The sequence below is a fragment of the Leguminivora glycinivorella genome, chromosome 6 (genome assembly GCF_023078275.1).
Source record: "Leguminivora glycinivorella isolate SPB_JAAS2020 chromosome 6, LegGlyc_1.1, whole genome shotgun sequence".
Lineage (NCBI taxonomy): Eukaryota > Metazoa > Arthropoda > Insecta > Lepidoptera > Tortricidae > Leguminivora > Leguminivora glycinivorella.
The window spans coordinates 18,865,192-18,926,139 of record NC_062976.1 but is presented as its reverse complement, the minus strand read 5'-3'; the positions used below and the strand labels follow the sequence as shown (position 1 = coordinate 18,926,139).

The 60,948-nt window shown below is 36.8% G+C and overlaps 1 protein-coding gene across 1 annotated transcript; it reads left to right on the top strand.

Annotated features, from left to right (window-relative positions):
- Nucleotides 1–591: 591 nt before the first annotated feature.
- LOC125227294 (alpha-tocopherol transfer protein-like) lies at nucleotides 592–23,333 on the top strand. The gene is made up of 6 exons (XM_048131569.1): nucleotides 592–722; nucleotides 13,148–13,289; nucleotides 14,101–14,195; nucleotides 17,911–18,061; nucleotides 18,540–18,733; nucleotides 20,703–23,333. The coding sequence occupies exons 2-6, from the start codon at nucleotides 13,151–13,153 to the stop codon at nucleotides 21,048–21,050; spliced, it is 927 nt and encodes a 308-aa protein (XP_047987526.1). The 5' UTR covers nucleotides 592–722; nucleotides 13,148–13,150; the 3' UTR covers nucleotides 21,051–23,333.
- The last annotated feature ends 37,615 nt before the right edge of the window (nucleotides 23,334–60,948 follow it).

Below are 60,948 nucleotides of genomic sequence, written 5' to 3'. Positions count from 1 at the left end.
TTTTTTTTCTAGAAATGTCATATTACCAAAACACCTGAACTTCATATTGATTTGGTGCCAGAATACCTCAGTCTCAAAATGCTTAAACTAATTGAGTGATAAATCACCCAATAATTTCAACCCTATAGATTACCGATTTTTATGTTTTCATGTTAGACAAATCTTGACAGGTTCAATAACATAATATGATTTATGTGCCAGTACGCCTCCCTATTATGGATCTACATCACCTGAACTAACTTTAATTTTTGAATTAAAATTGTACTAAAAAGTCCTGAATAACCCTTGTGAAATACGAATTTTAATTAGGTTTCTGAAATCTTATATACTCACATTTAAAACTGCTAGTAGAAAACGTTACTTTTTAAATGGTCATTTTCGCAAAAAAATAATTAATATGTTTTAACTCAATGTTCTCCTTACACAACGTCGCTTTGGCTTGCTCCAGAAATTTGCAACTGCAGGGAACAGTTGCGTTCATGATCAGGACTTATTCTGAAGTGCATCAAACTTCGTAGTCCATCGCTGTCTTTCTTTGGACGTTATCGATGTTTACGTTGGGTGCAGCATTGAACGTTGTTTATTGAGAACGCGTAGATATCGCTTCAGTTATAAGTAAATGCCTTTTAAGTCCCAGCGTTGGAGCGGTTCGCACAGTCTAGTCCGCGCCTTACAACTGCGTGCGCGCATCTTTTGTGAATTTTCAATTTCAATTTGGCAAGGTGAGGTCGCAATATTTATTTACTAATAAATTTTACTAATCTTAGTAAACATACATTACCAGATAAGCATATTTAAAATTAGATACCGACAGAATTTTTGCGTTGTAAAAATCCTGGATCGCACTCCCTTTGTTAATGTTATAGATCGCGTTGTTCGCACTGATCTTATTTTAATTGGATATTATATTAGTCACTCATGGGTAAGTAATCATTAATTGATGGCTATATATTGAAGTACTTATCTTCTTCATTCGAGCAGTAGGTACTTAGTTAAAACTCTTCGACAGTAGTATTAATAAGCCGGCTAATTAAATATCGGCTAATAAATGCGAACATAAGCAAGTAGTTAGAACTATTTACTTACTAGGGATAGTCATTTTAAAAGTTACATTTGTTTCATAAATTATGTATTAATAATTATAACTTAATTTAAATATGTATCTTGATATATGCTCTAATTATTTATAAATAAATACATACATTTAAATATTACGGAATACCCCGGCGCTTTGACATTGGATGTCCTATTTAACATCTCGAACTGACCTCTAAAAGTTTCGTTGATCTAACATTTGAAAACCTAATGAGATATTCGTCACTATACGGACCAGCAGGATAGTAATATCCTCGACCCAACGGAAAACTTGTCGTTAGGACTAGAATGAATACATTAGTACCTAGTTACCTACGTGTTAATGCTACGACTGGAGAAGGTTATCGTAGCCTTCAAACATGGGCCTAGGGTTCATAGTATTACATAAGCAGTTAGCGCTGCCTTTTATTAGAGCAAGCTATAAATGGACATTATATACACAATATAAATTGATTTTATTGAATGAGTTTACGCTTAATCAATTTTATCTACCATTATGTCCATTATCTAGTAAGATTATATCTTGTTTACAGACATTTTAATTCCTTATTTCTCATTATGGTGGTTGTTTGTTTTACAAGGGGTTGTTGTTGTTTAACTTCACGTGCCAATAAATAAATTGATACCTCCACGAGTAAGCGAAGGGTTTCAAGGCAAGAGAGTTAACCGAGTTTGGTGAAAATGTATTAGACAATTTACAAACAACTTCAATAATTTTAGCGATATGGAATTATTAGTCATTGACGACCGGTCTGGCTCAGTCGGTAGTGACCCTGCCTGCTAAGCCGCGGTCCTGGGTTCGAATTCGAATCCCGGTAAGGGCATTTATTTGTGTGATGAGCACAGATATTTGTTCCTGAGTCTTGGAAGTTTTCTATGTATATAAGTATGTATTTATCTATTTAAGTATGTATATCGTCGTTTAGCACCCACAGTACAAGCTTTGCTTAGTTTGGGGCTAAGTTGATCTGTGTAAAGTGTCCCCAATATTTATTTATTTATTTATTTCAAAGGTGAATACTGAATCAGCTTGAACAAATATTGAAGCAGTTCAGACAGTAGTAGGAGACTGTACAGCGCTCGGATCGCTGACGATATACATATGGAGCAGTAATTGATACAGATAACACAGCAGAAAATAGGGCAGTGTCAGCGTTGTGCAAGTGTAATGTGGTAGGCATTGTACCCGCGCATGTGATAATGGATCGCTGACTAACTCGTTATAACAATGGGTTGCAATAGTCAATGCCCACATCTGGTTGGGTGCGATTATTTTGAAAGATGTATGCGGCAACATTTTATCTCGTAACTCGGAGTAAAAACACTAACTGTTATAGAAAAACAGCTTTTTAAGAATTAAAAACGTATATTTCGTTTTAAGTAAAAAATTACATGGTCAATTTCTCAATTGTTATGAAAAGACAGATGACTTTTGGTGTTATCACATTAAAAATAAAAAAGTATTCTAGCCAGTTTGAGACGTACTTTTTCCTATACAAACTATGAAAATATAAAACCTTCATATTAAAATATATTATTTAACACTAACTGCGGGATTTTTAACACGATTATGAGCTGCACTGGTAGTACAAACATGCACTTATAGGTAAGAAATATCAAGGATGATTTACAATCTTCATACTAAGAATCGTACCTAAATTTTTAGCGCCACCTATTGAATACTATCATAACTACACTGACAATGCCTACAAATTATTATTTTTTTAAATGTGTATTGACGTGATATCATGATAGTAAAATAAAGAAGCATGTCAATATTTGTTCTTGTAAAGAATAAAAACACGCAAAAATATTTAGGAAAAATATGGTTTTGGTCACTTCCAGGCTGCGAAACAGCGCCATCTAGTTTTAAGCTTTAAAGGCCTATTCATTTCAGGGGTACGCTTTTTTGTATAGGCTTTGTCTGTCCCGGTATTATATCGTCCTTGGTAATTTTAGTAGTAGTAATTTTACTTTGTTCTACTGAACATAATTTTGTGGCATGTAGGTACTGCTGTTTTCGGTAACACCTCAAAAAATAATCACATTTGATTTAGCGTAAAACTGTTGCCTCCATTTAGTTTCGCGATAGTCTTGTTGGTGTTTAGAAACGAAAGAAAAAAACTGATTCCATTCTAACATATTTGTAGGAAACTCATCGTATTAAATAAGAAGTGTAAATACGCCGACGCCGAGTTCTAATAGTGTACGAAATAGGAAGTAAAATTAACCTTAATATCTAACAATTGCCTTAGCTCATTTTGTTTAGACAAACAAATAGTTTTGATACGTAAGTAGGTACTCTAATTGTTACCTGTATTGTAGCCGACGCGCAAAACAACGCCTGTTCCGGCATTTGGTCCCAAGGTTACGGCGCCCGCGCAGCCCAAACCGCGGTGACCGGTCGGACCACTCACTGTATCATCGGTCATTCTATTATTATCCAAATAAAAACAGCAAAAAACAATAAATAACAAGATTTTGGTTGACTTGTTCGTGCAAAGCTAAAGCGCGTTGAATTTTTCCAAAGTAATGGAGATTCAGAGTGTCATCTGTATGTTATAAGTTGTATTTGTCGATGTGTGATGATATATCGATGGTCGCTAGCGTGCTAAAACCGATTTATCTTTTTAAAAGGCGATACTCATCAATTAAATAAGGGAAAAAGTATATCATATATAGGCACATCGGCACGTATTTTATTGTTAATAAGGATCTACTTGAATATAATTTTTGACTCTTAAGCAATATTTCACACCCATCTTTATGCCTCGTTCTGTATATTCATAGCCTAAAATGTTTGTGTAGTAATGTAGTTATTTCTAAGGTATATGACTATATGCTCCTGAAACTCAAAGTGCACTCAGTTCATGCACCGGCGGCCTTGACGATGCCCGCACAGATTCAATTACCAGCGCATGTATCACGGTACTCATAGTCACTAGACCGCAGTCACTTTCTGCACATGTCACGGCATTATGTTTGTCAAAGAATTTATTATGGACCATCAAACTTGTCTTTTGTTTTTTTATGTATTAAAGGCATGAAATACAATTTCACACGGTACATTTACTATATCAGACTGAGGCCCATGTTGATACAACTACATTTTAAGAGACTGATTAGCATAAAACAACAGTGAAGTAAAAAATTTGCTAATGTTTTAATGGTGACAAACCAAACGGCTGGTCATTTTTAAAGCGCTCGCAAAATGTTAAACGCACGGAAAGTTTCATAGTTGCGTGACGGTGATCATACTATCTAACTAACAAATTATATCTATAGGTTGGTTCATATAGCTACCTTTTCTTCTTTAAAATATCTACAGTATTTTTTAAAATCATGTTTTGCCATTACAGATCTTACGTATGTCCAACATAGTAAACAAAATTAATAGGTGCTGATGCCGCAGGATGAAAATACACCATATTTCCCATTCACCACGCATAATTCAGTAATCTGTCTTAGGTATGTTCACACCGAGACGAATGCACGTTGACGCAATAGAATAATATCGAAGACCTACTAAAAACTATGTCTGAAACCGGTGGTACTTGAAGTGTTTAGGAACAAATGTGGTGACATTAAAACATATTACATTTCATACCTATTTATTGCATATACGTAATGCTATACTTATTTCTGATGTATACAGTTTTCCATGCGTACCTACTTATTGTAAAGTTGATGGTTTCCTTGGTACAGTTTCCAATGTCAACTAATATTCTATATTCTGTTACCTACTCACATTGGCTATCAGTATTGAAAGAAAACTCTGTAGTTGTTTATGTTTTTTGTGTAACTTTTGTCCCTAACCAATAAGTTAGAGCGACCCATATTTGATAATTTGATCTTGTGTAACTGGTGTATGCGACTAAATTTTGTAATTTAAGTCAATTTAAGCAAATATGTATTGGATATATCAGTGACGATTCTTCGAACAAAAACGTCTACGTCTCTTTTGACGCCGACCCGACATATACGATCAAAGTGTTATCTAGAGCTAACATTTGACGCATCTTATAAACATTATCTAAAAGTGGATGTGCACCAATAGGCCCTAGAAACCTGCACACATCGCGAGCGCGTCTGTAAAAATAAACACAAATTCTCAATCTTTGTTCGCTGGAGTGCAGGCGACCCCGACCGGTTTTGCATTCTTCCTGTGGCTCGGCTGAGGTCCTGCTCGTAAAATGTTCCAGAAAGCACGGGCGTGTGCTGTTGACGTAATCTTGAAAAACTGGCCGAGTGCTTACGATATGAAAAAAAAACGCATAAGCAGTTTTGGGAGCAAATCGTTAATTTCTCAACAAATCTTGTTCAAAATAAAACTTATGGAAAATATTAACTACGGAATAGTTTTGATTAAAAGCGAATCGAAATAGTAAATTACTATACAAGTAAAAGAAGTAGTTCGAAATGAGTGGCGATTCATTAAAAACAACCGAAGGGAGTTAAACTATACCGACACGAGTTAAAAATATAGGCTTCGTACCATTCTAAGTTAATATGCTAACGTACATAAGTCTGAGGTCAAAATTAGATTTGATTATGTTCTAGGTCGTAAACTTAGGTTATACCTACTAGCCTATTATAACTTATAACCAACTCGACGTTACGTTATCACATCAATCATTTTTACAATCTTTTACTTACATCTACGTTTATATCTATAAATACACTAGCGACCCGCCCCGGCTTCGCACGGGAAGTTAAGATGTTAAGTGATCGGTAATCTAATCCCGATAGAGGTATGCAGAGCACATGAAACTGTTCCAGTTCCAGTACTTGATGAAAATGTATCGAATGATGAAATTAATATCGAAGAAGGAAGTGTAGAAGTAGATATTAAAAATTTAAAACTTATGCTTCATAAAATTTTGCACACTTAATTCGATATAGCGCTATATTTAATTAAAAAGGTATGTAAAAGGGAATGCTTAAGCGGAACATGCCAGGAAGTTATAATGTTTAGTACTAAAATGAAAATGTTTATTATTGTTAATGCTACAAGGAGACATTCTTTAGCAGCCAGCTCAGGCAAAGCATATACAGATTGCAAATATAGTCTAATTAGCATTACTATTGTCGTCATTTTATAATTACCTACATACTTATTCATTACTTGTGTTGTGCACATGATTATAATTGCTTTAGGTTACCATGTGTGCGATTTCCTCTCCATACAAGTCTATAACTCTCTACGATAATAATTCATTTTTTGAATAATTTGGATCCTTTTTATTGATAATAGCATTAAGGATCGTAGGTTTTGTACGTAGTTTTATTAAGTTTCCATTTTTAAAACTGGATTTAAATTCAGTGTTTATGTTTGCTAGTGGTCTTGCCGGTTCAGTTAGCATTATTGTAAAAAGTATTCATAGCTGAATATTAATGTAAAAATCCACAAGTTTTTGTCAGGGAAGTCAGACTTCTTAATTATAAGTTCAAAAGGTCCCGCGAACTTAAATATTTATCATATTAAATATGTCTAAGAAGGTACCAAAATTGCCAGAAGATACTGATTTTTTTTTCAAAGTAACTCGTCATTGACACTGACATGTTATATCCGATCCATATCGTATCTATAGCTAATTTTGTCGCAGGTATATTAAAGTTTCCAATCGGTCTGTTTGTTTTTATTGTAACTAAATTGGTTTTTTACTGTATTTACAAGAAGTAAATGAATAGGAGGCGTTAATATCTGTCAAACAACACACGGTTCCCCATTGTGTACAATATTTATTTACATGATGGTGATATTGAAGCTGCTTCTTTTATTTTTTGCTTCTTTCAAGTGCATAAATATTATGTTAATAATCATTCACAGACGGATAATTGTGTGGCATTAACAAAAGAAGACGTTTTACTAATTTAGTGGCATTACTTCTTTTTAACAAATTACACACCATAATTACTAGGTTCAAGTAACGGAACAAATTTCTACCATACGTAACTAAGGTAAGGCACAAGGAGCAAAAAAATATTTTTGGTCATATGAACAAAAAAGGTGTATGACTGTACGTTGTTGTGTATTCGGCCTTTACATAATATGTATTACTAGCTTTTGCCCGAGGCTTCGCTTGCGTTAGAAAGAGACAAAAGTAGCCCATGTCACTCTCCATCATTTAAACTATCTCCACTTAAAAAATCACGTTAATTCTTCGCTCCGTTTTGCCGTGAAAGACGGACAAACAAACAGACACACACATTTTCCCATTTATAATATTAGTATGGATGGATATTGATGAATAAAATTATTTAAGTAAATAAAGATTTTACTAAATTCGAAATTACATTTAATTATTTTCTAAACCAATATTTTCATTATCGCATTAACAAGACCGATTTCAGAAAACTTTGTATACCTTGTCTCTAAATACAAGAAAACACCATCAACCTCTAGTAAGTAGTAACTCTAGCCCAATAATTATCCACGTTAGGAAAACGTTCAAGTAGAAACAGACGTATCGTGACCAGAAGTTGACCAGTTGGCTAGGAGCCTGTTCCCGGCCGGGCCGGGTGCATTTCACTGCACTTTCTCTAGCCTTTTGCAACTAACCCGAAGATTTACGAACTTGATTGCAGTACCGAGTCGGTACTACTTCTATTGAACTTGTTTACTGTATTGGATAATCCATACTTATATTTAATATTATAAATGGGAAAGTGTGTGTGTGTTTGTTTGTCCGTCTTTCACGGCAAAACGGAGCGACGAATTGTCATGATTTTTTAAGTGGAGATAGTTGAAGAGATGGAGAGTGACATAGGCTACTTTTTGTCTGTTTCTAACGCGTGAGAAGCCGCGGGCAAAAGCTAGTATTTTTAATAAGCCTCTTGAAAACTTGATAGCAAGAAGTAGGTAATATTAAATAACAGAGGAGCATAGAGCCAAAAAGAAAACCATCCAACCCTGACATAAAAATGCTCCATTCCAATTTTCTAGTATAAATATAAACATTTACATACATACGAACCCACAAATGGACCGACGGATATACAGATGTTTTTAGGCGCAAACGGCAAACCAAAACTGATAAAAGTAAAAATGCATGGCATGGCATTTGACCTGTTAAAATAGTATTAATTATTAATATTAAAAACTACGATTTTGCGTACTGGCAGGTAATATTATAATAACAAAGGTTGTTTTTAACCCCCGACGCAAAAACGAAGGGGTGTTATAAGTTTGACGTGTCTGTCTGTGTGTATGTATGTCTGTCTGTCTGTCTGTTTGTCTGTCTGTCTATCTGTGTGTGTGTCTGTCTGTGGCATCGTAGCTCTCGAACGGATGAACCGATTTTGATTTAGTTTTTTTTGTCTGAAAGCTGAGTTAGTCGGGAGTGTTCTTAGCCATGTTTCATGAAAATCGGTCCACTAGGTCGCGGTCGGGGGTTTTTTCAAAATTTTAATTTTGTGGTTAGGTTATGTTATCTGGGTTCTTAACTAACTGGGTTCATAAGGATATTAAATTAACAACCACGAACTTGTACATTTTGGTATACAGGGATACTTTAACTATGTGTTTATAGTATTTCTATCGGAAACCCTCTATCCACATTATGTTATTGGTTTCTCTTTTATAAGTAACCCATGTTTTCCCTAAGTATTATGCACTATTACTTCCACGCAACGAATGTCCCAGCCATCTGCATAATAACGGAGGTTTACAAGTAAAATGCCTCTAAGCCATTTCATTGAAAGTTGTTTACGTAAAGTAAATATCGCAGGAAACCTGTGCATAACATTTTATTTAGCAAATAAAGGAGCGAAGTTCGGTACGACGTAACGTATATTATGCAAGGTGCAGGTTAATATTAGTGCCTAGTTATTCGGTTCATTTCAATTAGGAAGCCACTCGTGGAAAAGTGCTATGCAACATCATTATGCTAATCGTTAAATATTTCTTTTTACGTTATATAATGAAAGTCATTGTCACCTGTGGCGCCTAGTTCTTTTGTTTTTCCTAAATATACCATTTAGCAATTAGTTGCGTAAGGATACATTTTTTTACTACGACAGGTAAAGGCTCTCTTCTCTAGATACTTCAAAAACGAACATTTTCAACATACCAATACGGGGCAAATATTACCGTAAAATATCAAAATGAATCTAATTCATATATTTTTAACATTTATGATTCAAAATCATCATTTAAACGGAAATTCTACCAGCTTTGGGCATCAAGTTAAAATTTGTATGAAATTACTTTGCACTCTTGTGGATAAATGCAACTTTGTCATTCGTTTTTGAAGTATAAAGAGAGCTTTTATCAGGTGGTGTGGTGAAAGTAACTATTTACACTTTAAAGTAATAGCCAGGATACATAAAGTCTCGAGTTATTAAATATTTAGTTTACTACCTACTATTATATATTATAAAACAATTTTTAAATAGGTATTGCTGTCTTCCTACATGCATAATTAATGCAGACTTTTGTAATGCATATTGCTTATGAGCTTTGCCTTACATAACGTCGGTACCTATAACGTTGGATCAGTTTTGAATAAACCTGTTCACAGTAACAAAAATAATATAAGAATGTATTACCTAACCTCCATTTCGGATATTAAGTAACTAGTGTCGAAACTAGGTAGCCTAAGTTGAATACTAATCGGACAGACATGTTTAATAAGAAGTTGTTTCTTTTTTTTGAGAATGTGAGGAGATTCTAATGAATGCTGAAATATGTAGCATTCCGACACAGAAACGGCATGTGACGGTTCACTAAGAGTAGATCGAAGTTCTTTTTCAATTTTAACATCTCCTCTCCAAGTTATTCAATAAATCATTTTGATTTTTAAATGTATGATTTAAATATATTACTCTTTTAGAACTAAATCCATATGCTTCGTCGATCTATATAATAGCACTAGGTGATAATAGTGCTTCCTCTTCCTATTACGAATATGTCATTTCATCCCCGGGTAGTTCAATGTCATGTAAATAAAAAAGTACTTATTTTATCTGAAATTTATCTTACTATTTTTAGCCTTGAATGATGAGATGGCGTTATCTACGTTTTTCGAAGCATGACTCATCACTCAAGTGCAAGGCCGTCTTATGATTTATTTTGCTGTTGCGTTTGGGTCGATGACCCGTGAGTTTACCTAGCACGAGTAAATATCAGATCCATAATTGCCAAAACATTTTCATGTCGAGTATGATTTCATATCCAGTAATTATAGGTAGAACCCGCTTTAAAACAACAAATTATAGGCAGAGTTCAAACTTATACTGGTTGAGTTGGAGAAGTAATCGATAAAAACTGTGAAGGTCATTTACGTAAGCTCAACAAGAGCAATGGCAAACACCCACAAGTGCATAAAAATACGCAAGCCTTTAGATGTGAACCAATACCTCATATTAATAATTGTAGAGTAAAAGAAACTTTGAAATGAAAGATGCATTTGGAGACCTGCAAATGTATTAACACTAGTAACACTAGGTATATGAATAATCATTTTCATTAGGATAGAAATACGGAGGTAACACTGTTCTTAGATTAGAATGCCTCTTAATGGGCCACTTCGATATCATACATATAAATAGTGAGGAATATAATATAATTCATGAAAATGTAATTCTATATTCTATTATGACTTACTCACGACATTCAATTTTCAAATCTCCAACAATAGTTGTCAGTAATTAATATACAAAACTAAAATATAATTATAAACTGAAATAAATACCATACACTAAAGAAAAAGCGATCAAGCCCACTGGTGGCGAAGCCGGGAATCGAACCCGGGTCTCCAGCTAACGCGGCTGACGTGCTAAACCGTTACACCACCTCGACCGCCACTTAAAAAAACAAATTTAAAAAATATATATCTCATAAAATTATTTGATTTTTTCCCTTCATAAAATGAAATTAATTAAACTAAATACTTAAAAATAAACTTATAATAAATAAAAAATATACTAACGGAATAGTAGGTACCTAAACTAAAAAGGAAAAATAAGCTCATAACAAGAAAACCCCGTCCAGCGAGTCTTCATGCGGCATCGACCCCAGGATGCTGGCCGCATTACCTCTCTGAATTGCCAGCGATATACGCTGGGAGAGGTAAGCGCCAGCCCTTGGGTCGCCAGATGCGTTTATCAGCCGTGTCGACAGTACACCCATGAAATACTTCATGTCTGCGTCATATAATTATTGTGAATTCAATCAATTTAATACTTATTAAAGTTATTAAGCCTTAGTTTTCGTACGTTCTTGTTTGCATTCACTGTTACACATTTCATGGGCGCTTTTCTTACTTCTTTAATAATACAATTAATGATTATAGAGGAACATATAATTTTATAGCGATGCTTAATAAAACTTTATATGCAGCGTAGTTATGCAGTAAACAGAATAGACTGACAAAAACTTTGTAACTCAGTAGATGCATAACATCCGTATGATATGAGTAAGGTACAGCGGGGCAAATCTCGACTGGGGGGCAAATGTAGCTGGTCAATTTTTTCCACGTTTTACAATGTTTGCATTATTAAATAGAGTGTCCACTGGTTTTATATGATAGGCGTGTTCAGTGGATACATGTAGAACTCAACATCATAGTGTAATAATGGAAAAAATGGATCAGTTACAGTTGGCCCCCCAGTCGAGATTTGCCCCGCTGTACCCTATGGCTATATTAAAATGGAATACAGCTATGCCCAGAAAAATATTCCAATAAAAAAATTCTAAGGATAATTCTGTGAAAACCTAATATGTACCTATAAATCGCCCGAACTAATAATGATTTGTCTATTAAGTATTTAGGTACCTACAGTTTTTTCTCCTGTAGCTATTCTTTTAACTTTCAGTTTGCCCCTTGTACTTTGATCAGTAATTTTGCTCTGCATCAGCACTGTGTTTAATCATTTACCCACACATATAGAAATCTCGGACCTAAACAAACGTTCGCCAGTTACCTACCTAGTCTACCTACGTACATAAGTCCATGTCATTCTGCTAGCCGTCCGTACAATCTAAAGTAGCCATTTATGTATTTACGACTTTAGTCACTTTAGTGCTAAGTTTGACACCTCACAAATACCTCACGTTAGCTTTATGCTATACAATTGAGATAAGAAATCGTAGATCACGATTTCAAAAAATTAATCTGACTTTTTCTGTCGGATTTGATTTACTTCAGGGCTGCAATAGGTACGATGCTTTAGTAACAAGTATACGATCCGAATCGAACTATATAAAACTTACACGAAAAATAATATTTTCCTATAAGTAAAAATTTACTTCAATCAAAACGTGACTTTTAAAATAAACATAATATCCAAAACATGTAATACCGTATCTACACTCAATATTTTTTGTCGTATATTTTTTATTTATTTAATCGTATGGCTACAATATAATAATAATAAAGCCTTTTCTATTTCCCATTAAAAAATATGTTGTTACTTCAAGTTTGTTCATTGGGACCCCTTTTGTAGAGTTAGGCTAGTATGGCTACAAAGTAGTCGACTACTAACAAAATATTAACAATTTAAGGACTATAATCTTATTTGCATCCATCGTAAATTAAATAGTATCAATCAGGCCGATAGCTAGTTTTGTAAGAGGAACGGTTTGAAACGGTATTGAATAGCGCTATATCATTTAGCGTGGTCTAGTAGAAGCAACATTAGACCCTAATGTGATGATTGCGATATTGTGATATAAATAATATCCAACATGGTTCACTCATGCATATTGTTGCGGTTATCAGAAACATTAAGCAAACATGAAAAGTTTGGTATGAGTACCGTAGGTAATAGGTGTGTTCTTCTAGTATTTTCATCAATGATTTTACGACCCACACAATTTTTTTTTTAATGAATAGGAGAGTTAAGATACATTTTGTTCATCGCGGGCTTTAAACATTATACAACCCTAAAGTCGGTCATTGATCTGATCGAAGTGCAATCGCCGATAACTATTACGCACCATGTCGAATTGATTGCATAAGTAGTTCGTGAAGAGAATAAATGTTTTGTTTTAGTTTAGTTTGACCCATGTTACATGATAAATTATTAAAGAACTGTTTGTATTTTCCAGAAAATGCCCAGCCCAGCGTACAGCGTAGATCTGTATCTCGGTGACGTGTCCGCCGAGGTGCAAGAATACGCACGAGAGCACTGCGGGGAGGACCCCGACACTAGGCTCAAGGCCATCTCCGAGCTGAGAGACATCGTCTACGGTACGGTAACGCTAGGAAACCAACACAGCGGCACCTAAGGGCCGTGGTGCAAGAGTACGCGCGGAAGCACTGTGGGGAAGACCCTGATACTAGGCTCAAGGTCATCTCCGAGCTTCGAGACATCGTCTACGGTACGGTCATGATATGGACCGACATAAAACAGTGTAACATCTAGAGAAATTGTCGGTCCAGGTGCAGGAGTAGGTACGCGCGGGAGCAGTACGGGAAGGACCCTGAATTCGGCTCAAGGCCATCTCTAAGCTGCGCGACATCGTCTTCGGTACGGTAACGATACGAGATCGATACAGTGCTTCACCTAGAGCACCTGTCGGTCCAGGTGCAGGAGTACGCGCGGGGGAGCACTGCGGGGAAGACCTACTCGGCTCAAGGTCATCCCCGAACGGCGAGACATCGTCTACGACAGTACAGTAATTAATAGGTACAGTCACAGACACAGTGCTGCCCCTGCGGCGTCTGTCGTTCCATATTTTTTAATTTTACTACCGTATGACGTCGTTCATATAATGTGCCGTTGATATCAAGGTGCACTTATTTTATTTCAGTTTAAGTAACCTAACTTATTTTTAAAGAGATGTGAAAATGCTTGCGATATAAAATGAAAATGTCAAGTAGCACTTGTCTAGATGCTCATGATAGTCATGATTACAAACTAACCTTTCCCTTTCGAATGTATCATTCAAAGGGCATTGATCTATCAAAAATAAAATCATATTATAGCCAGGTAAATATAACCTTATTCGTGAGAATTTATTTAGCTTTCCCAGATATTAAGTAGTCTACGTGTTCACAGAACGGGGTGAATGTACGCCGCACCGAATGGACGATGAATTCCTGATCAAATTCCTTCGTGCCCGAAAATTCATACCTCAGCGCGCGCACAGGCTGGTAAGAATTTCATTTCATTTGGTACACTACAATAAAATTATGTTGTTGTGTGAGAGCCAATGCCAACACTCTGCAAAAATGAGAAGTGGCAACATCTGAGGAATATTTCTTGAATTTTTTTGAGCACCGATTAAAGATATTTTTATAACACAAAAAGTACTTAATGGAAAAATTATACGTCGGTTTGTTTCCTTTGCACTTTATTGGGACCTATGATACTTTACATAAATTGAATTATATTACCTTTAATTCCTTCTGCGGGGTGGGCTAATTTTTAAACACTCAGTAATGTTTGTACTAAGAAGACAATAAAACAACCTACAGCTTTTTATCATGAAGGTTATGTAACGATCACAAAAATATTAAGCAACGCTTTTGTACGTTCAAGTCACTTCAATCACGACGGGTATTGTGGGTGCTGGCGAAATAAATCACAAATCGCCGGCTGGAAAGGTTCCCATCAGTCAGACGTGTTGACAAATTAAGTTTGCTCATTTCGAATCAGATTTCTAAGAAATCAGTTTTACTGGAGATAGAAAATATGTCCTAGTTCATATGAAGGACTTGTATAAGTAAATATATAAAATAAATAAATGTTGAACTTACACAAATCAACCTAGCCCCAAACTAAGCATAGCAAACTATGTGCTAGGCGACGATAGGTATACAATACTTATACATATAGATAAATACATACTTATATATAAATAGAAAATATCTATGACTCAGGAACAAGTGGATGCTGATAAGCAATAATGTGTCAACCCACACGCCAACCATTTTGAGAAAATGGCGTCTAAAGATTTTTTCTCATTTTTTTGTGTTTCTCTTAAAAAAAAATGTTTTTATATAGATTGTTGTGTTTTTCAGCTATAATACGTTCAGTAGTAGTGATTATTGTAGCTTAATTTCAAAACAAACTTCAATTTGACGAAATAATGCCCTTTTCTTTTATTGCGAATTGTTCGACGACGTCAAACTTTTTCAAGACTGTGTTATGATACTTAACCCACTTTTGCTAATTGTCTAAAAATATCTATGAGTCTTAAATAAACATGTTAAAGCACATAAATTGTTGTTGTAAAATACTCTACCTATGCATATTTTTAACTTTATAAGTGTTAAGTAACATATCAGTCATGGTCACTTATGTTATTAGGTATGTAGGAATCAATAGGTACATTATTTATTAATCAAACCTTTTAATGATTTTTCTACTCCCGAACTGTTATTCGTCATTTACAGGACTGTGCGTATCGAAAAAACTGAAAACGCATTGTTTGGTTCTGTAATCATGGCAACGCATTGCATTAACGATACTGCGTGCGTGCGCGGGAAGGCTTTGGGCAGCTGAGCTGACAGTGCAAACCTTTGCAATACAGGAAACAGTGTGAATTTCGCGAGAATTATTAAAAAAAACTATTGAAAACTAAGTGCATGGTCGTTGTAAAAGTATTGTATGCAATGGTGTTTAACTGACTCCAAAATACTCGTGGAAAGTACGCCACTCATATTTCTTGACCTCCTTTAAACGCCTGTTGAATAAAATACTATAAATTATCTATTAGAGTAATGATCATTTCTAGACACATATTTAAAATTATCTGTGCTTTTTCAACAAAAAATCGTTACAAAAACCAAATAATCATCTTTAAAAAAAATAAACTACTTATCTAAAATATACAACAAAATATTTTTTTTACGCTAAGAATTAGACTAAGTCATTTAAATTATGAATAACTCATGACTTGTACAAGAACAAAACATAAAATATCTTTAACAAAATAATAAACTACCGTTCAGTAAGTATTCAAAAATCAAACAATATTTTTATGCATACATTAACACGTCTTAATGTAATTAGTAATTATAAAAAAATAGTAGCTTATATTAGATTTTTATATAAACACGTACTTGTAAAAAATGTTTGCAAATTATAATAACGAATATGTATATTCATGACTTAAAATGTTCAATTTCGTACTGAATTTACCATTCATGTGCAAAAATATACTAATGGACTAAGTCATAACTTATTCAAACATAAATTAATATAAACAGTTATATTTTACAATATAGTGTCATGGTACTTACACCAAAAACGAACAATTTATGACCCGAATATAATTTAACAATAATGACTTATGTTTTATAACACGGGTCGTAGCATAAAACAACGAATAAAATATCATTTTGCAATAATCATTCAAGTCTCATAGTGTATTTCATTTTTTGCGTTTTGCAAGAATGAGTCAAGTGTAAAAAAATCGTTGCGTCAACCCTCATAACACATTATTGTAATTTAAATATGTCTTCTGCCAATTACTATAATAAGTTTAGGTTCTTGACACATTAATGCAAAATAGGCAACACACGATAAAGGATTTGTGTTAACCTATTTTTTTACTTTTGGGATAGTGAAAATTTTCAAAATGAAAAGGTCATTTTTGCAAATAGAAGTTTAAAAATCCAGCTATAACATGGCATTAAAATCTCATTTTTTTAGTTTTTGTGGGTTGACACATTATTGCTTATCACCATCCAAGTATGTGTTTATCACACAAATAAATGCCCTTACCGGGATTTAAACCCAGGACCGCGGCGTAGCAGGCAGGGTTACTACGCACTAGGCCAGACAAAATTAAAATTTTGAAAAAACCCCCGACCGCGACATAGTAGACCGATCCGACCATGTTAAGGAGCGGATAGAATACATTAAATGTATTAACATTTGCTGCACCAATCTGTGAAAAAAAAATGAACGTCAAATGCTAACGTCAATTAGAATTTAGTCCTGTTCTCTGGCTCGATTTAGGTGTCTTGTCGAAACTACTTGTTTGGTATAAACCAGTGTTGATTGACAAATTAAGGGATATTGCTTAAGAAGAGTCGCAAGATTTTCATATTATATAATAACACTTTGCTATGTGGAAATCAGCCCACACAGCCGTAAAAGTTGGCATGCACTTTTCTTCTCGCAGTAAAATGCATTTTATGTATGCAATGCACATTGCATTTACTTAATTAAGTATTAATTCCGTACCGGCTTCATATTATTCGTATTTCCGTAACATCGCGTGATTCGCTCTGTTTATAATAACAACAGGTTTTTTATTGCCACCATTTATCACCTAATACATCTGATTAACATACATAGTTGATATTATCAAACACTCGGAAGTGTGCACACTGGGTAAAATGAATTCATTATTGTTTTATTTATAGACGAATACAAAGTGAAAGCATTATCTGAGACTATTATAGCATACATTGAATAAACTAATATTAGAACCAATTAATTAGTTATATGATACTTACTTATTATGATTAGAGTTCAATAACCGGTTACACGAATGTGTTTTTTAATTTTGTACGGTTCACGTTGGTGTGATGAAAACAATTGTGTTAGACTCAGTAGCAAAGTTTGTCTGACTCTCGTGCCTTGCCACGCTCAATAATTCACTTAATTGGATCCATGCGCGGATCCAGGGGGGGGGGGGGTCATGGGGGTCAAGACCCCCCCTGGAGCCTAGGTTGGCCATACAAATAGACCACGTAACCCCCCCTCTGGGGCCTGGGCCTTTACCACGTGACCCCCCCCTGGGCACGAAGCTGGATCCGCGCTTGATTGGGTCATGCTTGTGTCAAACAGCGACTTGTCTCAATAAAAAACCTTTTGATACACATTTGACGCATCCTCTAATGGCCATTCCAGATGGTGAACTACTACGAGTTCCGGGAAGAGAACCCGCAGCTGTGCTCGGACGTATTCCCGCTGGACCTGCGCGCCGTGGGCGACAGCAGCATCCTGGCCGTACCGCCCTACCTCGCGCAGGACGGCCGCCGCGTCATGATCTACAGGATCGGTGACTATCATCTATAGTATAGTTGTAGTGGGTCTGCTACTTTTGACGCGGATGGACCACAGATAACATCTAAGTTCCAACTAATCTCGCTTGCTCGGGACGAAAGAGTTATACTCGCTCAGTAGTACAGAAAAGGAACACTTGACAGCATAACAACAACACGAGTGCAACACGTTATGCATCTGAAATCGAACCGGCTCCGCTCCGCAGGTAATGACGTTTGTCATAACTCATGGGGAGTTTGTATGGTGACTATTTCATTCCTGTAAGTTTGTAAGCCGGAAAGAGTCAGCGGTAGTCGGCAGCAGAGTAATTTGGGTTTTGGGCAAGATCGCAACACTTAGGTACTCGCATCTCAGATGAGTTAGCGTTCTTGGAGAGGTCACGTGCGCCCACACTTCTGCTTGCTATAACTTGCGATTTAAATTAGTAGACATAATTTGAATCATGTTCTTTATCATTATTTGCATATTCACAGGCTGCTGGAACCCGAACACCATTCCAACAGATGACCTCTTCAAGGCGACGCTCATTGCCATGGAGCTGGGCATGATGGAGCCGGCGAGTCAGATCTTAGGCGCGCACGCGATCTTCGACCTGGAGGACATTGGTCTCCACCACGCGTGGCAGGTCACGCCCGCCATCGCGTCTAAGATCGTCAAGCTGTTGGGGGTAATTATAGCCAAATTATATTCGATAAGTCTACTGAGCTTTAGAGCTGGGCATGATGAAACCGGCGAGCCAGATCCCGGGCGAGCGCGCCGTCTTCGACCTGGAGGACATTGGGCTGCATCACGCCTGGCAGGCCACGCCCGCCATCGCGTCTAAGATCGTCAAGCTGTTGGGGGTAATTATAGCCAAATTATATTCGATAAGTCTACTGAGCTTTAGAGCTGGGCATGATGAAACCGGCGAGCCAGATCCCGGGCGAGCGCGCCGTCTTCGACCTGGAGGACATTGGGCTGCATCACGCCTGGCAGGCCACGCCCGCCATCGCGTCTAAGATCGTCAAGCTGTTAGGGGTAATTATAGCCAAATTATATTCGATAAGTCTACTGAGCTTTAGAGCTGGGCATGATGAAACCGGCGAGCCAGATCCCGGGCGAGCGCACCGTCTTCGACCTGGAGGACATTGGGCTGCATCACGCCTGGCAGGTCACGCCCGCCATCGCGTCTAAGATCGTCAAGCTGTTGGGGGTAATTATAGCCAAATTATATTCGATAAGTCTACTGAGCTTTAGAGCTGGGCATGATGAAACCGGCGAGCCAGATCCCGGGCGAGCGCGCCGTCTTCGACCTGGAGGATATTGGGCTGCATCACGCCTGGCAGGCCACGCCCGCCATCGCGCCTAAGATTGTCAAGCTGTTGGGGGTAATTATAGCCAAATTATATTCGATACGTCTGCTGAGCTTTAGAGCTGGGCATGATGAAACCGGCGAGTCAGATCCTGGGCGCGCGCGCCGTCTTCGACCTGGAGGACATTGGGCTGCATCACGCCTGGCAGGTCACGCCCGCCATCGCGTCTAAGATCGTCAAGCTGTTGGGGGTAATTATAGCCAAATTATGTTCGATACGCCTGATGAGCCATGGAGCTGGACATGACGAAACCATCTTCGACCTGGAGAACATTAGGCTGCATCACGCCTGGCAGGTGACACCCGCCATCGCTTCTAAGATCAACAAAATGTTAGGGGTATTAGCTAGATTATTTTGAATACTTCTGCCACATCTTAGTTAGTAGTTAAACAATCATCCGTTTTGCCGTAAATAGCAGATACTTAAGTTAATAGCTTTCTTTATTATTAGAAAGAAATACATATACATTACACTATTAAAATTATGCCAGACCTGGAGAACTAAAACTAAACCTATCTAAAAAATAAAAATACCTACCTAAAATTCCTAAAAGTCTACTTAAGCCCTACTCATTTGTATGTCAATTTCGATGCCTAGGACAATTGAGAGTTGCCAAATTGTATTTATGTATACAACATTATCCAACAAGTTGTGAATGCCCAGCCTCAAGAATAAACTTTGTTCAGTGAAGTTACTAACAAAAACAAACAAAATTTTATGTTTCTATTATAAAAGTATATTGCAGAATTTTAGTTACGTAAGCGTTTAAGTTGTGTGACACAAACTTGGTCTGTGATATTCCATGACATAAAGCTTTGATACAAATGATTACAAAGAGTCAAACTGGCTTTTGGTGTACCACTTTATTTCTGGATTTGTTTATAAATAACTATGACCAAATATAACCATTAATCTCAACGGATTACTCAAGTGACGAATCAAATGCTTCGAGAAGTCGAACACTTATGACCAAATACATATACAATATAGAAACTCTCGCTTGTAGTCCTACACTTTTGTATGTATGTGGCATTGTTTTTAAGAATTTAATACATAAATTGAACCTGTCACTGATTTTTAACACAAAAAGAACTAAGTGTAACTTTCGGGTTATTTAATCAGCGAGCTCCATCTTAGACTCTGTCTTCACTTTCCATCAGGTGTGACTAGAGTCAATCGCCGATCAGTCTACAATAAAAAAAAGGTCCCAACTTAATAGTTCAAATTCATAATCAACATTTTTTTCATTAGTTTTATTTTTTTTACCATCTTTCTTTTTTTCAGTCCTGTTTTCCTGCAAATACCCACGCCATCCACGTCATAAACCACACATGGGTATTCGACAAAATATATAACATCTTCAAGCCGCTCCTCAACTCGGAAATGCGGTCCAGGATACATTTCCACGGGTACGACGTGAAATCCCTACATAAACATATCCACCCCGACCATTTGCCAGAGAGATATGGCGGCATTTGGCCCGACTATTCCTACACGATATGGTTGGACTCACTGAAGAAAAACTACAAAGTCGCTAAAGAGATGATCAGTTGCGGCTACAAGTTTCGCGAAGAAGAGTTATGCCCCGAAGTTGTTAGACAGCTAAAAGATGAAGGGGTAAAGTTGTCGTGAAATTAGGCCGACGATATCTAGCATAACATTGGAAGGACTCGGGAGTTCGGCGCCCCGGGCTGTTGGCGAACAAGACAAATTAAACCTTGGCTTGGATACAACCTCCACTAATATAATCATAATAATTTTTAAAGGAAAATAAACAGGCTTTCAGTAATTTTCCTTGGCAAATGTTCATGTTAAAAGATAGGTACTCAAGGCCATTCGGAACTAGGTCGTAAAAACATTAAGAAATTGCTTTTCTGGTAGAGCACTCTCTATGTCGGTGTATCATTTAAATGTAATTTTTAAACCGAGTACTTTTGTATGTCTTTCTGCTTTTTCAAAGATACTAAACTTAACATCTCGATGCTGATGTGCAATAATGGGTTATCCCACATGAATTTTGCAATAAAATGTAAACTTTAATCGTCAAATTTTTGAGTTGACATCTTAATGCATGCACATTATTGCGTATCAGTATCCTTCTATAGTTTATAATGTCTATAAGTACATTTATACTCGTACATATTATGTTAAATCAGTTATTACCCGGGCTCCTAAGCCGGCATAGTGGTATTGCCGCCGCGGCGCGCGTTGGAATTTGTGTACTCTAGTACAATAGTTTACTTATAACAACCCTTCTGCTTGGCCTTGCTGCAGCTAGAAAAGACTGACATTTCAATAGTCGCATATCAAATGTGCCTACGTAGGTATAATATAATGATTAAAAATACCGCCATTACGTTAATTGTGTGTGACATGACACAAATTTTTTCAGCATTACATTAGTTTTTTTGAATGCCAGTGAATTTAATTTTTTTGTGTTTGTTATTCGTGTATGTTGGTTAGGTTTAATTTATAAAATATGTGAAAGGCATCCGTAACATGGCACGGGTGCACAGAGCGGAAACGCGCGCGGGTGTAAAATTGTCAGGTTCATTTTTTTTAACATACTCGTACACTCGATTTTCTCGTGTGGTTCGCTTGTTGGTTGTCCGTACTTGTATTGTTGCGACTAAGACCCGCGAAGTCTGATTGATTTCTTTTAGATGTCTTAAAGATAACATAACAGTATAATAAAAATATCAGTACCTATAAATTGAGCTGAATAGCATTGTTGTGTTGATGGGGGTGTCCAATTCGCCGCAGCCGCCCCGACTGTTTTTCGTTAACCCGCTAAAGTGCACACGCGTGATGTTAAGAGATTAATTTATAATATAAATATTAGCTACTAAGCGTTTCTTAGCCGATAATGAGTTATCACAACATTTGATATGTGATGTGGTTAGTGTAGTGCAATATACTTGACGTTTAGGTTTAATGTTACGTATGAATGGGACCAAGTCAAGGACCAACCATGAGTCAAGTTAACCAACCATGAGTAACGGTCTCATGGTCCATGACATAGTAGGTACATTGGTAGAATGAGAAGGTATTTGTTGTTAAATTAAATTTAGAGTAGGTACTTGTAATTATGATACATTTTGACAAACTATGTAAAAAAATCTTAGTAGGTATTTTAATTTAGACTAAGATGATTTTTCTTTCTATATCTAGGCGTATTTAGATCATATTGCTAAAGAAATCGTCAAGAATCTGTGATATAAAGTGCGTTTTGTTCTTACATCTTAGTTATATCTTATCTTATAATAACTGTTCAGGATTTGTGTAAATTTCCTTTGTGTTGACAAGTTCATAACACAAAGGTCGGTAATCAGTAAGTCCCAGCAATTTTTATTTCATTGGAACTATAGTATAATTTTAGTTTTTTTTAGGGTTTGTAGATGTAAATTCGACAGATAACTAATTAGTTATGTTAGTTTTACGGCATTATGTAATTTTTCATTTGTGTAATTTATATGCTGAATTTATTATACACACGGTTTTTTTGGTTTCCGTTAAATTTGACACATTGTTAGGTTCGTTATCAGGAACCATCCTGTATATCACTTTCAGTTTAATTCACAAAAAAAAATATCGTTTTCATACATAGTAAATTAATTAATCAGTGTGAGAGACCCTTAAGGATAACATTCAAGTTAGTGTCAAGTGACTGACGGCACATGTCAAAATAAATAACATTAGGAAGTGGTAAAGGCAGCCACACACATGTTTTTAATAACTCGGTAACCGGTAATAGTTAAGATGCTAGTTTGATAGGGAAATTAATTGTATTTGATCTAATGAACCTTCCCTTAAAGTTAACGGAATTCAATAAAAACACGGTGTAAATAACCAACAAGCTAGCTTAAGTTATATGTTAATGATACTGATGACAATACAACATTCCACTGAAATTTCCGCCATTGTTTAATTTACGTTTCACCTGCGATAAAAGCTCCATCGCGCGAAAATGTTTAATTTCGCAAGTTACTTGACATTTCCTAAATAACCGAACCGCGTCTTCACCGGAATGATTAACGGAAAGATTAATTTTCAAAGTTGAATGACCCTATCATGTTTCAGAAATGACGCGTTGATATTATAACAATGCTACTGCCAGCTACTACATAGCTGATTATATTTTGTACTGAAAATGAATTTTCACCTCACCAGCTCGGAAAGGACTTTTTATTGTTTAAAAACAGATAGCAAAATCGCATTTTATCCACAAGAGTGCAAAGAATATTTGAAATCCGAACGTGTCATTAGTTAATTTTTTAAATATAATTTCTTGTAAAGGCATGTTCTAGACAGGACAATTTTCTCCCTGTGCTTAAATTGTCTTAACAAATCATGTGATGCGAACGTAAAAATAATTTCGTATCGAATTGTATCCGACTAAAAACATAAAATTCAAACAATTTTATAACATGATTTTACCATAAGACACTTGAAATTGTACAAGAAATTGTATTTTTGACTCTTCCATTGTACTTATTCAGAACGCACCTTAAGTAACATTGCAATTTCAAAACTCGTGAAACGGAACGCACCCAAATATATTTTTCTTCTTGATTCTTAATTTGAAACTTTTGTGGTGTCGGTCGGTGCTTCGTGGAAATTATAATAAACGCATATTGACTTATTTCTGTGCAATTATGTTCCAGTTGTTTTTATTGCGTGTTTCCTCGCTTTAGTGAGGTGAAAAGTTATGTGTTACACAAGGGATGCAAAGTTATTTTAACTCGTGTTTATTGCAACACTCTCTACGCTCAGAATTCTGTTTTTGAACTACTCGCTTCGCTCATGATTCTATTTTCGAACCACTCGCTTCGCTCGTGGTTCAACCATAGAATCCATTTACTAGCTCGTAGTTCAACCCTAGAATCCATTTGCTAGTTCGTGTTGCAATTGCATATTCGGTTAAAATACAACTTTGCTCCCTTGTATAAATAACTATTACCTGCGTTATGGACGAAGTAGAAAAGTATAAGTACAAAAAACCTTATATGGATAACCTACTTCTTTTGAGGTCCGTTAAAAATAAAGACATACCTTCCAAAACGGGTCCATTATAAATAAATTCTAGAAAAATGTAATAGGATCGTAATACAGACCTACCAACAATACATAAAAAAGTAGCATTCATAGATAATGTCGGATTTTTAAACAGTTGTAAGTAAAATTAGGTAATAATCTAATAATTCTTGGTCATATCGCTTAGCTTAGTTTATCTCACTTTACGGGCGACAACCGTCAAGCCGCAGGCACAGCAAGCCTGGAGCGAAGGGCTTCGCACTTGAAACAAAAACAACTCGGAGAACAATGGTCGCCTGGCTGAGTGCTGGCTTGTGCTACTGACTGATAGCCTCGTTTGTATGTATAATGTACTCTAGCAACAGAAGTGGATATCTACAAACGAGATTTTTTAAAAGAAGAATGACGAGGAAAACCTGAAAAATGTTACTATTATCTCTTACCGGCTGGAGACTGCAAAGTTAAAATAAGTAGTTCCATGTTTCCAACAATCTGAAGTTTCAATAGACCTCTGATATAGGCTGCTAGGATAAATCACCTGGGTGCAATTAAAATGAGTACAATAAATATTAGACAGATGTCGATCAAAATAATAAATATGAAGCTTTAAAAATATATTTTTATTTGTTTACTTATAAAACATCACCTTCGCTAATGGCATCGTTAATATCATGTGTCTTCACTCTTTCGTTGGAAGATTCCTCTGATATCTTGACTAAACAGGATGGGTGGAGGTCTTTGGTCCGTCCAATACATCGAGGAAATTTAAAATTAGATATTCGTTTAGAACTTTCTGCGTCATACGCGTTGTTTGTCTCCGAAATATCGACAGTTCGCCGATATTTTTGGAATATTTTCTTAAATCGATTTACAAAACTGAATGTGTTTCTGTGCGATTTTGGGGCGGGTAACAGTTGGTGTAAAGACAGGGTGGGTCCCTCGACGGCTCGGACCCGAAACGCACGTGTTTTATAGATGATACAGCGGTGCTGGTGGTTTCTTCGGAGTTTCCATCGATTAGCGTAAATTGACAGCAACTCTGTGAGGAGAGATGTGGTTTTACCGATAAATTAGCCTTCTCTTGTAGTCTTTTATTAAGGAAACGCAAACTAGCTGTGAAGAGCAACTCCTCATCTTCGGATTCTTTCAATGATGTGTTTACAGCGGTAACTGATTTATTTTCTGTTGTCTCTTTATTACTTTTTACAGGATTTTCTTGTTGCATCCCTGGCAAATTAAACCTACAATTTTTATGTCACAGAACATGTTTAACATATCATTATAATGTTTATATTATAATTATTTCGCAAAATTTATTAGCTTGTTAAGAACACACGATTGACAATTTATTTATGTCAACAATGACATTTTATTATTTTATTCATGTACGTTTATTAGACTTGAAGAGCATGCAGGTTATATAAGGTTAAGGTGTAAGGTTTGCATTTGAGCAAAGTGCCTGAACCAAGCTTCAACTATAATTACTTTTTGGATAGTCCTCGCTTAAATCTTATAAATCAAATAATCAATGAGAGTCAGAGGTCAACAGTAAACCCAATAAAAACCACACAAATCCCTTCATGTGAACAAGCCCTGGATTAGGATAGAATCCATTATTTTCACTTATCTCTACGCGCCGAAACGGAAGTTGGCACAAGAAAAAACCTTTTGGCAAAAGGGTCGTTGCCTTGCCGTGAGCGAACTTTGACCCCGAGTGACAATGCAGCGAAAGTTCGTGTTAGGCAAATGTTTGCCTGGTGATATGATCTATTTTAGGAGTTCGCTTAGAAGCACTTTAAACTTACAGAGCGGAAAGGTAATCACGACTAGTTAATTTAACTACTTCTCTGTGTATTTTAGGTATTGGGTATATTTGTTTAGTTATCAATTTATGAAAAGTACTCTACATTTAAAGCTTATTTTCTGCATAATGAAAATGTCACAGAGCATATCAACATTTCCACGCTAATTTAATCAAATGATATACATAGATGGCGCGTGGCGTAAAAGTGATGGAGACCTCAATAAAATTATAGTTTATTAAGGTATTAATAAACCTACGTATTTAGGTACGTACCTTGCGACATTCTGGCGATGGCACCTTGTTTGTTTTTTCAAGTATTGACGTATTGAACTCAAAATATTATCGCTTCCTCAATGAAAATGTGGCAAATGTGACTATAAACTGTAAGCAAACAGGGATAATCGAATAAGAGATACAAATCTCCAGGAACTTTCCGAGGCAGCAGGAAAATTTTTTAACTGAATTAGCGGAAAACTGTTAGGAAGAAAGTTTTGCTCGTGAAATAGTACAGGCGCTAAAAATATTAACGATTTCTATTCAAAATGTTATTATAGGATTTTCAACTTGAGAAAAAACACAGGATGGAATACAATACGAAACATAAAAACGTCATATTTTGCTTTTTTAGATCATAAACTATAAAAACATTGTGGATGCCAAGTAATTAATAGAGGATTTCAAGGAGTAGATACTGCCGGCCTCGCCAAGGTCACAGTCGCTATCGCTTTGACAACGTTAGTTTATTTACGTTTCTACTGGTGTACTAAGAATCGTACCTCGATTTTTTAGCGCCATCTATTAAATACTATCATAACTATACTGTGCCTACAATTTTTTTTTCAAAAGGTGTATTGACGTGATGTCATGATATTCAAATAAAGGAGCATGTCATTTGTTCTTTAAACAATAAAGATATGATTTTGGCCACTCCTAGGCTGCGAAACAGCGCCACCTAGTTTTAAGCTTAAAAGGCCCATACATTTCAGGGTTACGATTTCTTGTATGGGCTTTGTCTGTCCCGTAATGCCCGTGTTATATCGTCCTTGCCATAACTAACAACTGTATTATTACACACATACCTATTACAATCACGCCTGTATCCCATAAAGGGGTAGGCAGACGGCGTGAAATTATTCAGGTTTCAGTGACAAAGTGTCGAAAGAAAACGAAACTGTGACATTGCAGTGACAGGTTGCCACTACTTGCCAGCCTCTCGTCTACGCCACTCATCATCCTCCTTGCGTTTTCCCGGCAATTTTCCACGGCATAGGAGCCTGGCGTCTGCTTCGACAACTAATCTCAAGGTTTGGCGTAGGCACTATTTTACGAAAGCGACTGCCACCTGGCCTGCCAACCCGAAGGGTAACTAGGCCTTATATGCCTGAGATACAGGATCTCCCTAGTTCAGGCACGGACATGTTGAAGCCTATTTTGTGTTAATATCGTTTATGGCCTGTTTATAACTGCTAGTTTTGGTACATGAATAAATTATTATTATTTTTTATTTTTTATTTATAGAATTAGTCCGGTTTCCTCACGATGTTTTCCTTCACCAAAAAGCGGCTGGCAGATATCAAATGACATTTCGCACATACAAGTTCCGAAAAACTCACTGGTACAAACCGGGGTTCGAACCCGCGACCTCCAGATCTAAAGTCGCACGCTCTTATTACCGCTAATAGGTCACCAGCGCTTATACGCCACTATTTAACTCATACCAAAGAGGATCGAGTATTATAGAGAGTTACTGTCAAAGTAAAATGTGTAATCACAGTGCATAGACTGCCATCTCTCGACACAAGCTTAAAACTTTTGAACCTTAGTTTTGACAATTTGGCCCATATTGTTAGCATGATATGTGTTAATATGTCAAATATAAATATTAGCGCCATCTAGCCGAACGTTCCCCAAAGGTGTAACGCCATCTAGGCCACCGTACCTTTTTCTCTATGGCTTCGAGGTACATTTTTTTCTTAGACTTTATCCATCTATACGGAGTTACATATGTCTTTGCCCATCCCCATATCCCACCGTTGACTTCTACGACACCCACGGGAAGAAAAGGGGTGATGAAATTTTTAACACGGGAAATACTGTTGTATTATTAAATGTAGTTATTTAATATATTTGGAACCCGGATGAGTCTTGGAAGTCTACAAACATATGCGCCTACTCAAAACACTCATACGAATACGCATGAAAACAGTCGTAAGAACCGGTATGAGTAATGACTGCCATTCGTCAATATTTTTCACAGTTTCAGAGTAAATACAGAGAAGAGCTTAAAAAGTTTATCTCTGTGTACAAACAGTGTACTTACGTCAATTCCGGTGAAGTTCAAGGTTAACTGAAATTAATCACGACATTGTAGAAATCCATACTTAATATTATAAATGGGAAAGTGTGTGTGTCTGTTTGTTTGTCCGTCTTTCACGACAAAACGGAGCGACGAATTGACGTGATTTTTTTAAGTGGAGATAGTTGAAGGGACGAAGTGTGACATAGGCTATTTTTTGTCACTTTCTAACGCGAGCGAAGCCGCGGGCAAAAGCTAGTTTTAATTAATTTATTAATTTTTGAAAAAAAAAAACAACTTAAACTAATTTTGTACATTAAAAAACTTAATAAACAGTTACGTTTAATGGGAAGATGCGCTCATTTTTTAAACAATCTTAAATTGTATATCTTAACCTATTTACATAATTACATACATGCTATAGGTACTTACACGTAGGCTAAATAAAGGTAGCTAGTTTGCCCGTGTGGTGACGGGTTAAGAATTTCACCACCCCCTTTCTTCCCGTGGGTGTCGTAGAAGTCGACTGTGGGATATCCTGGGTTAAATTGTGGCGTAGGCGAGAGGCTGGCAACCTGTCATTGCAGTGTCACAGTTTCGTTTTCAGTCAACCCCTTATTTGCCAAGAGTGGCACTGAAACTTGAGTAGTTTCATGTGCTCTGCCTACCCCTTCATGGGACACAGGCGTGATTTTATGTATGTATGTAGCTAGTTAGCTATAATTCTTACTTGTTCATGTTGTAAAACTGATAGGTATTTAGGCATATTATTACAAAGATCTTCGGTCAAATATGATTATTTCTCTTATCTAGAACACAATTTATACTTTTCAATGATTTTTACAAATGCGTTACAGAGGTTTGACCATTTGATAAAAAATCCTTTCTTAAGGATTTTGTCATCTTGCCCATTACGAGTTCCATTACAATACTGCTTATTTCTGGGAAATTAAACTGAAAGTAAGTATTTCCTAGTATTATATGTACCATCTATCCGTTCTATTGTTGTGGGTAGCTGTTTCCGAGGACACAAAGGCTTTGTTCTCTTAGTTTCATTGTAATTAGGTACTTAAGGCTCCGGCGGCAGCTGAGCCCCTTTGCCGAGTGTCCCTCAATGCTATACTCACGGACATGGAGGGTACAGTTAAACGGCTGTAAACATATCGGGGCCGGCCGTTGACTCTGCAACATCTCGTTCGTTAATCCTCCAGGCAAGGGTTTGTGCCATTAAATTAAACTACCAAAATTTACATCTTGAAATGAGATCAAGATTATTCAGAGCTGTCCTCAATCGACCTCCCCATTTTCATAATTTTTTTTGTGCGAAGTTGCGTGCCTATGTGGCATAGTTTTTTAAATTATTATCGTTTTCGCGAAATATTTTCAACTTTCCATTGTGATTTTTTATGGTTTCTGTTTGTGACGACCGCGCAACAGATTAGTTCCGTCTTTGAGAACTTCAAAGCATCAAGAATTTACGATGTTTACTCGGCAAATAGGTGCACTTTTAGCGTTTATAAAATATCAAGGCGGTTGCCTTCGGCCTTCTTACTGACCTAGACATGTCGTTATTTGTAACATCAGAATGTAATCGATATCTGTTATTCAGACTGAGTTATCGGTATCATTCGTCATGAATGTTCATATTCTGGGTTGACCTTAAATAGAGACGAGCAGAGTCGGTACGATGGCGCCATTTACCTAGTATGATTAGCCAGGCCTCTTCTGGTGTTTCTAATGTTGATTACGAAGTAGGCCAATGCCTATTATATTATGTCAGAAGATCGATTGGGCGTCCGTATAATTTAAATGTGGATATAAAAGGGTGCAGGTACCGGGTAAGGTATGTTTTAGGAGTCACTATCTTACATTTTTTACTCCTGTTATACTTTTATTTGTCTTTAAGACCTATCAACTTGACATGAAAAAGAAACTTTAGCCCTGCAGCTCATCCTAAGTATTCAAAACTCATGGTGGCACACATGCAGATATTTAGAAAATTATAGTGATAAACCTACCAGCAGCGACTGGTCCATACAAGCCGATTCCCACCGGCTTGCCTAAAATTGATAAAGTAAAGTACCTAATGTTAAAGTAGGTTTCTTTTTGCTTTGGCGTTGCCTAGCAGAAATTTTTACCAGCCGCCACTGAAACCTACTTATGTGAAAGACATTGTTGCAATTTCTCATACCCAACTGTAAGCTCAGTATTCTACAACTGTAGCTATTTATTAACACTCATCATATTTCGCAGAAGTCCAAGAATTGCGTTTATGACATAAATATACGTACTACCATAAGGAACAGTACGATATCGTCACCGACTTGATCCGAGCCAAATATCATTAGCATTATTCATAATATTAACTATACGTAAAACCATTTACACTGTGTTCTTCACTACTTTGCAAACATTGAAAATACCAGTTTGGTGACAGGTTAAGAATTTCACCACCCCATTCCTCCTCCCATGGGTGTTCTAATAGTCGACTGTAGGATATGGGTTCAATTCTCGTGTGAGCGATGGGCTAGCAATCTGTCACTCATAGTCATAGTCTCAGTGGCACTGAAACTTAATGGGTTTCATATGCTCTGCCTACCCTTATAGGGACTAAACTCATGATTTTATGTATGCACGCAATTCACTAACAACCGTACAAGTGCTTTTGTCTCGCACATCATACGACGTACAAATACAGATCTATTAATCCGTAATCAGCTTTTTCTGTGCGAAAAAATTGAATGAAGTATTGTATATAGCATTTTCATTTTAAGCTGCGAAAGTGCATGGTGAATTTATCAATGAATTCATTCATAATTTCTCCATGCAATTTTGCAGCTCACTGTACGTAAGGGATCATGATGCAGATCTGAAATCGAACAGAGACCTAAAGATTGAACATTAGCGAACAGTCAATGCTACGCCCGTCGCTATTTAAAGCGAAGGTGATCACTAATTAAACAAACACGTACCTATTTTCACAGCTTAAAGCTCATGACATTCTTCCTGGGAGTGCCAATATTGCAAAACCAGCGAAGGCTAAGGCCTCGCATATTTTATTCATGACAATTCTCTTACTCGGAAGCTGTATTATTGGTTTTTCTTTGAATGACGGAAGGAAAGTTTTCTCATTATAAGAGATTTTGCAAGGGTAATCTAAATTTCGTATTATTTCGATGAAGACGTGATGGTAATCACGTAACAATATGGTGCTACTTTATCGGGCAAGTGCGCAAAGTATTACTTTTCCTGTCTGTGTCGAGATGACTCCATTTTAATCGAAACATTTCCCCAATCGCGATATATTAACATGAGTAGGTACAATGTACTACATGCGTATATTTAAATACGTCTCACGAAAATTTAATGTCTATTGTCACTGTTTTGACGTAAAACAAATGAACATGGCAACAATTTTACATGGAAAATTTTAGTTACATTAAATTTGACACCTTACCAATTTTATGTCGCACTGTACCTTAAAGGTTCAAAATCCATGTGCTAATTGCCATTTTTACAGGGCTGTTGACCTTTTTACTGCGTCTCGGCGCCAATTTGATGTTTTCCGCACATTTTTCTCCGTTCCGCGACGATGGTCGTTAAAAACAAATATATTACTTGAATGCAGTACTTCGAGGGCAATTAAAGTCTTATTGAGTGCGCAGAGCGGAAGACGGGTCTTACACGTCTCGCGTATGTCAATTAGCAGAAATGGTTAACTAAATAAAATCTTTCCAAGTCAAATTAAGGTATTTTTAGCTTCAGGTAGTCATTAATTATTTTAATCAAATAGAAAGCAAAATCAATTTTTAATAAAAAAACTCGGCATGTCTTAAACTATTTAGTTCCTGCCTTATAACATTTGCAACCACAGGAGGTTACCCAAAATAAACTAGGAAATAAACTAAAGCTGGCTCAGGTTACAATTGTTTACACATAATGTTTGCTATATTGCAAATCGTGAGACATCTTAGCTTCTATTCTCAAGGTTTGCATCCATTTAATTAATTCATTTTCATCGCGTCTCTAGAGTCGGAGATTTATTAATGATTCTATCATACAATTCAAGATGTTTTGACATCTTATATACCCTTGCTTTGTCCACCACGGCCAACAGGAAGTAATTTTTAGCATCTATCTAATTCTAACAAATATTAAGGGACTTACATTTTGATTTCAGAAAGATCCAAGGTGAACAGTTGGTTCGTGAAAACTAATACTGTTAGTCAGTGCACGTAATAAAAAAGATACCAAGGTGAATCAATAACACGCAGCAATAAAAAGGGGTGTCTCTCAGTTTTTATTTATCTCCAAGGCATTTTAACGGAGAGTGTCTATCAGCCATTAAATGTCAGTAATTTTGAAAGTGTATATAAAATGTTGTAACTGTGCTATTTGTGTATTATTGTCTACTAAACTAAACACATTGTGTAACTGACTCTCCAGCGGCCAAACCATAAATTTGCCAGCACATAAACATGTTGCTGCGGGCCATACTTCGGTCCCCATCGCGTAAAGCAGCGCTGCATGAATGAATGGGCCACTGAAATCTATAGTCATAGAGTAACGTGCGAAATGCACAGAGCTGACGTGAAGACTACGTTGCTTACGTGCAGTGCAGTTAAACATTAGCTTAATTGACGTACATAGATCCATGCATTAAAAATTGACGTAGAGAACAATGATATAGCATAATGCGACGTAAGATTTCCTAACAATAATATTGATGACTAAGACTTTAAACCCAAAAAATAACTCTTACTTTTTAACTAGGGAACAAACTCTTACTTACTCTTACTTTTCTTACTCTTACTCTTACTTTTTAAATTTATTTTTTATATCTGCGAGCGATATTACATATTTTTAAATTAAAGGAAAAATTCACACCTCCAGCAGTACTCGAACCTGCGGCCTCTGGCTTTGTAAGACAATCTTTAATAATGATTTTTACTTTTGATAACTTCGAAAATTTGACAATGTAAATAAAGCGTCAAAGTTTCTTTTTTAAAAAAGGTACGAACATAAATATACATAAAAGCGCTTAAAATTTGCCGTGTCCGTTTTTAAAAAGTATCTAACTAGATATAAGTGATTTGAATAATGGATTAATCAAATTAATTGAATTTTTTGCTTGCAATTTTTATTGGACTTCAATCGAGCTTTGATTTGGTGTATGTTCTTTTCTATGGGTTACTACCGACTCCATCTCTTCGTCTAGATATACCTTCTCATAGCTACGGGTTATAAAAGTTGAAATTGCCGCTTAATTTTTAGTGAAATTTCCGAAAAATATACTAATTTGACTTAATTTCTTAATTTTATATAGACACAGAGACGAGGTTTGCGGTAAATACATAAATCCCAAAAAGTTGTAAAATTAAAGAAAGTACCTAGTCATCTCTTCTCATAAAAGAGCTTTCTCTCCATCTCTAATCTATGGATATTATTATTTAACCTCATCCGCCCTACTTTCCATTACGCAACATACTGAAAATTTTATGAATGGAGAGACTGGTATATATTTATTGTTCAGTATTAAATTTTATTAAAATCCTACGTCTTGAGTTATTTTATTTAAAACGCTTATATTATACTAATCGTCCAAAAGTAGAGCAATGATAGATGCAGTCTGCGAGAAAATGAGGTTAAAAACTGTGCTATTGGAATTTACTCGATGGTTTAACTATTCGACAATCAATTTAAGTTTTCAGTCGAATTGGAGCGCGAGTAATTTTTTGTTCATTATGGATTTGTAAGCAATTTATGTTAACCATTTTAATATTGATGAAAATCCTTTATAAGAAAAACATTTTAATCAAATCTTATCAGCACATTGTATTTTTTAACCTTGAGTATTGTAACTAAACCTCCGCTCACCTTCACTTATTTACTTACTTGACTAACCAACAGTATAGCTAACCCCCCCTTTAAATATACCCCGTAAATTTGGCCTTGTGATCGTCTAGCGTGAATAAGTAGAACCCTTCGATGTGAACCGCGATAACCTAGATCCTTTAATGAGTATCAGCTGTATTTTTGACTAATTTTTAAAATTTTATTTAATCATATTTTAAAGAAGAATAAAGGTTATTGTAGCATAATAATATAGTGTTATAGAAGAGTATTTTATCAGATTTAGGCCTAGAAAGTTATATGTGAGAAAATTAATGACGTGATGAAGAAATTTTAAAATAAAAGTTAGTGAGTGAAACATACATGAAATAAATATTAAAAAATATTTTGGTAATCATCCGCTACGCCTTATTAGTGGTCCCGGCTTGGGCAAGGGCTTGCGATACGGTATGGGACCCCTGACCTGATCAAACCACTTTATCAAGATCCTAAGCAAGTAAGCCTGAAGGGCTATCTATCTACGAACTAACCCCCTTTTTGTTTTGTTCCTTTTTCCCTAGCTAAACCCCCCGTTCCCCAATACTGCTAATAGACCATAACTTCTCGATCTTTCTAATGTTTTATCGAAACACCGAGCAGTTGCTAACTTTTATAAAAACTAAGTAAGTCAAACTTTTCTAAGCTTTTGACTTTCCATCAGTGGACGGCGCTCGCATGCCACTGGGCCCTATAACAAACCTATACTTTTATTCCAAAGAATAGTTTGTTTCCCTAACCAACTTGATAGAATTTACCTTGAAAAACCAGTTAGCAACACTAAGTGTCCCGCAGCCACACCGAAAGATCAGAAATTGCTACCACAATTATTAATTTCACTCAAATAAATTAAGTAATAACAGTTTTTATAAATTACCAGTTTTACCACATATTTTAAGACAGTAAACACCACATTTAAAGTCCATTAAAACCATATAAATAGTAGTAATTAAATTATTTCTCCACAATACACGTTGACCAATTATATTCCAAGACCAATCATAAAAGAACTCTACTTTCATAGAAATAGTGTGTGACTTTACCCTAGTCCTATCGTTTTCCCTACTCTAGCATATCTGAAACAAAGACCGTCACTTACCATAGATCTAATGTTCAAAATATGCACAAGTGTATCCCTACCATAAGCTGTACAGTTCAGCCAGCGAAGCTGAGATAGGCAACCTATAGGCTTGAGTTCTGATCCCCCCCTCTGCTTTTGCCCGCAGGCTAGGGTAGCAGAGAGTAGATCGCCCTATCCGTGTATATATCCAGTATTCTAGGACACACCAGTACCAGCCACATGAGAGACCCAGCTGCGATCAACTTTACTTAGATGTGGATCGATCACAACCGAAATCCCCAGTGGCCAACGCCAGCATGGACTAGAGCACCGAGTAAATAAATATAAATATATATAGGACCCCAGCCTCAAATACTGCCGACTTCTGTGAGCAAGGATTACTCCTAATGTCTTTCGTCAATCGTGAAAGTCCTCACTTCCATCTAACAGTTGGACTCTTTGAGACCGGTGAGAAAGTACGCCTTTTGTAAGTAAATAAAGACGCCCAAGCCTCCACTTGGAACAAAAAGACTCCTAAACGCCTTATGTTTAACAGCCGCAAGGTATAAAGCGCTTAGCCGGACAACAGTCTGTCACAAACAATGATCTGGCTTATAACTTTCACAAAATAACCCCATAGAAAATTACTAAATTCAATTTTACTGACCAACTAAACAAACGAGTGAAGTTTCCTTTACGTGCTATAATCTAAGCTTAGTTTTGCAAGAATTACTCCCTACAAAACCAAACACAGACTTATCTCCAAGCACCAGCCATACATCGACCCAGTCTTTGTATTGCTTGACGGCACTCATGAAACAAAGCACAGAAAACTTCACTATACACCTTAATTGAAATGTAACACTACACTATAAATAGGACACTAAAATAACCCCACAACTGACAGTAAAGCAATTCCACCACAGGTCTAAGTTTAACTGTACGACGATATTGTCCCCGCACAATCAAACAGAGACACAATTTCAATGTTTACAATCACTTAGAATAATTTCCAAGTAAAAACAAACAGAGAAATAATAGCAGAACACACGAAAGCCAGAGACACTGTTAGTCTTGTAGATATTTTAAGAATGACGCGCGTCGGCTCGCCCCGACCCTTTTATAGCCTTTAATCCAGACATAATACGGACTGCAGACGTTTTGCAGACATACCGCGGACTGCAGACGTTTTGCAGACACAATGCAGACGTTTTACAGACATAATGCGGACTGCAGACGTTTTGCAGACACAATGCAGACGTTTTACAGACATAATGCGGACTGCAGACATACCGCAGACACAATGCAGATGTTTTACAGACATAATGCGGACTGCAGACATACCGCAGACACAATGCAGATGTTTTACAGACATAACGCGGACTGCAGACGTACCGCAAACACAATACAGACGTTTTACAGACATAATGCGGACTGCAGACATACCGCAGACACAATGCAGATGTTTTACAGACATAACGCGGACTGCAGACGTTTTGCAGACACAATACAGACGTTTTACAGACATAATGCGGACTGCAGACATACCGCAGACACAATGCAGATGTTTTACAGACATAACGCGGACTGCAGACATACCGCAGACACAATACAGACAGAAAGCCATTAACTTGCGCACATAAGAAAAAGATCATAACTGTTTTGTTTACTAAGCCGTATACCTTAGGCATTATTGTCCAAGACAGCTCAGCACGTACGTTTTTGCTTCTCAATAGTAACACCTGCATGACTGCACGTGTTCCAAAGTGATATAGGAATAATTTTATTGATACCTAGTTAAGCGACGAAGAGTTATGTATTGCGGTTAGTATAGGTATGCAGATATTTTTTTGTTAAAGGGTTTTAGTTAGATTTGTAGATCAAATACGCAGTAAAATATCATTTTTGTTTCTAAATGCTACATTAAACACATCCAGAAAGTATACTACTAATCATTATGAACTTTTATGACCTGTGATTGAAATCAAGACATAATATCGGAACGTTACGCAGCTGACAACTGTCAGTGTCAGTATTCCGTCCATGTGAACGTAGTTTGTTGATAAATACGTTTTTCCAACCTGTTTTGCATTTGCATAATAGTGAATTTTATGAGTGAAGACGTGACTATACATGTGATTAAACATCACAGATATTATTTGTTAAAATATCCAATGAAATCCCAAAGAAAATATGCACCAAATAGTTGGTCAAGGAAAAGTTGATTCGCCGTAAGTTTTATATGTAATAACGAGTCAATTTCCTCGTCATAGACGCTTGTTCTGTTACAGTATATTTCACAGTCCAGGCACAAATATTATTTTTCACCACACCAACTGGTATAGGCTTTCTTTGCTATTCGAAATCAGATAGCAAAATTGCATTTTATTCACAATAGTGCAAAGTAATTTCATACAAATTTTAACGATTTGTTAGACCTGTACCCCAAAAGCATAAAATTGTTGTAGTAATTCACCGAATCGCATTTCACCTTGAATGAAAAAGATATCACTAGATTTTTTTACTTGACGCACTTTTTCGTGTAGCTTTTGACATTAGTAGAATTAAATTGTAGTATTACATTTTTTGTATAGTATGTTACCGTAGACGCATTTCGCTGTGATCGACTTTTTCGCGTAGCTTTTGACATTAGTATAATTAAATTGTAGAATTAAATTTTTTGTGTAGTATGTTACCGTAGACGCATTTCGCCGCGATCGATGTTTGTTTGGGACTCTAATTAAATTGATACGTTAATTTGATGCTTGCACTAAAATGAAGTATTTTTTTAAAACACGTTTTGTACTTGTATGATTAAGGTTTCTTTTAAGGAGTAATAAAGCAGCTTTGTGTCTTAGATCATTTGTTTTGCTTTCTTTAACGCCAAGTATCCGAAATTAAGAATTACACCCAAGTCTACAGAATCATCAATCTACTCAATCTTCATACTGTTGCGTTGAATCACGTCGCCAATACAATACACGATCGAGGTGAAATGCGACTAAAGTAATTAACGATTGAGTCATAACGCGAAAGTTAAATGCACGGTCGAGGTGAAATGCGACTAAAACTAATAACGACTAAAATAATAAACGATTGAGTCACAACGCGATATTTAAATGCACTTATTTTATTTATACATTTTTTGACAACTCTGTGTATCTGTACGTCATAGATATGTGACGTAGGCGTTCCATTCATAAAGTCAGCTAAGCTCATTTATGATAAAAGATTACTACATAATAAATTGTTACAAATTTGATAACATTTTTGGGATTTATGTACGGTAAAACCTCATCTCTTCACCTAGGATAAATATCTTCACTTATAAAAGTTTAAATTACCGCCTGGCCTTTAGTACAGGTTCTGCTCAATATGGTTACTAATCAAAAGGAGAAAGGTTTTATTATGCTAATGTCACCAATAATTCAACTACAAAAATTCTCTTTTTTTATTTTCATTTTCACAACGGTGGAACTATACGTCACGTATACGTGACGTGGGCGTTCCATTCATAAAGTGTGCAACTACCGCCATCTCAGACAGATTTATTAACCGACACGTTTGAGATATGTTGCGTTACTACTGCTAGTTTTAAAAGTTTGCTAAGTATAAATATAAACAGGAAAATATATTGACAAAACGTAAACCACTAAATGTTCTCTATATATATATGGACACTACTTTTATTACAGTTTAATTTCTTAATCTTTATTTTTAATACCGTGTTTTAAAAGCATATTTTATGGCGAATCGTAACTAATCAACTTTTAATGCAAAATAAAAAGTCATCTGGTACAATATGAAATTTAAATTCATCCGTGGCTGTGATCGTGTCGATCGTGAGTAAAAAAGTACCTAGAATAAACACTGGAGTTCTTAGGTAGTTACTAATACTTAATTACACCCGTACATATTTTATAAAACTTTTGTTTGTATTGCCAGTACGGTATTCAAACGCAAGTTAAATAGAAAACCTTATAAGTCCAGCTAAACTTCAGCACAAAGCCATATAAAAATATATTAGTCAAACGACGACGACCCAAGTTCTGCACAAGTACAAACAAACATGGAAAATTTGCAAGCCGCAGGTAAGGACGCAGGTAAGGGTTGAAGTAAGTAGGGAAGGAAGGGATTCACAATTATAATATTTCACTTACTACACAAATTTCATATTTATATCATAATGTCACGAGTGGATCAGGCAGTTCACAAAACTTAAAGACGTGGTGGAGGAAATTGGACACAGAAAGTGGAGATGGGCTGGGCACATTGCCAGGATGGACCATAGTCGCTGGGCGAGACGAACTATGGTGTGGAAGCCCGCTAACACCCGCGGTCGCGGCAAGCCCCCCCTTAGATGGAGAGACGACATCTGCCAACTAGCTGGCGATAACTGGATGCGGATGGCAATGGACCGACAAGCGTGGAGGAATGGAGAGGAGGCCTATGTCCGAAGACGGGCGCTTTAGAGGCTGCTATAGATAGATAGATCATAATGTCATAAGTAGGGAATGCAATCTCGTTCTCGCGAGATCTCTTTTGTACGAGATCTCGGTCATTTTTAACGAGATTGATCTCGGCCGAAAAATCGACGAGATCTCGCGAGATCAACGAGATTGAACTAAAGCATAAAACGTCTTATTCGAAGCTCGCGAAATGACTAGACATGTTTCGTTCGCTAGTTGTAAGTGATTTATATGAACTACATCATTTAACTGAACTTGCCAACTCGTTAACTCAGTAGAGTAGAGATCTAGAGATTCAACTCGCTTATTTCGCTCAATAATTTACCTATCTCAGTTCGGAATGACAAATGACAGATTCAGACCGTTTCGAAATAATTCGAAGGGTGTCAGCCAGGGCTATTTGCGTGATTCGCCATTATGGTATTACACTTATGGCTGTGTGTATACATATAACCATCTATTTTACGAAATTTCGTGCACAGAGTTTTGTTGGATGTCGAGAGAGCAGAAGCCTACAACAACCTTACTACGACTGTCGTTTGTTAGGAAACCAATAACAATTTCTATTTAACACTCAAAAAATCAAATTATTGTATTTTTTTTACTTATTTTTTAAATAGTTACACTACTATGTATTATAATATGTAAACTTGTTTGTCTTTCCCATCACGGACCTTTGGGAGGCGTGCGCGGGGCCGAAGCCAACCGGCCGGCCGAAGACACTTTAATGAAATGTAAGGGGTACACCGAGCGGATGTTGCCCTTGCCCGTATCATGGGACACACGCAGAGGCAACACCCGCCAGGGTGTAAGGACTATTTGAGAGTTAATGGAATCTAAAATGAACTGGGCTATTTTGATGAAAGTGATGGACTAAATACTGGGCTATGGATAAAAAACCGGACGCCTGCCTAATAAAACGGTATCCAATTTTATTTCCGGCAGACGGTAACTCGTCCCCACAAGATGGTCCCCCACAAAAAGCGACATCCATGATGGCTCAAGGACAACACCGGTGTGAGAACTCAAGGGTGTCGAGAGGTGTACACCGCTTTCTGCCCAGTGGCTGTTAAGCCAAAGTACCAACTCGCGTCTTATGCAAATTTTCACTTCCACCCCTGGGGCATGTAGCCCTAACGACTCCACTCTGGACGGCCAGCCAAGGCAAGCCAGAGGTAGAGAGTACTGTCCCACCCACCCGCCTTACGGGTTACAGAACTTCCCAGGAGCACTCGGGTACGTGGGATCGCTGTTCCCCAACAGCTCGCCACAAGCTGCCCTACGTTGACTGATTGCACTGGTGAAACCAATGGGCGATGGGGTCGTCACATCCCTACGCCTATTATAATATGTTATTATTATATTTTTGACGACCGGTCTGGCCTAGCCCAGCGGGTAGTGACCCTGACTGCTACGCCGCGGTCTTGGATTCGAATCCCGGTAAGGGCATTTGTTTGTGTGATGAACACAGATTTTTGTTCCTGAGTCATGAATGTTCTCTATGTATCTAAGTACTTGTATATTATGTATGCCGTTGTCTGAGTACCCACAACACAAGCCTTCTTGAGCTTACCGTGGGACTCAGTCAGTCTGTGTAAGAATGTCCTGTAATATTTATACACTAGCTTTTACCCGCGGCTTCGCCCGCGTAATAAAAGTATTCTTATTGAAACGTTTACAAAAAATAAGATTTTCATTTGGATCCGTAGGTTTCTTTGTAGGTAAGCGGGGCAATTCTCGACTGGGGGGCCATTGTAACTGATCTATTTGCTGTACGGTCAGCCAAGAAAGTGGTTTACCACTTTTCGACTCTATTGATCGAAAAGTGGTAAACCACTTTTTTGGCTGACTGTACCTTACACATATTACTATTGTTTTAAAAGAAATTCTTGCAATTATTGTAGAATTGTTACACAGCGACCACAGCGTAGGTAGTAGGTACGAATATGTTTGTATTTTACCTATATAAATATTTATACTGGGGAAACTTCATACAACCCACATAACCAGTATCTCGACGCTATGGTCGGTAGGGTAAAAAGTACTTCCTTGCATTATCGCTTACAATTTTTTCCATTTTGCTTATAGGTACTTATTGCAAACGTAAACATATAAAAAATAAAACCGCCTTCAAAAAAAGCGTGTTACAAAACACGGAGAAACTAAAAAGCCAAAAATAATAAACCTTCGATCTTTCTTATCGGATTGCAATAATCTAAACATCCAAATTATAAAAAAATCAATTATTTTTGTAGTCGGTACCAGACCTGTTCGTCGCCTTGCTATTTCCTGTTTGCCCCACCCAACCATACGCAGGCTGGCCCCGACTCCAAAAATAATTGATTTGTTTATAATTTGGATGTTTAGATTATTGCAATCCGATAAGAAATCTGAATTCGAAGGTTTATTATTTTTGGCTTTTTAGTTTCTCCGTGTTTTGTAACACGCTTTTTTTGAAGGCGGTTTTATTTTTTGTTAAAAAGTTAATTTATTTGTTGATTTTTAGTGGTTCCTAGTGATATTATATGTATCAGTCCGAATATATATGTACAGTAGTGAAAGAATTATCCTTTAACTCCTAACCGTTGAGGAGTTGACCTTCCATCATCAGCTCAGCCACATAAAATTATTACCATCAGGCGTAAATACTGGTTACTGGAGGGTTGACGTCAGGCGGGCGGCCGGTTGTAAAAACTAAATGCCAAAACCTTTTGCAGTATGACTATCGGACTTAAATGGAGGAAGATGATCTGCTGCGCCAACCCCAAATAATGGGAAAAGGGCAAGGGAATGATGATGATGAGGTGTAAATACTGGTGTACCTTTAAAAAATATACTAAGAACATTACATGTGCCTATAACATTTGAAGAGTTCCCTCGATTTCTCCAAGATCCCATCATCAGACCCCGACTTGGTGCCAATGGGACCATCTCTGAGTTATACCCGTTCGATCAAAAAAAAATATTTGAAAATCGCTCCACAATCCTCGGAGATATCGAGTAACATACATACAGAAAAAAAAACATTTAATCGAATTGAGAACCTCCTCCTTTTTTGAAGTCGGTTAAAAAGGCAAGCAAACAACGATCTTCTTACAGCACATTGAATGTAATAGTTATTACGGATGCAGGATACTCGCCGATGCCTACTTACTAATCCCTTCGCACTGAGCCACCTGCATTTTACACTGCCTAGATATCGATTACCCACCGATTAGTCCGACCCCAATCCCTATTCTTATCCTCGTCCCTATCTCTATCCTTGTCCCCGTCCCCGTCCCGTACCTGTCCCTCCCCTATCCCTATCCCGTCCCCGTCCCCTATTCCTATTCCTATCCCCATCCCCGTCCCCGTCCCCTATCCCTATCCCTATCCCTAACCCTATCCCTATCCCTATCCCTATCCCTATCCCTATCCCAATTCCTATCCCAATCCCAATCCCAATCCCAATCCCTATCCCAATCCCAATCCCAATCCCAATCCCAATCCCAATCCCTATCCCTATCCCTATCCCTATCCCTATCCCTATCCCTATCCCTATCCCTATCCCCTATCCCTATCCCTATCCCTATCCCTATCCCTATCCCTATCCCTATCCCAATCCCAATCCCAATCCCAATCCCAATCCCAATCCCAATCCCAATCCCAATCCCAATCCCAATCCCAATCCCAATCCCAATCCCAATCCCAATCCCAATCCCAATCCCAATCCCAATCCCAATCCCAATCCCAATCCCAATCCCAATCCCAATCCCAATCCCAATCCCAATCCCAATCCCAATCCCAATCCCAATCCCAATCCCAATCCCAATCCCAATCCCTATCCCTATCCCTATCCCTATCCCTATCCCTATCCCTATCCCTATCCCTATCCCTATCCCTATCCCTATCCCTATCCCTATCCCTATCCCTATCCCTATCCCTATCCCTATCCCTATCCCTATCCCTATCCCTATCCCTATCCCTATCCCTATCCCTAACCCTAACCCTAACCCTAACCCTAACCCTAACCCTAACCCTATCCTGTCCCTGTCCCTGTCAAATTATCATGCTAGGAGGTGAACTTTGAAAAATCCTTTCTTAGTGGTCCTCTAAGGAACTTCCGTGTCAATTTGAAATCTCTTGAGTAAAGATAAAAACTAAACCTATACTTATGGCTATTTTGGATTATGTTATATTTTATTTAAGTAAGTACCATATTTTATTTTATTCTATAACTTATTAACAAAATTAACATAAAAAGTACATATTAGTAGTTAACTTAAGACAAATAAAATACAATTAAATTAAAAACTAATCTAAATTAAACTAAGTCAACTTAATAATTATAAAGATATATACATAATATACATATATGCAACTAATGGCTATTTTGGATATTTTAACCCCATTGCACAACAACAGGGGAGAAAATTTCTTTTCCACCTCATTAGATTTTAAAATCGTTGTACCTATTTATCGTGTTCAGCGACCCGATAAACCATAAAAACGATACCCATATTGTGTTTTTGACTTTACCCCCTTTTCACCCCTTTAGGGGTAAAATTTTCAAAAAACCTGAAAAATGTATTTAGTCATATGTCTTTAGGAATCCTCCTATGAAGTTTCGAATAAAATAGTCAAACTAATCTTGTTTCCCCATACAAACTTTGAACCCCCATTTCACCCTTTTAAGAGGAGAATTTTGAAAAATCCTTTCTTAGTGCTTCTCTACGCCATATAAGGAACCTATGTTTCGGCTGTGTGTTGATATATTATGTCAGTTAGTCAGGCAGTCAGTTTCTTCTTTTATATATTTTTTGATATTTAAACCCCATTGCACTACAACAGGGGAGAAGGAATTTCACTTCCGCTTCGTTAGATTTTAAAAACGTTGTATTTATCGTGATCAGCGACCCAATAAACCGTAAAAACGATACCCATATTAGTTTTTGGACTTTATCACCCCCTTTTCACCCTTTCAGGGGTTAGATTTCAAAAAACCTGAAACACGTCTTTAGTCATATGTTTTTAGGATCCCTCTTGTGAAGTTTCGAATAAAACAGTGAAACTAACATTGTTTCCCCATACAAACTTTGAACCCCCATTTAACCCCCTTAGGAGACGAATTTTGAAAAATCCTTTCTTAGTGCTCCTCTACACTATATAAGGAACCTACGTGCCAAATTCGACATCTCTAGGACCAGCGGTTTCGGCTGTGCGTTGATATGTCAGTCAGTCAGTCAATATCTTCTTTTATTTATATATTTTTTTGATATTTAAACCCCATTGCACCACAACAGGGGAGAAGGTATTTCACTTCCGCCTCGTTAGATTTTAAAAACGTTGTATTTATCGTGATCAGCGACCCGATAAACTATAAAAACGATACCCATATTGATTTTTTTACTTTATCACCCCCTTTTCACCCTTTTAGGGGTTAAATTTTCAAAAAACCTGAAACACGTATTCAGTCATATGTCGTAAGGAATCTTCCTGTGAAGTTTCGAATAAAATAGTCAAACTAATCTTGTTTCCCCATACAAACTTTGAACCCCCATTTGACCCCCTTAGGAGGTGAATTTTGGGAAATCCTTTCTTAGTGCTCCTCTACACTATATAAGAAACCTACGTGCCAAATTTGAAATCTCTAGGACCAGCGGTTTCGGCTGTGCGTTGATATGTCAGTCAGTCAGTCAGTCAGTCAGTCAGTCAGTCAGTCAGTCAGTCAGCTTCTTCTTTTATATATTTAGATATATTTCTGTTTTTCTTTCTATTTTAGTTTCTTATTTAACTGTCGGGTTTAAGAAGCGTATTGTATTGGTAGTCTAATATTTTTATGTAATTTATTAGTAGTCAACTGGTCTATTTAATGATGGTAGGGATAACCTTAACTTTAATAATGTTACATTTTTATCCTTTCATCAATAAAGGCATACGATGCGGAATTTTTAAGTAGTCTCTACTGTGTACTGTTCGCGGTTGCCATGGCAACGAATTCGAATTTGGCACGCTTCTGCTCATTCGTGAATTATTTTATGTTATTTTTTTACATGATAATCTATACTTCAAAGTTTTAAAAAAAAGTGAGTTGTTAGGTACATAATTTATGTTAAACAATGTAAAATACATAAAAAAATATGAAAATCTAGTCAAGATAAATATTTGTTTCATAATAGCAATCATACTTATTATTGTTATCCTTATTCATTGCTATATTGTGATTATTTACAAGAATAAACCCACAAACCGGCCAATCTCGCGAGATCTCGAAATTGGCGAGATCTCGCGAGATTGGTTTCATGAATTCCCGAGATCTCGCCTGGGCCTCAATCTCGTCGAGATTGCATTCCCTAGTCATAAGGTTATAACTTTGATAAAATATTTTGGACGTAGGTACAATAGTACATTACGATGGCTACCTAATGATTCTCCGACAATTTTTTAGCCGATTATTGATTCGCCGACAACGATTCGCCGAATGTTATTTAGCCGAATAATCAAACTGTCGCTGTCACTTTTTGTCGAATAACGTTACGTAGAATCTTGGTTCGCATAAAGTTCAGTTCGCTTCTGTGCAAATTATCCGAATTATTATTGGACATTTTTCATTTAGCAAAGTAATATTTTCGTTAGGCCACGTTTTGTCGAATAACGTTTCACATTTTATACATTGTTAAAATAATTTCGAATGAATGAATTCTCGCTGTTGTAAAAAAATTACGCACTTAATAGACACTTTTTTTTCTTAAACAATGTATAATGTGAAATTAATTTCGTTGCGTTGTCGTAATAATTTACATACACTGGCAACATTATGTTAGAAATAAAAAAAATTAAAGTAAAAATTTGGTGAGTTGAAAACAACAATACATAATTTACTAAAATCAATCCTTAGAATCAGAACTTGATGATTAATATAAATAAGTAGTTGAAATAAATGTTACTCTATAAACGATCTAACAACTACATTTTTGAATCTGCAGAACAGTTTGTACGCAAGTTCCAGCCAACTCACCAAAAAAAGTTACCAAATGATCACTCGACCTCTTGTGTTTCGACCAATTTTTTGTCGGCCAATTTTTACAATTACTAAATGATTATTCGACGAAAAGTAAATCGGCGTATCAAATTTCTACTTACCGACTCCGTTTCCGAACGAATATTATGCGACATGAGAATCTTCCAATCGTTATTCGGCCAAAAAAGACGTCGGCGAATCGTTGTCGGCGTACCGAAAATCGGCGTATTTTATTTCGGAATATCAATCGGGCACCCATTACGATACAAGTGCGTAAAAAAGGAAGTTCGAAACGAGTGGCGATAAATTAAAACACGATCGAAGGGAGTGTTTTAAATCGACACGAGTTACGAATTTCCTTTTCGCACGTGTATCGTACGACGTTTTTCAGTACAGATGAGCCTCGAAGTTTCGACCTGGCATATAATGAACCACTTCTCGCACTAGTGCGTAAAAAAAACACCATCTGTACTGAAAAAAATATTTTTTCCTATATACGAATGCATTGGAGATAAAGATTGTAAATTTGTAAAATAACTTCACTACTATATACTCTGGTTATACAAGTACACGTAAATAGTCAGTTTAGCCTGGCCAGCCATATTAGAGCCCATAAAAGGCGTATCCATAATTGCTGAGGTCGCCCCGTCACGGAAATAAATGTATAGTACACGTAAAACATGACCCTAAGATAATGTACGTGGTGCTAGTAATAAGTTCGTACTTATAGAAACAAAAAAAAAATATTTGGCATCTTTTTAACGTAAAGTATAAAAGCAGATATTTATTATTTTATGGTTCATGGTCCAATAGTCTCCGGGACAATAAAAAAAATTACAGAGTATTCAGAGGTTTGAACTCTATTAACATAAAGAACTAATCAGTATACTTATAAATACAGCAACCGTGTAACAATGCCGAAATTATTTATTTAAATAATGAAACATTCAGCAGGAAGAAAGGACTTGGTTCAGTAAGTAGCGCTTAACTACTTTCGCAAGGGCTCAGGGTAAGTAGCCGAATGGCACAAACGCTCACGAAACGAAACGCTAGTAGATATCTATCTCTATCGCTCTTGCATATTGGCGCGACAGAGCCAGACTAGCTTTCGCGGCGTTTCGTTTTCGTTTCGCGTCGGAGAAATGCCATTCGGCTACGGGGCCAGTTAATTTCCGACCGCCGTGATCGCGGTTCCCATGCGGAAATGGCGACGTTAAAAAGGGCCGACCTATTTCTTGGTCACGTCTTTTTACACGTCCCTGTACTCTATATAAAACCCTGACGACGTAACCGACTCCGTTGCTCAAGTTTTAGGAACTCCCAGATGATCGGTGGAATTGTTACAGACTTGCATAATTTAACAGGAAAGCGTGCAGATGTACTATTTACATCGATAGTGGACGATAACGATGGTGTCATAATACTCCTTCTGGGAAACTTTATTTAGTGTGTCATCATCATTAAATGAGAGAATAAGTTTCTGAGAACGGGACAAACTAAATTTCTGATTAAAATGTTACATCATTCTATCTAAAATTCTTAGATATCGTAACATGATAATAAGTTTTGTAAGTTTAAAATAGAAATTAACATTAGAAAGTCTCGCAAATCCTAAAGTTATTTATAAATCGGCCGAAAACTCGCAACAAATCTTGTTTATATAAAGCTACTTAGGGCAAATGTGTAATAAAATTAATATTTCATCAACAGGCAAAAGTTGGTAAGGGAAAGTTTCAAACAGCGGAAATAGCAAGTTTTCCTAAGGCGGTACATTGGGAAGATTTACATAACCTTGCCTAATGAAGGCGAGTATTCGAGTAGCTGAAACAATAACCCAAATAAATCCGGATGTTTGCTCTAATGTGTCCGCGGTTGTGCAACGCTTGCGACAGCGCTGCTGAATGAACGCGGCCGGGGCGGCTGCCAAACTGCCGGCCACGTCCACATATCTACACATGACTGTTTGCTACAAATGGTTCCACTATTATCCATATTAATGTTAAAACTGTAAAAATAATTTGATACTATGTATTTAAGTTATGATAATATTCACCATTAGGTATTTTATCACCTGTCGCGTCATGCCTCACTTTCGCACTTTCATATATGTATTGCTGTTGCCCGCGGCTTCGCACGCGTTAGAAAGAGACAAAAAGTAACCTATGTCACTCTCCATCCCTTCAACTATCTCGACTTCAGAAATCGCGTCAATTCGTCGCTCCGTTTTGCCGTGAAAGATGGACAAACAAACAGACACATACTTTCCCATTTATAATATTACTAGCTTTAGGCCACGGCTTCGCTCGCGTTAAAAAGAGACAAAAAGTAGCCTATGTCACTCTCCATCCCTTCAACTATCTCCACCTAAAAAATCACGTCAATTCGTCGCTCCGGTTTGCCGTGAAAGACGGACAAACAAACAGACACACACACACTTTCCCATTTAACTATAATGTTAGTATGGATGGCATGGAACAGAGACAGGTGACAAAAAGCAAGCAGGTACATCACCGTATTTAGTCATGTTGGTCATTAAATTTGCTTGTGTAAGAAACTCTAGGTACCCGGGAGATTTATAGGTACTAAAGTTACGACGTATTATGTAGGTTTCATTACCTATCTGTATTCCGCGGTAGATAAATTTCCGATACTACACTTTTCATGCATCCTATACAATATGTCATTATTAGCGCCGAATATGTTAGCTACAGAGCGATGCTCCAAATACGGGAGCCTCCAAGTAGTCCAAGTTCCAACCCTCATCTACCTGCGTGTTTCCCGGTTGATGACCTCGGGTAAGGTATAAATCAGTGAAACTCGAGAAAAAGAGAAATGTTTTATTTCAGAAGTATACATTGAATGAAGTGTTGTTCGTTAGCAGTTTTCATCTCGGCTTCAAATGGTTTTTTAATGTTCGTGGGAAACTTTTGCTAAAAAAATTGTTGTTAAAATAAATAACATGTTGATTTGATAACGTTTTATGTAAGTTATGGAGGTAAGTTACCTACTTAGGTTTAAACTTTAGTTTTTACTTCATATTTTGAAGCTGATTATTGAAAAACTAAGTAATAAAACTGATAGACATTCAGGGTCAATTGGCAAAAAGCCGCTTCAATTAAGTTGAAGAAAATACGCTTCCATTTTAAAACGGGTTATCATGAGCATTTACATTTCGTATGCAATTATCTATTGTGTAAAAAGCACTAAAAAAAAAACATTTTTTTTCTAATAATACAAACCCATATAAGTTAAGGAACTGCGCTGTTATCAAACCGATGTAAACAAAAAACCCGCGACCGTGTTTTTTCCTATTACAAGTTTCCAACGTTTGATTGGATTCCGTAACAGCATCTGACCCCCCTCGAGATGGCGCGACCCTTGTTTTCCTTCCAAGGGGTTCGTTGCACCATACTCGTGCCAGTGCTCAGTGAATCGTACCTGATGGAGTCATCATTCGTAACAGATAAACATGATAATCTGTAATTTGCTTCATGCGAAGGATCTCCACCTCGATACCTGCCGTAAAAACATCAAGAAACAGGGCTATGACCGGATTCTTGCCTGCTCTTTATAATTTTCATTATCCACGTGTACTAAACACTCTGAAGCTGGATTATATTCACGGATAAACAATGTACTTAAATAATCACTGGATCTTTTTGAGTAACGTAAAGTGAATAATGTAAATATAATGCACATTCCCGCGGATACTGAATAGATTTCCAAATGAATTGATAGACTCATTAGAAAGTCGAACCTGTAGCCAAGCTCGTTATATACTGAAAAAACACTTATTAAAAACGAAAAAAATAATAATGTATAAATAAAATAAATAACAATTCATATGTACCTGGACTCCTTAACTCAAATAATCTTTTCAATTTAAGATTAGCAGTTAAGTTCATAGATGCATGTACGTTTTAAGAAATTCTAAGAAATAAACAGTTTTTTTTTTTAGACACTGGAGCATTTCCGTATTAAATTAAAATATTCATTGAAGAGCGCGAAATGAAGCGATGCTGGCCTCGAGGTAAGCTTCGGCTCACAACCATGATTTTACGGCACTTATGAAATATGTAAAAAAAAAATATGAAAATATTTGCCAGATGACGGTGACGGGAAATATCGCGAGGAAGATATGACCTAATTTACCTTCGAGTTGGATAGTCAGAGTTGCCGCCAAAGGGACTCGCATTTGCGGACGCAAAAAGTCAAGTTAGCGCAACGAAAATGAATGAACCTAACATTTTTATTCCATTTCTAAGAATAGAAAGCAATAGTTTACTAAACCCAAATGGGCAGACACTTTCACATTATCCGTTCCGACATCGGATACTGTACGACAGATACACCTATTAAAGGCGCCAACTTTGACATATGCCTTTGACATCCTTCCTACATCCGATATAGTATCGGATAATGTGAAAACGCTCTTAGAGGAAATTGGCTCTGCAATCTCTGCAATATTATGGTGATCTGATGACAGGGATCAATACGGAAATCTTCGGTAATGTGTCTGTCTTGCTTTACCCCAATTAGATCAATTTATCTAAAAATAAGCTTGATAAATTCCTATTAAAATAATTACTTATTAGTTAACCAAATAGATTAAGGGCCAGTTGCATCAAACACATTTGACAGACAAATAATCGTCACGCAACAGACATCTATGGAACTTCCCATACAATAAAATTTAACGAACGTTTTAACGGTAACAGACGGTTTGGTGCAACCGACCCTAACTAAGGCATCAAACATCGATCGATGAGGTACCTATTATACTGTTTGTTCGTAAGGTAGAAACGAATAATTTATTCGCAGATGAAACACTGTGCGCAATTCAAAGAAAAAAAATCAGAATGTTCGCATGAGCTTACATATATTTTAACACTTTCGCTACCAAGAACCCGACTGTCGGGCACACCGCTCGTAGAAGCGTAGCCGATTACATGGGTTTCCCCGTATGTAGCGAAAATGTCGTAGCGCCGCGTAGAGCCCGGTTTCGAAAGTGTTAACACATTCAGGGTTTCGCCTTAAAACCCATCACGAAGCCTGGAAAAGGGAGAGCGTTAACCCCGAGAAACAACATAAACCACTTTTTATCGTGGGATTCGGACTCGATACGAAAGAGTCAGCGCAAAAAAGCCAATAAATAAATACTTGTTTATTGCAACGATTACTCACGGGTTTTGCTTATACATATACGACTTTCTATCACAGAAAGTTCTTAATGTATAGGTACAAATTTTATCAAAAATTCTGAAAAAGGTATGGAACGCAATTACAGAAATTTAGAAAATTTAAATATGTAATTTTAATAATAAAACTACCATGATACACTGACATATTAAACATGTAAAATCATTTCATTTCATTTCATTTATTTTCAACCAACTTACTAGTGTAGTGTAACTTACAGGTAAAACAATCATGTAAGTTATAGGTTACATTACATTAAATCACAACTATATAGGTAAATCGAATAAAATTAACGAACTAGACAGGCCTACACAATATTACATATACACTGTTTTAGTTTAAATTTAACAACTTATTCTACTACTTACTAACTAATTAGCCTACCTAAATAAATCGGGTAACATGTCGAGAGATCTTAGACAATTTTATGTGAGTTACCCGATTTTACATTTAACTATGTACAATTGTACAGATTGCGGTCATAAATACTTAATTATTATTTCTACGTAGACACACACATCTCTTTTTGTTTAGCGGTTACAGAATAATAGTTAATTTAGAAGCATTATTTGATACGCTACTTTGATGTTGATTGTAAGTATAAATAAATAAGTACCTAGTCAAATACTACTTCAAATTTAGTGCGTTGTAATATTAAGTACTACTTACTAATCAAAAGGTCAACCGGAGTCAAGCAAAACAAAAGATCGATTACTGCCTCAGCTGCTGTTAGAATGTTAGAAATAGTTTCATGATTGTTAGAAAACCTAGCAACTGGTTCAATGGTAATCTAAAAGAACTAAGAAGTCGTGAAATTTAGTTCACATACGACATTTCAAAGACATGCAGATGTGAGGAGTGCGCGTCGTAAAGCTTCTACGAGACGCGCGTTTGGGCGGGTAATATATGGAGAGAGCTTTTATGTTTTTTTTCCCCTCACTAGCTCGGAAACACGTGTTTTGTCCTTTAATACCAGCGGGTAAAAACGCATTTTATCCACTAGTGGGTAAAGTAATTTGACCTTGAATAACGTCAAATTATCTGCTTTAAAATTGATAAAAGTAGGTGAATCTAGTAAGAAAGACGATTTACCACCTGTGAAACTACTGGAAACAGTGATAAACGCATCTTTTGCGTAGTAGTTTCCTCGCTGTAGTGAGGGGAAAAGTTTTGTGTTACACTCGGGTGCAAATGTATTTTACTTCTCGTGTGTTAAAAAACTCGCAAGTTCAGGATTCTATTTTCGAACCACTCGCTTCGCTCGTGGTTCAACTATAGAATCCTTTTACTTGCTCGTTTTTCAATTCCACACTCGGCGTTAAAATACAACTTTGCCCCCTTGTATAACAAATAACTATTTAAATACATCATAAAATAATTTATTCATATTTCATTTATTTATTTTTATATTTTATATATTTTATGTTTTGTACAACCCGTTTCGAACTGAATAATACTCGATCTAGGTACGATATGTATAGGTTAAATAATTTAAAAAAAACTGACGAAAAGATGATGTGCGAAGAAACGTTAATTTTGAGGCATTGATATCTTAGGGTCACTTGCACCACCGAAAATGGAGGGTTAACTCGAGGTTAACCCACCATTTTTTATGGAATTTGACAGTTGACAGCCACTAACCCTGATCACCAATGATCCTTTCGATTTCACATAACAACTTAATATGACAAATATTACATTACATGTTTGCCATTCTAAGAGCCAATTTTTAGAAAAATGTCAAGCACTTACATATTTTACTTTTATCCAATTTGTATTCAAGCATAAGCTCCTTTATTATTGGCATTATTCTCAGCATCAGATTTCATAGATGAAATTCGGTCAATTATGATCGTACTAATTTAATCTGCCTATAAAATTTTATACTTATTCGCTTTTAACGGTAACATTATTTTTAACGAAGAGCAGACCATTGTGTTCATAACAGTTATTTTTAAGGATAGTAGGCTGATATTTTACGCAAAATATTAGAATATCTGTGATAATTTTGAGGGCAGTAAACTGAAAATTAAGCAGTGAATTCCATAGTTATTAGCCCGCGCATAGTTGGCAATCTGCCCAATGCAACCCGCAGTGCGCGCCATACCTATCCATCACCATACAAAACCCACAATAGCCGACGTATCGCATATCCTGCTCTACCGTTAATGATTTCGTGAAAGTCTGAAAGGGATATAAATTTTAAAAAGTAGAAGGATTCGTGAGACGGAGCGTGTGAAGAATTCGTTTCTTAGTCGCGCCGCTTCTAGTGGTTTCAGTGTATTTATTTTGCTAACTAGCTTTTTCCCGCGGCTTTGCCCGTCCACTACAAGTAATATTATTCAAACGTTGAACTTTGGACCCCATTTCACCCCACTTAGGAGTCACTTGCATCACATAAAATAGAGGGTTAACCCGAGGTTAACCCAACATTTTATATGGAATTTGACAGTTGACAGCCCACCTTGAGTTAAGCGGGTGGTGCAAGCACTAAGAAAGGTTTTGAAAAATCCTATATTAGTGCTCCTCTACACCTTATAACTCTTATAAGGAACCTACGTGCCAAATTTGGAATCTCTAGGACCACCGGTTTCGGCTGTGCGTTGATAAGTCAGTCAGTCAGTTTCTTGTTTTATATATTTAAATTAGATTATGTCTCATGTTTAAATTTGAGGTTAGACATAGATTGATCCCTGTAAGTACTAATTGAGAAGATGTAATATTGTACATAAATATGTCTCATTTTGCGTTTTTTGATTAGCTAGAATATCACTGTCACTTCAAATTTCCCAGAAATGAAACACTAAAGATTGATCCTACTGTTACTATAGTAGGATTTAGGCGTATGTGTAAATTTCTCCACCCACATAATTTCCAAAGCAACGTTTCAACTTCACCTTTGCTCTTTGGCGTCAACTTGGACTGTTCCACTTTTAGTGTAATCATATGAATTCCTATCATAAACATATTTTTTCATATTCATATAATGCCGTCCTACGCCTGAAAATCTATGTTGAAAAGTAGGTTAAATCAAATTAAACACTGTAAAGAAAACAAAAATGATCTTTTTTGGCTGAGGAAGGTATATTTATATTACTCAGAATTATAAAAATCGTTAAAAGACTAACTCCATTAAAATACATTAGGTCAAGTTTTGATGTCATGTTTTTAAAGATATAAAGGGATTTATTTCATTTAAGTAGGTAAGTATTTGGACTAAAAAACTGGCTTCATTTTAGAAATAAAACCCCGACTAGCATAAATAAATATATAGACATGACAAAGAATGCGATTCTCTTCCAGCCTGCTTTGTGCAAGTCTATGAAGTATAAACCATAAAGGAAAACTAAAGAATAAATTAAATTATAGGTACGTATGTACGTACCTAAAACCAATTACAAACGTATAGTTAACATCCATAAGTTATAAATAAATAAATATTATAGGACATTAAATTGGTTTTAGGTACTAATTATACAATAGTTATTTGTTATACAAGGGTGCAAAGTTGTATTTTAACGCCGAGCGTAGAATTGAAAGGATTGTATAGTTGAACCACGAGCGAAGCGAGTGGTTCGAAAATAGAATCCTGAACTTGGCGAGTTTTTCAACACACGAGAAGTAAAATACATTTGCACCCTTGTACCACACACAACTTTTCCCCTCACTATAGCGAGGAAATTACAACGCAAAAAAACGCGTTTATCACTGGTTCCAGTAGTGCCACAGGTGGTAAAACATCTTTTCCCCTCACTAGCTCGGAAACACGTGTTTTGTCCTTTAATACCAGCGGGTAAAAACGCATTTTATCCACTAGTGGGTAAAGTAATTTGACCTTGAATAAAGTCAAATTAACTGCTTTAAAATTGATAAAAGTAGGTGAATCTAGTAATAAAGATGATTTACCACCTGTGGAACTACTGGAAGCAGTGATAAACGCATTTTTTGCGTTGTAGTTTCCTCGCTATAGTGAGGGGAAAAGTTTTGTGTTACACTCGGGTGCAAATGTATTTTACTTCTCGTGTGTTAAAAAACTCGCAAGTTCAGGATTCTATTCTCGAACCACTCGCTACGCTCGTGGTTCAACAAGAGAATCCTTTCACTTGCTCGTTTTTCAATTCCACACTCGGAGTTAAAATACAACTTTTCCCCCTTGTATAACAAATAACTATTATCACTAGATTAATCAACTTTTATTAATTTTAAAGCAGAACATTTGGCTATATTCAAAGTCAAATTACTTTATCCACTAGTGGATAAAATGCGTTTTTACCCGCTGGTATTAAAGAACAAAACGCGTGTTTCTGAGCTAGCGAGGGGAAAAGTTATTTACTAATATTTATGTGTCCAACTGAATAATACATGGATTTTCTTAAATGTAGATAAGTACTTTCACCCTGTGTATTTAGGCTAAGTTTGCGACTGGGCATTTTACACGTGCATGCACGGACGGCTAGCGAACTCTGTGTGACCTGTAAGCAGAACTGGGTGGCTAGCCGAATGGCACAATCGCTCACGAAACGCTCACGAAACGAAGCGCTAGTAGATATCTATCTCTATCGCCTGGCCCCGTAGCCGAATGGCATTTCTCCGACGCCAAACGAAAGCGATACGCCGCTGGCTCTGTCGCGCCAATACGCAAGCGCGATAGAGATAGATATCTACTAGCGCTTCGTTTCGTGAGCGTTTCGTGAGCGATTGTGCCATTCGGCTAGCCACCCAGGCAATTATGCTTTCCAGGGAAGGCAAATGCAATAACCCACTTCATGGAAGTTAGAAAACGTTGGAGCTTTGTTTGTGTATTGTGCATAATATTCGACGAAAGCTATTTTATGATCTAGACTCTAGAGGTATGCGCTTATTGCTTTAGATGGTATACCTAATTGGGCCATTTTTTTCACAGTTATTACTTTTTTTCGTAAAAATTCATACTCAGAATCGCAAGGTCTTTCAATCATGATAGGAGAAAAAAATGTCCCAAGATTTGTCCTACAAGAAATGTCAATACATTTTTCAAAGCTTCCATTGCGTTGCCGCTATACAAAATGTATGAAAAAATGGTAACGGAATGGGAAAACAATCTTGAGACACTTTTTTTCTCCTATAAGAATTGAAAGAGCTCGCGATTCTGAGTGGAAGCCACATAAAAAATTCCAAATCCAAAAAAGTGGGGTGGACAACTTTGAAAAAATGGCCCAATTATGCCCAAGTCTGAAAATCTTGTCATAACAACCATTTCATGCCAAATAATGTGTGGATACGCAGTGTGAAACCGCATCTTCACTCGTTACCCGGCGATTAGTCGAGTGCAGTGGCGGCATGCCGACAGCGGCGTGGCGTGGCATTGTGCATGCTTTATTCTGGGTGACTGGGTGAACCGCCAAATACCCGGCGCCCGGGGTGAAGATTATTAAGTCGTTTCATTCGTTTCAAATAAATTTATTTTTTTCCAACGGCTTACAAAACTGATTGCAGTTTAAATTTTGCTATAAAGCGATCAATGATCGTATCTTTGTCTCTTAAATTACCCATATTAAAATAAATTAGTTTAGATAGCTTGGGGTCAACGCCTGAAGCGAGTACTAAATTCACAGTACTTTAAAGTCTTTTTCATCCATCTAAGTGCGTTTTCACATTATCCGATCCGATATCGGATGTCGGACCGATATCCCATACATTACAGGCGCCATAGTGGATTTTTTCTATTGAAATCCTTCCGACATCCGATATCGGATCGGATAATGTGAAAACGCACTAAGAAAACCAACGTATAATTGAGTTGTCACGTAGCGACACCTAGTGAGTATCTGTGTTACTAACGTGGTATGTATTTTTTTTACTTTTTTCTACTCCCGAACTGTTCATTTATAGGGTCGTGCATAGATCTTTAAAACCCTACATAAAAGTCTATTCCCCAAAGCCAGCGTCCGCCGGCTTTCCGCGCATGCGCGCAGTATCGAAAAAACTGAAAACGCATTGTTTGGCTTTGTAACCATGGCAACGCATTGTTATAACGATACTGCACGCGTGCGATGGAAGGCTTTGGGCATTTCAGCTGACAGTGCAAACCTTTGCGTCAAAATACAGGAAATATTGTGAATTTCGCGAAAGTTAATCAAGAAAACTCTTAAAAACTAAGTGCATGGTCGTAGAAAAAGTATTGTATGCAACGGTGTTTAACTGAGTCAAAAAATACTCGTGGCGTCTTAATAACAATTTTCGGCTTCGCCTCAAATTGTTACCCACGCCACTCGTCTTTTTTGACCTCATTTAAACGCCTGTTGCATAAAATACTATTATGATTTTATTTTTTCTTATAAATAAATAATATGTTCTAGTTAAATTAATAAAATTACATCCCTATACTTTCAGTCCATTTTATAGTTTCAGCATAAAGGTTTTGTTCATCTAGTTTATTCAGGACTTTTTGGCTAGTTACCTCTATGGTGGGGAATTTGAATTTGGATAGAGAAAGAACAAATGAATGGGGAGATGGAAAATTCTGGACGTGAAGAAAAGGCGTTTTCTGACTAAATATGTACAGAAATTAATTTTATAAGATAATAATGATGTTTATTGGCATGGAATGTACACATGCATATCGAGGAACTTTATAGATGCATAATAAGGAAAAGTTTTAATTTGGTGTTTTGGAAATGCATAGTTCCATCATCGAGGACAGGAGCAATAGGTCCTCAGACTACGCACTGCAGCTGTTGCTGATATGCGTTGGCGTTTCGGTGGTTGTGCTGAGACCTAATAATTTTAATGCTTGTCTGCTGAAGTATTTTCCGGTAAGTGTTACCATAGTTCAATCTTAAAAGGAGTAGGGAAATTCTTTAGCTTATAAACGTGGTTCTTATTATTCTATTTCTGTTGTAGGGGAGGAGAATGTTCATACTTCACTAATGAATCCGGAGCCGGGAACGGAGTGTTTCTTCGGGGACTTCAGAGATAGCAGGTACCTATTGTGTTGGTTTATTGGTTTTTTTTATTTGGTTTTACCTTTTGGTTTGTTTCTTTTAACAGTTAAAATCTTAATTTAAATCCTTTCTATTCAAATGTTAATAACCATAAAATTAATACTTGAAAGCCTATCACATGATTGCAACATTTGCCAGATCCAGTTTTAGTTTCAGTTCTAGTTATAGCATTAAGAGTCACACATTTACTGAGTAATAATTTTTGTTTACAACAATTTGTTTGGTGGTGGTTTAATCTATATATTAGTTTTTCTTAAAATAAGTTTGATCTATGGATGGTGTTACACATAGGATGTGTTTTTCCTAGGTTTTATGATCGAACTGAACTTGATGTAAATAACAGTTTAACGAACCAAATCTTGCTCTGCCAATTTACTGAGTTAGGTTTTATTTAGGGTGTACATAATAAAGAATTTTGTATAAAATACTGGTGTTTCTTTATACTTTCCCAAACCCTAGGTATTATGTCAACAGCCGGGCATATCTCTTAGATAGGTTGGTGACAGAGGTTGGCTTCTGGGTACATGCATTCTCCTTCTCCTAGGAATATAATTGAACGATACAGGCTCAGGGTCAGGCTTGTTGCTTGCTATCGGTGTTTCCCTAGGAGCCAAGGCTATCACAGTAACAATGTAACTACACCCAATTGCTGCTCGTAGGGTACGTATTGGCCCTGACGGTATCACGCCTTGTGCACCACGGGTTATCATGGTCTAAGAGTGCCAGGCACCTATCACATCACGCCTGCTTTCAATGACTTCCTCCATCGAACCATAGTCAACCCCAACGTTCTAATTTTGTTAATAATAGTTTTGGTTTCAATAAACCACAGTCATAATTAATATTTAATATGCAATGTAAGTAGCTTTTTCTATCCTGTGCCAGCTCTTTGACACTTTGATACGACACGGCCCCTACTTTTTCTTTTATTATAGGTATACATACAATATTAGAATAGAATAGAATATTTTTTATTTAACATCAGTTAAAGTAATACATGTTCGATAGAACAGTCGGCTATATTTGCGGGGTACGGTTCTCCTATTAGATGTAGGGGAGAAACCAGGGATAAGCACGTGGCACCATTAACAATGCTAAAGGCCAATAATCGGCCCCGCCTCCAAATAGGGTAATTGTACCTCAATATCAATATGGCAATGCCCTTCGTTACCTTATACGATATAATTAGATAGGTACAATGTGGAGGTTCAAAGCGAAGAGCTCCAAACTCGCAACGTGTACCCTCCGTAATCATAATAGAATTGAAGTCAGCGATACCTTAAAGATTCACGTTCGGTGACTGAACTGTAATAATTAAACAAATTTTAAAGATACGTTGATTTCAGCAATGGTGTATTGTACAGTCAATCAATCACTGTAACATATTGTTTTACTTTATACAAGTTCGTTGTCTTCAATCACCGGATGATGCGTTTAATAATAATTGTTTGAATTCAGCAAAATCAGTATCAATTCGAAAATTACTAAGAAATTCACTATTATATTATGTGATTATAATAATCAATAGCACAGACGTTGCAAGGTTCAACAGGTTAACCCCGAACTGTCATACGACATCCTTCAGACAAAAACGTTCCTCAGTTCATATAGTTTTATTGAAGTATATTAAGAAGCTCATTCAGGAGCACTTAGTTCCACCGCATGAGCACCACCTGGCGGACATTCCAAACGTCAGTTCGAAGACAACACTGCTGTTCATCACAGTTCACGGTTTAAGCAACAAATTTGTTTATTTTGCAAGACGATTAGGTAGATGTTTCCGGGCAAGATTGTCT

Bases quoted from the DNA above. Each gene is read 5' to 3' on its own strand.
- LOC125227294 (XM_048131569.1), top strand. From the start codon at position 13,151: ATGCCCAGCCCAGCGTACAGCGTAGATCTGTATCTCGGTGACGTGTCC. The intron at 18,062-18,539 runs GTGACTATCATC...GCATATTCACAG, and splicing joins CGTCATGATCTACAGGATCG to GCTGCTGGAACCCGAACACC. The intron at 18,734-20,702 runs GTAATTATAGCC...TCTTTTTTTCAG, and splicing joins AGATCGTCAAGCTGTTGGGG to TCCTGTTTTCCTGCAAATAC.